Source organism: Halictus rubicundus, unplaced genomic scaffold (assembly GCF_050948215.1).
Source record: "Halictus rubicundus isolate RS-2024b unplaced genomic scaffold, iyHalRubi1_principal scaffold0467, whole genome shotgun sequence".
Taxonomy (NCBI): Eukaryota; Metazoa; Arthropoda; class Insecta; order Hymenoptera; family Halictidae; genus Halictus; species Halictus rubicundus.
The window spans coordinates 37,399-109,487 of NW_027489008.1; the positions used below are offsets into that span (position 1 = coordinate 37,399).

The 72,089-nt window shown below is 40.2% G+C and overlaps 3 protein-coding genes and 2 non-coding genes across 5 annotated transcripts; 2 read left to right on the forward strand and 3 right to left on the reverse strand.

Annotated features, from left to right (window-relative positions):
• The first annotated feature begins 18,941 nt into the window (after nucleotides 1–18,941).
• LOC143364347 (U6 spliceosomal RNA) lies at nucleotides 18,942–19,044 on the forward strand. Its single transcript, XR_013084084.1, has one exon. It is a non-coding gene; the product is annotated as a U6 spliceosomal RNA (small nuclear RNA).
• Nucleotides 19,045–25,279: 6,235 nt separating this feature from the next.
• LOC143364344 (uncharacterized) lies at nucleotides 25,280–32,254 on the reverse strand. The gene is made up of 5 exons (XM_076804741.1): nucleotides 32,067–32,254; nucleotides 31,585–31,710; nucleotides 30,982–31,105; nucleotides 27,690–27,803; nucleotides 25,280–25,319 (listed from the first exon to the last, which is right to left on the reverse strand). The coding sequence occupies exons 2-5, from the start codon at nucleotides 31,673–31,675 to the stop codon at nucleotides 25,280–25,282; spliced, it is 369 nt and encodes a 122-aa protein (XP_076660856.1). The 5' UTR covers nucleotides 31,676–31,710; nucleotides 32,067–32,254.
• Nucleotides 32,255–40,120: 7,866 nt separating this feature from the next.
• LOC143364343 (uncharacterized) lies at nucleotides 40,121–41,218 on the reverse strand. The gene is made up of 2 exons (XM_076804740.1): nucleotides 40,715–41,218; nucleotides 40,121–40,558 (listed from the first exon to the last, which is right to left on the reverse strand). The coding sequence occupies exons 1-2, from the start codon at nucleotides 40,747–40,749 to the stop codon at nucleotides 40,276–40,278; spliced, it is 318 nt and encodes a 105-aa protein (XP_076660855.1). The 5' UTR covers nucleotides 40,750–41,218; the 3' UTR covers nucleotides 40,121–40,275.
• Nucleotides 41,219–49,645: 8,427 nt separating this feature from the next.
• LOC143364346 (uncharacterized) lies at nucleotides 49,646–56,620 on the forward strand. The gene is made up of 5 exons (XM_076804742.1): nucleotides 49,646–49,833; nucleotides 50,190–50,315; nucleotides 50,795–50,918; nucleotides 54,097–54,210; nucleotides 56,581–56,620. The coding sequence occupies exons 2-5, from the start codon at nucleotides 50,225–50,227 to the stop codon at nucleotides 56,618–56,620; spliced, it is 369 nt and encodes a 122-aa protein (XP_076660857.1). The 5' UTR covers nucleotides 49,646–49,833; nucleotides 50,190–50,224.
• Nucleotides 56,621–62,855: 6,235 nt separating this feature from the next.
• Nucleotides 62,856–62,958, reverse strand: LOC143364348 (U6 spliceosomal RNA). The gene has a single exon (XR_013084085.1). It is a non-coding gene; the product is annotated as a U6 spliceosomal RNA (small nuclear RNA).
• Between the last annotated feature and the right edge of the window lie 9,131 nt (nucleotides 62,959–72,089).

Genomic DNA, 72,089 nt, shown 5'->3' on the forward strand with positions numbered 1-72,089 from the left:
ACATCTTCACGAGATGCGAACTTGTTTTTCCCGCCGCGCCAGCTCGTGCACGTTCGGCCGCGCTCGGCTGGGCATGCGCGTGACCCCAACAGTTATTTCCCAGAAATCATGTTTTTAAAAAAGTAATTGTGACGTCACGCGACGTGTGCGTAGTTTTAAGTCATCATATTGTTTTGTATTATATTGTTCTATACTCACAGCCGCTAAGTACACAACCATTGTAACACAAACACGATAGAACATAAGAACAATCCGATAGTTGAGTTACCAATCCACCTTACCATCACACGCACCTTCCCGCTAAACACCTCACCCTAAACCGCGCGACGACGATCGATAGTACGTCATCGCGTCCAGCGATCCCCACTCCGAGCGTTAATGCCTCCTACTCCACCATTCATTCATGCCCAGACTCACCCCCGCTCCACTGACCCACTCCGAACCGAAGGAGCCGAGTGTGGCCCATAATTAATTGATTAGTTCGTTCTGTCCTGAACTCCACCGCAAGACGACGTCTCTTGAAGCTCTTCCGCCTTCCCATTCCACGTCTTATTTCAAGCTTTGCAATTTCTTTCGCGTACTATAATTAAACCATAAGTGCAAGGTGTATATATACACAGTTTCGTTATATTAAATAATCATTATATTAACCACGTCTCGATTTAATCAAATCCCCACCATACGTCGTATCTGATTTCGCCAATTGTCATTTCCGATATCCGTATTAAATCTGTGTTCTCTTCCGTACGTCTGCAGCCTATCAGTGGCTCGGTACACCCTCCGAGAAAACAGATTGTTTATTGAACTGAATCTGTGTTCTTATCCGTACCCTCGTAGCCCACCAGTGGCCCGGTACGCCTTCGAGAACCAGATTTTTCCATTGATTTCGTAGTTGTTTTAGTTCGCGTACATTGTTCTATTGAGAAATCACATGCCTCGTCGCGCTGGCCGGAAATATCAGCTGCGGAAGCTCGCCCGTGAGTACGGCCTAGCAGCGGCAGGTCAGGACCAGTTCGTGCGGTTGCTGGGCGCGGAAGGGGCCCTGACGATCGCCCGCGTAACTAATTTTTCCGGGAAAGTGCGCGTCGTGACCGGTCAACGAGAGCAGATCCCCTGGAGGCCGCCCGCCCGGATCACGCTGGCTCCTGTCGACCGTAGCCGAGAGAGGGCCCAGTCTCAGCCCGCCGAGCACCCAGAGGAGCCTCTTCCACGGGACGACCAGCGTCCGCAACACCGAGCTTGAGCAACACGACCAGCGAGCATCGTCCGAAGGAGACTAGCCCGGTGAGAGTCAGCCGAAGGGGTTTGGTCCGCCGAGTGTCGGCCAAATATTACGCGGGTCCGAAAGTCTCGTGTCCCGAGGCAGACACGGTTATACTCGCCGTGTGGACTCAAAAGCTGAACTATTATTATTGGCGTCCTGTCCGCGACCTCGTGATTCGCGCGATCGACCGCGGGACGTAAAAATGTTTAATTTTAATTTTAATTTTAATGTCTACTTTGAATGTTATAATAAATATTAACAATAACAATAAAATATTGCTTTATTCATTAAAATTTATTTTATTTTAATTAACATTTATGAACATCTCTAAGACGTCTAAAAGATGTCTAAAAGACGTCTTACAGTCGTACAGTTTTGTAACAAAGACGTTCTAGAGACGTTCTAGAGACGTTCGGGAGACGTTCGTAGGACTTTCAAGACGTCTTTAAGACGTCTGTGTGCTATCTGGGTGGTGAGACAACAATGCGATGGAAAGAATACTTAATTAACGCGCTCGATATTGACGTTCGTTTTAGCAACATCTTTTAATCTGTTACAATTTGTTAAACGGAAGACGTCTTCTTACGAAATGTGAGAAACATACGGTTACAGAAGCGTGAAGAATTTCTCTCTGAATAGTACGATGCATTATAATATCGAATGACTAGGTGTGCAAAATTAATTTGATTTTTCTTTTTGCACAAATGAAATCCTGATTGCCTCACACGCGCGACAATTTCAGCGAACGTCTCTGTGAATTCATTGACGGAAAATCAAATAAAACAAATGGATAGCAAATAAAGCAATATTATTTTCAACATTCGTAACACGATCGTTATTACACAGTTTAAATAAAATAGTATTTTGAAAGAGAAGTGAAGGTTCAATGAGTGAATTGCTTTATTGTTCAAATCAAATGCTCTGAGCTTTCGCGAACGTGGATTTATCGAAATAATAAAAAATGCTTTATTCTCGAAGTATGCAAACGATTTGAAATAAAATGAATCGTTTATTGCAATAATATTTTGATCTGGCTTTAGAGCAGAGCTGCCTAGACGCACCTGTTGCTGTTCCTCAATAATCGACGCAGAAAAGACGCAGAGTGTGAGTGGGGGACAAAGGGCGAACGGTACAAGTTCTGCCACAACTTGATTTATCAACGAGTCGGGCTCGAGGAATGCTTAGAGGTGCATTATGAAATAGAAGAGTCCTTAAACAATTACCCTGAACAACTGAAAATATTTTTAGAATAGTATATTTTGTACACTATATGGAAAACGGTAAAAATATCACGAGAAGTACTGGCTTGAGTGCAAAAAGGTGCTTCTAGGAAGATTTTAGTTAAAAGAACACCTCCACGTCAATATATTCAATTTCTTCGTTTTGTGTATCCTTTAGGTCAGATTTTTCCTGCAAAGAATGTGGCCACGGTCGACACATACCTAAGGCTCCCTCGTAACAAACTGTGCATACTGCGTTTTTTCAGCCACATTCTCGAGCGGTATCGTTTTCCATTCAGCCGGGATGCAAACGATTCGATCGGAGGAGTTCGAGAACTTAATGAAATCTGTTGGGGCGAAAGATGCATACGTGCGTTGCACTGCTACCTGGTGATTCCGTTTCCACTCCCTATTCGATGATAGTGTTGTACCAGTATTACAGCGTCGTGTAATGTATAAAACTGTAACGACCAAAGACATACAATCTGTCACCGTAATATTCGGACACTGCTAAAAAGACTACTTTTTAAAAATTGGATTAAACGACCTTAATGTTTTTAAGATATCAGAAGAATTAATGTCCTGAAGTAACACAAATTTTTTTAAAAAATTGCAATTATTTTTTTTTTATTTTTTTTTCGTAGAGAAAAATCTCAGTGTTACTTTTTATTATTTTTCTTTACTCGGGCCTGTCTTGAATATTTAACAACTGCATTTGGTAAATATTTGTCATGAACACGAAATTTTCATTTCTCATTGGAAAATTTCTAGACAGAGAAAATCTGGGTCGTATTTCTTCTTACTTGATCGTTCCGAGGTACTTCCTCGGATAAATAAATTCCTTGTTTTCCCAGCACGTTCTTGTGCAACTCAAGTGTTTTATTTTGCATCATTATTCTAGTACCATTATTCCGTGAATGCGTTTGCACAGTCTCGTCAGCGATCGTAGATTAAAAATCATTTAATCCGTCGTTTTTACACGGCATCTAGTTTTAGTATTAATGCACGAACTATTTAAACAAATCGATATTTGAGAACACTCAAAGGGTTAAATTGAACATTGAACAATATTTATCTGTACAATTTTCGTGTAGAATGAATTGTTTCCACTATTTACTTCGAGTAATGTCCTCCGTTCGACCACAGATCACAATTTCAGAAGTTTAAGAAAGAGTGGTCGGTTTATTTTGAAAAACTTTGTTGAGTAGCTAAATTGTTCACTGAAAAAACAGAACGTCTTGACAATTTTTCTGTGGTACGAACAGTTTCCTTGAAATGGAGTCGTACACATTAGCACAGATTCCAATTTCAGGAATGCAAAAATATTAGCAGGGGATTGAAATTGCGTGTCGATCCGTCTCGATCACGATTTCTGAGTCATATGCGACGCATTACGAATTTCGCATTTACCGTGACGTGGTTCCCGCAGGTTGATTGAAATTATTCGGCGTGTCTTTCCCCGTTGCTTCGCAATTGTCAGGATTCTTTATGCGAACGCACTATTTCTTGACGCCCTATCAGTGGCCCATTCAGTCTAAGGGCATTTTTTACCATCTTATCCGGCTATACGCTTTGAATAGTTATGGACCCGACTTCATTGTTACAATGCAGATTATTATCTCCATAACTGTCGCAAAGATCAGTACCATGACTGTCAACATTTTCGTCCCCACTACTGGGGAATCCCCCTTGATATCAGTCAAGCGGTATCCATGTTAAAGGATTGGTTTGAATAGAAAGAGACGCGTGGAGATGTGTAACAGAAAAAGATTGAATGGATATATTTAGAAAAAGAATTACAGTATTCGGTCTGCTTAAACCATGTCCGCACGGTTCAGTTCCTTTGCTGAGACTGACTGCCTTGGTGTCCTAGCGTTTTGACCAGTCTAGGCTTTTTACCTGCTTGTCATAAAAACCTTGTCCTTGGGTATTTCCCAAGTCCTGCCATCCTGACCATTTGGACATAGCAAAACTTTCCTTTTTGCCAGATGGCGAGTTTTCTTAAAAAGTAAGAATTACTTTAACACCCTCCTTAAAACTCGACATCTTTACAATCAATGTTTTTCAATGTCTTGCTTATTTCTAAGACCTAGTCTATGTCGTAAATACTCAAATCTCGGTTTTGGTAGTGCCTTTGTAAAAAGGTCTGCAAGTTGTTCTTTCGTACTTACATACATTACATCAATTTCACCTGTATCATACAAGTCTCGTATAAAATGGTATTTAACATCGATGTGTTTACTTCGCTGATGAAATATTGGATTTTTGATAAGTTTCAATGCGCTCGTATTGTCTATTTTTAAAACATAGTTTGCGTTTTCTATTTTACAATCGTTCAGTAATTTTTTAAGCCAGATTATTTCTTTCGCACCCAAGGCTGCACTGATATACTCAGCTTCTGTAGTTGATTGAGCTACACACTGTTGACGCTTGGTTTGCCATGTAATGGCCGCATCCGCATACTTGCATACTATACCTGACGTCGATTTTCGAGTATCTCTATCGCCCGCATAATCAGCATCACTAAATGCTTCGAGATTACCTTCTCTAGTGTACAATAAGCCCATTTTTATGGTGCCTTTAAGGTAACGCAAAATTCTTTTGACTAATTGCCAATGATGTTCGCTCGGTTTTTCTAGATTTCTCGCTGCTATATTTATGGCAAAACTAATATCGGGTCTACTAGTGGTTTGCAAAAACATCAAACTACCTACTGCTTCTCTGTAAGGAGCTTTACAACAATTATTGTTTATGATTTCGTTCCAGTTTGTCTCTATAGGTGTAGACACAGGATTTGCCTCGGTCAAATTAAATTTTTCTAATATACTTTCGATATATTTGCTCTGATGAATAAATATCTCTCCACTATTTAGTCTGTAAATTTCGATTCCAAGGAAATGTTTCACTTCTTTTGTACTTGTAATTTTGAATTCATTATGTAAATCACTGAATAATTTGTCAATTAGAGATTCTTCCGTAGCTGCTACAAGACCATCATCTACATATACAGTTAAAAACATTAGTTTGTCGTTTTCTGTATAAATGTAGAAACACGGATCTGCTTTACTCTGTTTAAAATCTAACTCTGTAATATATTTTGTAAAACGTTCTGTCCAACATCTGGGAGATTGTTTAAGACCATATAAACTTTTTATTAATTTACATACCCGATTAGTACCGTCAGTAAAGCCTTCAGGTTGTTTCATGTAGATACTCTCTTTTAGTTTACCGTACAAAAATGCAGTTTTTATGTCGAACTGCCCAAGATACATATTATTTCGCGCAGCAGTGCTCAGCATTAATCGAATTGTATCAAAGCGTGTAACAGGACTAAAAGTTTCTGTATAATCTATACCCTCCTTCTGTGAATATCCTTTTACAACAAGACGCGCTTTGTAACGTTCCGAATTATCCGAGTTAATCTTTTTAGTAAAAACCCATCTACTGTTTATAACCCTTTGCTTTTCTGGTTTCTCTACTAGTTCCCATGTTCTATTTTCTTGTAATGAATTCATTTCGTCTATCATAGCTTCTTTCCAGAAATTTTTCTTTTGAGAGTTTATGGCTTCTTTAAAATCAGTTGGTATTTTATCTGCTAAATATGTGAGTGGACACCCATAATAATCAGGTCGTCTAATTGTTCGTCTATTACGCAATTGTCTTTCATCCTCATTAATTACAGTTGGCTGTTGTACCAACTCATCTTCGCTCTCTACATCCATAAATTCATCATCATCACTCTGTTCGCTAACACTCGCTTCCCTTTCAGTAACATTTATCGGCACATTCGTAACTTCTGGTGTTACTTGTTCGGGTTTAAATTTTACATCGCGACTTAAAATTACATCTCTCGCTTTTGGTACATAAACACGGTATCCTTTGCCTTCTTCTAGATATCCTACCAAATATCCCTTTTTCCCTTTCGGATCTAGCTTTCTTCTCTTCTCTTTAGGTATATGAACAAAGCACTCGGTACCAAAAATTTTAAGGTTCTTTATATCTGGCGATTTTTCGTACCATAATTCATACGGTGTTTTATGGCTTACTTTCGTCGGACCCGTCTTATTAATAACGTATACTGCGGTATTCATGGCTTCGGCCCATAAAAACAAGGGTAAATTAGTTTTTGAATATAGCATCGAACGACCGGCCTCTACTATGGTTCTATTTTCCCTTTCAGCGACACCGTTCTGTTCAGGAGTGTATGGAACATTTATTGTATTTTTAATTCCTTTATTACTCAAAAATTTCTCTATTTCTTTATTTTTAAATTCTCTACCTCCGTCGTTATGAAGTTCTTTAATGTTGCTACCAAATTGATTTTCAATTTCTGAACAAAAGGCTTTTAATTTATCGATTACTTCTGACTTGTGCCGTAAGAAGTAGATTTTCGTAAATTTTGAAAAATCATCCTTAAAAATAAGAAAATACTGTTTTTTCCCTAATGACTCTACCTCCATAGGTCCACATACATCCGCATAAACGATTTCGCGTGGTTTAGTCGCGCGCTCAAGTTTATTGTGGAAACTCGACCGATGCTGTTTCCCGTACGCACAGCCTTCGCAGAAAAAAATCGTTGTATGCAACATTTAAATTTAAATTCTTTAGGAATTCTCTTACGTGTCTAACGTTTTGATGACAAAGCCTCTCATGCCATACTTGCAGCGTGTCCGATTTTGACTCTATTTTGTTTCCTAAATTACAAACTAGCGGTACTACAATGCGCATATCTAGTTTATACAGATTTCCCATATCTGACCCTTTCGCGATTATTTCCCCATTTTTTACAAACATGCATTCTTTTCCTAGTTTCGAAATACTAAAATCTATTCCCTTTTTTGCAACAAATTTAACCGAGAATAAGTTTCTTCTCATTTCCGGTACGTACAAAACACCGTGCATTGTTGCTGGTAGCCATTTGCCGTTAACAAAAGTCTCTATTTCTACCTTTCCTCTTCCGCACGCATACATAAATTTTCCGTTGCCAATTTCGATCTTTACCTTTTCGTCGTATTTCTCGAGGACACTGAACCATTCTTGTCGACCTGTCATGTGCTCTGATGCTCCTGAGTCGATGATCCATATATCGTCGTTCTCCGCTGACGTTGTACTACTTCCTAGTAGGCCTAGTTTGTGTGTTGTCTCGTTATCTCCATGTAGATCTTGATTTTTAGATTTCCAATTCCCTTTGTTATTGTCCTTCCGATTATTTTGGAAACAATTTTTGCTCGTGTGGCCTTTCCTTTTACATATGAAACATCTAAAGCAATCTTTCTTTAAATGTCCGGGTTTTCCACAGTTAAAACAGCTTGTCGATTTCTTTGGATCTCCTTTGTAGTTATTACCCCTTGTTACCAGTGCTACTGACGTATCTTGATGCTCTTCGTATTCATCCCATCTAGACTCTTCCGTTATTAGTCTAGTAGTAAGGCTGTCCAAAGTTTTCTTTTTCTCGTCCACAGAATCCCACGCACTATGGAAATGATTGAATTTTCTTGGTAGTGTCGTTAAGATTCGAGTGATTAGCATTTTTTCTCCAACGTCACCTCCAAGGGCTTTCATTTTCGCTGCTAACTGCTCCAATTTTGATAAGTTCTGAGCTACACTTTCAGATTCTTCCCACTTAAAGTTAAAGAACTGCTTCTGAACCATGCCTAAATTTTCGTCTGACTTCATGTCGTATACTGCATTCAATTTCTTCCACATTTCATACGCTGTTGTGCAACTTAGAAGTAAATCTAGTGGCTTCTTTTCTACTGCTGTGACAATCAATCTTCTTGCAGTTTTATCTGCCTTCTGGAATCGTTTGTTGTCAGCATCTGAATTTGCTGCTAGATGAATCAACGTACCGTCACACACGGCGATTACGTCGTCATCTTCCTCCAAAAGTGTACGCATAACAAAACGCCACTGGAGCCAGTTGTCTTTACCACGCAACTTCTCGATTTTCACACTTTTTGATTCCATATTTTCTATATTGTTCGTCACACTACTTTTTATTTACTTTACGTTGCACTATATCACTTATTTCACGTTTCTATCAGACACTTCGCGGATCTGGGCCCATAACCTGTTAAAGGATTGGTTTGAATAGAAAGAGACGCGTGGAGATGTGTAACAGAAAAAGATTGAATGGATATATTTAGAAAAAGAATTACAGTATTCGGTCTGCTTAAACCATGTCCGCACGGTTCAGTTCCTTTGCTGAGACTGACTGCCTTGGTGTCCTAGCGTTTTCACCAGTCTAGGCTTTTTACCTGCTTGTCATAAAAACCTTGTCCTTGGGTATTTCCCAAGTCCTGCCATCCTGACCATTTGGACATAGCAAAACTTTCCTTTTTGCCAGATGGCGAGTTTTCTTAAAAAGTAAGAATTACTTTAACAATCCACGCTCGGCGACCGAACCAGCGAAATGACACCAAACGCGATATAATTACGATTACAATTACTCGTGTAATAAACGATTCAAGTCTCAGGCGTGAAAAGGTCGACGAATGTAAACAAAGGAGAAGCAAAGTGTCGAAGCGTCGAACATCAGTCCCTTTTTGTCTTTAAATCGCTATCCCTCTCTACGTTCGGGACATTACATAGAATGTAGCACTTCTACTAGAACTGTCGCTCGGCAGACCCGACAATATGTCTGTTATGGAGATACCCCTGTAGTTTACAAAGACTGAAGTGGTTTCGGTAACGATCTCCGCTAACGTTCAGCCCGTGATTCCACCCAGAGTACCCCAACAAGCTCCGGTACCGTCGAGGGAAAGTCGACACGACGCGACACGACGCCTCACGTTACAATTCGTTCAACTTTTCCTCGTTCTACTGACAAAACAAAAGGCACTCATTCGATTTCAGCCAACCATTCGTCTTTCTTCTTGTTTCATGCTCGAACCGGGAGCCCCATTGAACAACCTGTTGGCCCACGGAATCTCGCTTCAAGCATGATCCGAATAGCCTCGAGATCCAGTTTGATTGATATTGATCCTCCCGTATCACTGTTTTACTCTATATTTGTTCAAGATCGATTTCATTAGATCAGTTTCTTATTAGTTCATGGTATGTCAATATGTTCCATGGAGCAACAGTGCTTTATGTAAGGTAATTAACAAGAGAACCGTTCTAGATTGTAGATGTATAAATAGTAGACGGTGGGCTTTATAAATTTATGATAAACATGAAGAGGTGAAGTTGAAAACAAGATTATAATTTCAATAATTGTAGGATTAAGAATAAAAAGTGACTGATGTGTGTTGCCTTATAAAAATTACAAGAGTGAATTTATTTAGGCGTTGGATAACTTGAAGTATACGCTTCGTTTCTGTGGCTACAGTAGCAGAACGATTCGTATTCCTTTATTTTTATTTTTAAACGTGGTGGCAACCACCCCTGAGATAGGACAGTACATTGCACCCCCCGGTCCCAATGGCGGTGGTGGGGTTTATAACTTCGCCCACCCTGCAGTGGGGACCGACCAGCACTGTTGTGACGTTCCACAGCGCAGCAGCTTGCCATCTCGTTCAGAGGGAGTCCCGCTCTCTCTCCCTCTACGACGCCTTCTTCTGCGACATTACTGTGTCGCACGAGGAGAACGCTTGCTACGGGGAAAACGTACTGTAATGAAGTGGGTGCGCCTCACGATCGCGTTCCGTAGATACTCGGTCGGATAGGCGTTAGAATTAAACAAAGCGTTTAGTTTCTTCGACTAACACAAGAACTCTGACACTTTATTGTAGTTTTACAGGCTTAAATACTATTTCCTATCGGTACGAATGCGTTGGATTTTGGGGGTGGGTGGATACAGTTATCAGATATTATCTACTAAGGGGCGATCGGTGGCTGCTTGTTCGGTACATAAAGTCTCATCGGTTCAAAGGTGTGCTAATTGTAAGTCATTCTAGACGTTACACGTTTCGTATTCCTGAGCCTACGCCAAGTCAACGGAAACATAATGAATTACTTTAAAATAATTAATAATCAATTTCTAAATAGTAAACTTCGCGCGATGTGAAGGTCAACCCGGTTTCTTTGTCGCTGATATTTAGGGGTGTCTGTCGAAAATTCTCTTTCGCGTGGCTATGTCCTTCATACTTTACTGTCAAGGTTTGAGACGGTTGAATGTCATTATATGTTCCTGCAGTGTTCTTGTTTCTTTTCGTGCTGGATTCATTCAACTGAAAAATTGACTGGACTAACCACAAAAACATAAAAAGCTTCGCTGATAAAGTCTTCAATAGTATAAGATTTATTTTATCCGCAACATTATCAATTTACTAATATAACATATAAATAAAAATGTACTTTATGTCTATTCTCTGTCTATGTCTTCTGCATAATTAGTATTCACCGGTTAAACTACCTCGTAACGTAACATTTAACACAGTACAACGATTTCCAAACTGTTCCTAACATATACTCTGAATTTCTGGCACGTTCAATGTTTGTTACGTTGTTTCGTAGAACAATAGCTTGAAATCGCTACAGTGGCGCGAAAACGATGGTTAATTTCTCGCTAGTACATGTGCGGAAATTCGGATATGCTCAAAGACAATTTTAACAAAATTTAACATTTAGCATCCTGTTGCTCTGAAATAACGATTAACTCCACTAAAATCAGTACTCGACATGCTACAAAACTATTTACATGAAACTCTATATCACTTAATGCAGAATAAATATTTGCTAGGGTAGACGACATGTTCGATTATGCTTGACGCACTAAATTTAATGTTTTCAGATAGAAACAAATTATGAAAATTTATTCCTTTTATCCGTTAACTGGAAACGAATCGAAGGTTCGAAGTTTCGAAGTGTCGAACCTTCGATTTTCATCACCTTCGAAGGTCCCTTCGCTCCTTCGAATCCTTCGAAGCTTCGAAGTGTCGAAGCTTCGGGAAAGTAACAGCCCTATTCGATGCGAGGAATAGTAAATAATTCATAATTGACATCGATCGAGTATTCGTTTACTTTTTCTGTAAAAATCAACTGACTTTAAGGAAATTGATTTTGAAAGTGCCCGAATATGACTGTAAGTCGTTGTAGTTATTTAAAATCGGAAAAATTGTATATTTTTCGGTTCAGTTGTAGTTAATCAATCAACGAAAAATAAGCAGAAATGGATGATAAAACTGGATACAGTGCGTTCGGAAACGTTGCAGCTTCATGTAATAACCCCTGCAACGTTCGTTTCACAGAGAGATCTGTTAGCCCAGGCAATATTATCCGACCGTAAACATCCAAATATAAATACCAGCTTTGCATGTTCGTGGTTTTGCTAACCATCAAAGGGCTTTTGCACCGTTATCCGGACAATGAAATTTCTCTCTGGGTACGTAGAACTGTAACCACGGTCATTGCTTTTATGCTTCCCCGGTTGATGCATTGTTCGCAAACTATTCCATCAATCCTCAACTCGATGGATATTATTGCAGAAGTGCGGTAAGATTGCAGTAGAACCTTTGCCTTTCAAAGGCACAGAAACAATGTTATCAGTTGTTATTTCAAACAAAACGCATTTCAGCCTGTAATGAAAATGTAAAAAAACAATAGAATGGAAGAATAAACTTCGTTTCGGAGGAAGGGTGCACGTGTCTGTCCCGCATCAGCGAGCACATTATTATCACGTTTGTCAATACTGCGGAAGGGAAGCGCCGCGGCCGGATTACGAGCACTTTGCGTACACCGTGCACACGAGTAATTTTATGGAAATCTCATTGTTTCATTTGTTTCGTACCGGGGACATTTGCAAAGAGAACAAAACCGCGCGCACAGCTGCGAGCACGTATATTTTAATTCTTGAAGTGATAACGGTCGGTTAATTAAAAACCTGGCACGCATCGGGCTCCGCTTAATTGATCATTTGCCGTATGATTCCCCTTCCGCAAACAATCGAGAAATCGATTCGACTATTCATCGAAGCGGTGGAACGGGACGATGTGCGTCATCCGATCTAGGAGCTAAGGGTAGTCTCGTGACTTTTGCGGAGTCAGAAAACTCGGAGCCAGGAAAAACGATTTTTCGCCTATTCTTGTCGGTAACGTGGTCGCTCTATCTTATCGCGAATCTACGGAGTCTTAACCTCGGATCCACCTCCATAATCCGCAAATTGTCCTAAGAAGTGCACCGTTTTGCTAGCTTTTGCTACGGTCAACTAATCCTTTTCGGAGAAAGGAAGATTTTCATTCTATTCACTTTAACCCTTTGCGGACGGGGGCGCTCGACGGGCGAGCGTCGCTGTGGACGATAGGTATTGGAGCGCGCAGTAAATAAAGTGTTCAGGTCGCACGTTTGTGTTATAAAATCTAAAGCTTTATTCAAATAGCATTTTTATAAAATCACAAAGAAACAAATTTAGTCGTCTTTACATAGGCGATGTTTTATATTCGTGCTTTGTGTGATATAGTTCGAAACAATCACCTATGTGCAAGGCCGGCTTAGCCGAACAAGTAGCACAATAGTACCTCGACTCTCTCCTTCCGTGTTTTATTTTTCGATTAGAGCAGACGACGCAATCGTTACTTCTTCCTGTCTCATCTCGCCTAATAATATGTAGAAGGCCGTTGAGCCTTTCTGCTGTTCCAGAAGTCGCAGGAGCCTTGGGATTAGCGTCTCAAAAATCGCCAATCAATTGACCTACCAAGTGACGTACAAATTGTAAATGGGATAACTTTTTTTATGTTGTATGTCTTGTGATGTTCTTCATGTAATAGATAGGAATTTATCACTGAAACTTCCAATCCCCAAAAAAATAATTTTCGCCACCATTTTTGAGACTTTCTCATGAAACAGTACGTGCCTGTGTACTGATCTGCTTTATCTACCCCACCCATATATTTATTATAATTTATAACCACGTCTGGCTTCAGATGTTATAAGATGTAAAATATGTGAAAAAATATGTGAAAATGTATAAAATGTATGAAAACTTTGCTGGTTTCTCTGGTAGTGACACTGAAAGACTGACGCGGCAGACTGAATTCGTTCTGAACCTACCATGGTCTCGCATCGTAAGTTTACACTATACGGAAGATAAGATCTTATCAATACAAAGACTATATAGTAAAAAAAAAAATATGGTGGTGTGGTGGTTAAAAATATGTGGTGCTATTTGAAAATCATCGATGACCTTCAAAAGACCTTGAAAACGACTACAATAGGAACATTTTTTTATATCACCATATTTGCCCCCTTTAACAGTACAACTTTTCTCTCTAACATTTTCTTCTATCTCTAATCCTAACGGAGCTATTTAGGTGGCCTGTTTGTCGTGAACCACCCGGTATGCCGACACTCGTCCGCAACGGTAAAAAGACTTGGGCGGCTATTTGCCGACACTCGTTCGCAAAGGGTTAATCTTCGACCGTGGCAAGGTCTGCCTGTCGGGGGAACGTAATCCCGGTGAACACATTAAATACAACGAAGAGTTTAATTCATACGACCGTGAGCCAGGTGCGGCAGAAAATCCGGCTAACATTTTTTGCTGGCAGAACTGCAATATTTGTAAGAGCAAGAGTGCTGCTCTTCGTTTGTTCAGTGGTGCTGTTCAGTTCACTTGAATCTCAAATTATTAATTCGAGCAGAACAAATTTTAAAACAGACGCTAAGAGCGCACAAGGTCTCACACTGACATGGAATATTTTTCACCAATGGACGCCATGATAACCAGTTGCGTAGCAATGTACACACAGTTCGAACGTGAATATCGTAAAAATAAACACTGGAGAAGAGCCAGGTACCTTTTAACCCTTTGCATACGAAGCCATTTTAACTGCAAAACGAAAAATTTCTTCTAGAATATTTCCCTTCTATATATATTTTTTCATGCTATACATACGAAAATGGTAGAATTTACTGGTGCAATACTGAAATGTTTAGTAAGGCTATAGCCGGTTTTGGGGGTCAAATGTGCCCTGGAAGGGATTTTATTCCAATTTGCGCCATTCGATAGCCTACCAAAAAAGATACCTTTCAGCCAAGTTTTAGTCCTATAGCACATCTGTAAAGGTAGTTATAGAGGAAAAACGAAAATCCAGTTTTTGGCCCATTTTCCCCATTTAAAATTCTGAAAAAAATCTGACACGTTTCGGACACCAAACCACATACTTCGAGTCGTTTTCAGATTTTTCGGTTGCAAACTCTGGCTGTAAAAATCGAAAAAATGCAGATTTCATATGGAAATCGAAGAGACACTAGAACAGAATTAATTTAACAATGAGATATTGCCCTAAGCATTATGCTCAATTTTTTTCAAATTCCTGCGATTGGTGCGTCATAGTAGGAAAAAATAAAAACCACTTTTTTCGGCGTTTTTTCCGTTAAAAACTAAGTTATGATTATCGTAAAAATATATTATGTAATATTAAACATCTCTAAGTTCAGGGAAACATCGTCCAGACTTTAAAAATTGCGTAATACAAAAAACAACAATTATACTACGCAGGATATATCCCAATATTTCGAAGGTATTTTCAACGGCTCCGGTTGGTGCAGTAGCTGTGGACCAGGTTCGGATCTCGCCCGGGTCCAATTTTTTTTTTCTTTAATTAGATGTTTTTTCGATTTCTAACCGTATGATTGTTGTTACGCTGTTGTAAAAACATTTTTTAACTATGTTTAAACTATTTTTTAATAATTTTCCGGAAAAATATTTTTGGAGTACTTTCGGCCTTTAGTCATCTACGGGCTGTATTACTTATCTCCTTAACATTTTTTTTACATGGATTAAGTGCATCGACTTGTCTATTAAATCTTTTATCTTTAGTCGGCACATTACTTATTGTTAATAATAAATCTAGTGTTATATTGGGGTCGGGAGGTATTGTTGTATATGTTTCTGTCAAGTAAAAATATTAGGGATATTATGAAAACGAGGTTTATGCTTCAAAATTTGCCCACGTCCCCCCCTTTTTTTCCGTAGGGAAAATGACGTTACGCATACCCCGACCCCCTGGGGGGAGTCGGGGTTATGTGGGACTACCCCTTGGGGAAAGATCCCCAACGGGCTACCCACTACAGAACCCACGCCCACCTAAGCTAAATGGAAGGTGCCTGGATCACGCGTGTACTCAACAGGACACCTCCCAGCTATCATCATACCCCGGGGGAGGTTTTAACCTCCCCCACTGCCTACGCTATAAGACCCCGGGCGGAGGGGCCCACCCGGTGTTCCCATCCCTGGAGCCTTCGGATTGAGCTTCCCGAGGCGGCTGCCGTCCTCTCCAGTCGGGGGGCGAGGAGCCCGAAGTGTCCTTCGAATCGCCAGCGGCCGTCTATGACCAGGACCAGGTACCTCATCCTGGGCCCGATCTCGACGGAGGTTTTAGCGACGCGAATCCGGAGGTCTTGACCACGGGGTAGCCGCCACGGCCGAGGCGATCCATACCACCAGATCGCCTCGGTCTTTGCGGCGGCCACGGTCAGCCCCATCCTCCGAATTCGCCCGACCATGCAGTCCAGGACGGCCTCACCGTGGTGCCTGGTCCTCCTCCAGTCCTCCCCCACGGCATAAATCAGGGTGTCATCTGCATAGCAGATTTCGGGCATTCGGCATCATGCGACCGAATAATGCAAAATGTTGCTCGACAACGCAAAAGTAGGACCTGCCTGGTGGCAAACGCTCTAGATTTATCCTTCATCTACCGCTTTTGACCACTGACATGCCCCATCTTTACATTATCGAGCCATAAATTGACGCCTCCCGAACCCTTGCAATCTTGTACGATCTAGCGTTGTGTGCGGCACACCATGGCACACGCACACGGCACGCACACTGTGGCGGATCAAGGCCACCTGGGAAAGCTGGACCTTAACGGTTGCCTACAATAAGTAACAGTTTGCGGCGTATGATAACGATTTGAGGGCAGCTGCCGAATACACCTGCGAGACGCTGTGTTTCGGGTACGATAAGCGCGAGCGACCGTCCATCCGTCGTGTATTTTGTACAATCGTGCGGGCTTCTCGGACCACCGCTGCCGGGTTTTGCCGGCAGCTTTTTGTAACACCCGAACGACAATAAATGTAAAGTAGAAGCCCACTTTCGTGTGTCGTAATTCTGAGCAACTTTCCCGCCGCGGGGAATGCCCCGTCCTTCTTTCCCGTAGAACCCTGACACGTGTAGGGGCTTTCCAGGATATCGCGCGGTGCTCGTCGAATCGAGATCGCGGCGGCCGATTCGCGTCTTAGCGTAATTTTTCGTGTGGCACCGTCCTCGTGTCTGGCGCCCGTTCTGAGTACCGAACTTGAGAGAACCGTCGCGAAAATCGAGTCGACGAGACGCCGCACAGTGGTGCCAAATGGCCAAAAAGCGGCAAAAAATCTATAAAAACGAAACTATCCAACGAATTTGTTTGAAAATTTGTCGAGAGATTGCCACAGGTAGAACGCTTATTAGGCAAAAAAAATTTGTGTAAAATGTTATTAACATTAAGTAGTATGGGCTAATCGAAAATCTCCGTTTTCTGCCCATTTTTTATTTATGGAAGCATACAACAAATACTTTAATAGATTTTGGTCTGGAACTAATCGTTTTGGCAAGGTGTAATATTGATCTAACTTTGTGCAAAAAATCATGAGACCCTTTCGTCACAATTTAAGTTTAAATATCAACTTTCAGAATTTCCAAGAGTGAATTTTCCGGACGTTACGATTATTTGATGTTCCAGGTGAAATTTTTTAGGAATATTTCTAAATAATAAAGAAAAATGAGAAGTGCATACGATTTATTAATTTTTTATGTATAAGAAAATATTTAATAACAATTTTTTTTATCTGACATAAATTATTTTTACAGCGTTCATTGGAGCACTACCACAAAATACCTGTTGCATTTTTGCGACAGTAGTCCAGTGAACGAAAACTTCGTTTATTTAACATAAAAAATTGTTATTAAATATCTTTTTATATGTATGAATGTCACTTTTTTTTTCTTATCCGATATGTAACCCTTAAAAATTTCACCTGAAACATCAAATAATCATGACTTCCGTGCGATTCATTCTTGGAAATTCCGAAAGTTGATATTTGAACTTAAATTGCCGCGAAAGCATCTCGAAGTATCTCGTGATTTTTTGCACAAAGCTAGATCAATATTATAACTTGCCAAAACGATTAGTTCCAGATCGAAGCTTTTCAAAGGATTTTTTGTATTCCGCCATAAATAAAAAATGAGCGTAACGCAAAGGGGCTTCAGGTTAGTCCATATTACTTAATGTTAAACAACTTTTTTTGGAAAACTTTTTTTTCCAGTCAATAGTTAAAACCATTTGCAATGACCCATATGATTTGTAGACCCCTTAGTATTCAATTATAGGCGGAGTAATTACATAACTTTCGCACTGAAAACTGATGGATTCCCAGGAGCGAGGAAATGGTTATTTACCATGCGTATATCTCCGTAAAAAATTTTTTTTCAAAAATCTGACTTTGGCACATCATGCACGCACTATTAGGCTATACAGAAATAATTTTTTTTTATAAAAATCGAAAATTTATAAAATGGACTTTTTGCCGCCTTGGCACCACTGTGCGCCGTTTGTCCCGGGTGGACCACGTTTCGCGCGGCCGAACGTGGCCCGGCTTCACGGTCTGTAAAAACCCGCCGTTGCCCGGGTTTTTCTCCCGTCGGACGGGCCGAAAATCAGGGCAACGTGACACCGTACAAATTCGTTATTTAATACTAAGATAAAGCTACGAATGGCGTGTTTCAGCAAGAGACTCGAAGATGGACGCTTCTTTTGTTGACGTGCCCATCCTGCTGTGCTCCCTCCTGGGTCTGCTCGTAAATGGGTTCAACCTGCTCGTGATCCTGTGCATACACAAAGAGGTAAATATTTAAAAAATAGAAAACTCCATACAAATACTATATAACTATTACTATAAGGACTGCCTATTACAGTGAAATCTCGTTGTTTGTCAGTCCGCCGTTTTTACTGACAAGATACGAAATCGGAGGTTCTCGCCGAGCGTCCCATTTGAACTACACAGGGAACGCTGGAAACCGTCGTACCCTCTTCAAGTCATAAGAAACCTATAACTTGAAAACGCTACTGACGTGAAAACGGCGAAAACAGCAAAGGTCAAGAGCCGTCGTCGCCGAGAAGTGTGGCACACATTGTCGGCTATATCGGTGTGAGACCAGAAGACTAATCGAATCCAGTTACAAAACTTCTTTATTTGTCATTATTTTTTTTTATGAAACTTTTACCAACATATTTACCAACATGTTTCTGATTAAAACTAAACCAAATATGATTTAATTCCGATGATATATACTTGTGTAATGGACGATGAAATATGTAGGACGATTGTGTTGTGTCTTGACATGTTCTATGCCTTTAGTATAATTTCGTGGTTAGATCGTGCATAACTCACAGACGATAATCGTCCGTTCGCTGCACCAGATATCCGGTGGGACATATCAAACGCCCTGGTTGGAAATTATGGAGGTTGTGTCTGACATGTAATTGCTTCGACAGCACATATACTAAATTTGGAACGATACAGAGAAGATTAGCATGGTCCCTGCGCAAGGATAACACGCAAAATCGTGAAGCGTTCTGTGCTGTTGAGTACTCGCGTGATCCAGGCACACACCCTTTAGAGAAAAAGTGGAAAAATTGCCATTTTTCACGATTTTCGGCTTAAAATCGCAATTTTTAATCGTTTATAACTCGTAAACGAATAAGTCAATACCGGTGAAATTTTCAGCATGGACATAATTTATTCGAACGAATCAAATACATTCTTTAAATTTTCAATACAGGCTCAGATAAAAGAGCCTGAAAAAATCAACTTTTACTATTTCTTTTGCGATTCCGACCAATTCAAATTTTTTTCAAAAATTTTTTACACCTCGTCTAATAAACTAATCCTTCTAACTTCTCAATAAAATTCAAGTCATTTGATCTAATTTTTAGAAAGTTATGTTGCTTGAAATAGTGTAGACTCAGTTTTGCTCGTTACTGTAAGTAAGAAGTGGCCGCACAATGCACAGATAGATGGATAGATAGATTATAATAGATAGTTACGTTATAATAGATAGATAGATTATTACTGTTTTTTTTTTCCCCGCGGGGAACAGAATTGCAGTCAATCACAGTCCCAGCAGACAGAGGCAGTGAACGTCCGGTGGTTCGACCGCCAACGAATAAACCCTCAGATGAAGAATTATTATGAATTATTATGGACATCCGATTATGTCGCACGAGGAGAAGTAAAAATAGGATTAAGATATATGTTAAAAATTCTACGCAGTAAGGTAGCACGAGAAACGACTCCAACTTTTCTTCCTGCAAGACACGCAGATGAAGTTCTCAGTTTACACGCTGAGAACAAACAGGAAAGGTGTCCAAATATGCCAAATTATAAGAAAAGACGCCGACTTCATGGTAAAAAGATCCTGTCGGCGTACAGCTGACTAGTCAGGAGACATCAAGAAGATAAAAAGATGCAAGGTAGTGTAAGAGATGGACTCTGGTCAGGAATGTACGAACATACGTAGGTTAGAAAATGGTAACTGTATTTCCTGAGAAGTAACAACGGATACATAAAGGTGCGTTCTCGAGCGCAGAGATGTTGCCTCGAGGTAAGGCTGCAGCGGACTGACTCTTCAGCCGCTCCCACTCCCGCATGTGCTCGACCGCAGCGCACGCAGTCGTCTCGGCGCGTGAGGCAACTATCTAGCTGTTCTACATTCGGCCATATCTGACTATCTGACGCCCTCGGCAGAATACATTTGGTCTTAAAATTTTTATACAGCAGAATCGTAACTTACTCATTCATACAAATACAACAACATTACTTTCGTCCATCTTTTTTCATCTCATACTTGGCGCCATGGTCTAATATTTGCCGCTTGCCAGACACCACTGTAAGGTCGTTGCGTGTTTTGGAAGCCGTCCACATCGGTAATCGCATATCGGTCGTTATCGAGTTTCCTAGTAACCTTGTACGGTCCTTTGAACACAGGTATGAGCTTCTGTGCCGCTCCGGCCGTACTGTCAAAGTTCTTAATGGAAACTAAATCACCTACGGAATACTCATGTGCTTCTTTACGCTTTTTATCTGCGTATTCTTTATTATACGCTTGCGATCGTAAAATCCTATCGGATGCGCGTTCGCGCGTCTCTTCTAAATCTAATCGTTTTGGCTCGTTCTCGTCTTCCAAATATTCGCGTAATTTATCTGCGGACTTTTCACGCTGTCGCACGCCGAACAACAACCGGCTCGGTGTCTCGCCCGTGGCTCTACTCACCGAATTGTTCAATGCGTACTCAACATCGGCAATAACCTTATACCAATATTTCCCCGCTGAATCGTCCGACAGTTTGGCTAACATTGGGGTCAAAGTTCGATTGACCCGTTCCACCTGGCCATTAGCCTGAGGTGAGCCTGTAGCAATCTTAATGTGGTGAATTCCATTGCTACTCATGAAATTTTCGAACTCCATGCTAGTGAAACAACTACCTCTATCCGTGATTATCGCCTTCGGACGCGAATAATGATCAAAATATTGTTGTAGGCTGCTGATTGCCTCCTTACTAGAAGTCGTCTTCGTCGCGTAGAGTTTCACGAATTTCGTAAAGGAATCTATTACGACTAATAGATGCTGCTTCACTAATCGTTTCTTATCGATCGGACCTAGATGATCGACGTGAATAGTACCAAAAGGGACATTGCCCTTTAGAATCGAATGAAGCAAACCCTCGACTTTCCCACTGACTGGCGTAAACGTAATACATTTGAGACAATTTTTAATGTGACAGTTTACCCTTTCGCGGAGCTTCGGAAACCAATAGTTTTCGAGAATTGCTTGAGCTGTCTTCTCGGTTCCTAAATGACCTAACTCATCGTGATACCGATACAAGACGTTTCTCTCCATCTGTTCCGGCACGTAAAACAATAATTTGTCACCGTACTTACGATACACAAGTCCGTTCCTCATCTCATAAAACTTGTCTTCGGATTGTTCTAATTGAGCCCGAATCTTGACAATTTTAGGATCTTGTCCTTGACATATCGTGACGTTCCATTCAAAGGGATTTTCTTCTATTACACCGACGGTTCGGCTAAGTGCATCCACATGACGCATGCGCGTACCGGGTCGGTATTTTAATTCGTAATCATAATTGAGCAACGCAATCGCCCATCTTTCGATTCTGCGATTGACGTCCTTTTTCTTAAGTGTCATCGCGACCGCGCTACAGTCGGTCATGATTTTAAATTTTAGTCCCTGTAAATAAATCCGAAAACGTTCTAAAGCATAAATTATCGCGAGCGTCTCGAGCTCAAAACTGTGCAATTTTGATTCGCTTTCTGTCGTTCGTCTTGAGTAATAAAATACGGGATGCATCTTACCATCTGATTTCTTTTGCATAAGAGCCGCCCCGTAACCTGCAGAACTCGCGTCGCAATGTAGTTCCGTTTGGTCGTTTGGGTTATAAATCGCTAAAATCGGAGCTTCCGTAAGCTTCGCTTTAAGTGTCTTAAATGCTTGGTATTCCGCTTCTCCGAAATGAAACGTTGTGTTTGCTTTTGTCACATCATAAAGGGGTTTGGCCATAGACGCGAAGTGTTCAATAAATTTCCTAAAATATGAACAAAGTCCGAGGAAGCTACGCACGTCGCGTGTGCTTCTGGGAATCGGAAAATTGTCAACTGCTTCGATACCACTTCTTGTCGGTTTTATACCCTGTTCGGAAACCATATACCCAAGATATTCCACTTCCGTCTGAAGGAAATAACACTTTTCGATTCGCAACTCCAATAGATTTTCTGCAAGTGTCTTAAATACGCGTTCAAGTATTTCTAAATGATGGTCTATTGTCTGAGTAGCTATCAATATATCATCCATGTAAATCGCCATATCACCGGCTCTCGTAAATTCGGTTAAAATAGTATTTATATACCGTTGAAATGTCGCTGGCGCTGTACGCAGCCCGAAAGGCATTCTTAACCACTCGTACTGACCTAATGGGGTTACGAATGAAGTGTATTTCACCGATTCTTTCGCGACTTGAACATGGTGAAATCCGTCTTTTAAATCTAATAGTGTGTAATATTTTTTGTTCCCCACAATTGCTAGCTGATCCTCGATCAGAGGCATAGGATAGTTATCTCTTGCCGTTGCTTTGTTAAGAACACGAAAGTCCACACACATCCGTAATTTCCCGTTTTTCTTTTTCGCTAAGACTATGGGTGAAGCGAATTCGGAGTTGCTATTCTGAATGTACCCTTTCTCTAATAATTCGTCCAAAATCACCCGAAGCTTTTCTTTCTCATCATAAGCGAGTTTACGCGGGGTACAGTAAAATGGTTGCGGGTTTTCTAATCTCAAATTCAATTCGGCCCTCGTTTTTGGCTCCCGCGGTCTCGGATAATTTACGTAATTTTCTTGAAAGGTTTGTTTCAGCTCGGATTTCGCTTCGTAAGGTATCGCTGAGTTTATTTGCAGATCGTCTACTAAAGAATTTCCGTTTTCGATTATGTCGATATTCAACATTTCCCTCCAAGTACAATCGTCCTTCGGTAGCGTCAAACGAATACCGAATTTTCGCAATATATCGCGACCTAAGAGAGCTGGCGTCACCGACGTGTCTTCAGGTACTACATAAATCCTAAGATGCTCTCTCGTAATATCGTCAATGGAGACCGTCGCGTAAACTTTTCCCACGAAATCTAATTGTACCTTCTTACACCCGCAATAATCTCGATCCGACGAATCTAACGGTAGAAGCCCGTTCTTCTCAATAAACCGATCTTTGACAAAACTAATCGGACTACCGGTATCGAGAAGTGTGTCCAAACATAACACTCGCCGTAGGCTAGAGTTTTCTATTTCATACGTAACTGTCTTCCGGTGTTCAACACTGTCTTCTTCTGCCGGATCCTCATATACATTGGACACTTGGGACTTCTCCCGCGTTTCCTTTGGCTCTCTAGTTGGACAATTCTTCACAGCGTGTCCCATCTCTCCACAGCTGTAGCACGATCCACGTTCTCGTTGAGGTTTCGAGCAGTCTCTCGAAATGTGTCCCGCTTTGTTACAATTGTAACACTTGATCGGTTTTCCGCCGGTCTCTTCCTTCACCGAAGTCTTCAGCCCTTTCACCTCCGGTTTCAACTTGTTCGTTGTTTTGTCGGCTGTCGGTATCTCACCTTGCGGTGCATCCTTCTTACCGCGATTTGTAAGGGAGATCTTTCGGAATCCATTGAGCAAATCTTTCACGTTAGCGAAATTTTGCATCCTTGCCTGATTCCGTAATATTTGATCGGGTATCCCATCCACCAAATAATCTAACAGATCGACTTCGTCGATCGGCACTAAATTGCTCAGAATAAGTTTCTCGTGATAATAATTGTTAAACGACTCGGTCGTCTGCCACGTCCTTGCTTCGAACTTCTTAAGTCGGTCCACTTTGCTCGGTCGTTGATCGAAACTGTCTTTCATTGTTGTGAGCAATTCGTCTAAAGGCATTTCGGTATATTCTGACTTCGAGCGAAACCAGCTCTCCGCTTTGCCCTTCAGTTTGGAGCTGATAATTATCTTCATGATAGCATCGTCCACCGTGAAGAGTCTTTTGACCTGACGAACTTGCTTCTCCCAGTCCTCATAATAGCGGTTCGATCCGTCAAACTCACCTAATAATTCTCCGATGCCTTTAACGTCAGCACGTAGTTGTTGTGACGTATTCCCCCGTAGTGCATTCGCTGAATTCTCTGCGGTTGCCAGCATCAGTTCCCGTCGAGCAACTTCTGCTTCTCGTTGCGCGACATCTCGTTCTCTTTGCATAAGCTCGAGTTCGCGGCGTAAACGCTCGTTTTCGTCTCGTTCCCGTCGACGCTGATTCTCGTTGGTGTCGTCCTCTTCGTCAGAATCGTCCACCGTCTTCCACCCTTCCTCCGGATCTGCTTCCGTTAATCGAGCTATTAATTCCGACTTCAATCCTGTCTGTGGTAGATTTCGACGTCTTAATTTTCTTTTAAGTTGTGCTACTGTAAACCGATTCTCCACTTCCGCCATTTCTTTTCCCTCTTTTTTTTTTTTTTTTGGCGACGATCGTTCAACAATTAACAAATTACTTCGAAAGTTCGATTACACGTAATTGCACTGTGCAAGATCCGTTCAACCAGTCTCTTACACCGTTAGCACCAAATAACACGCGCACTCAGTGATCATAAGAGCCGAAAGTTGGTCGCAATAATATTCGCAAATATCGTACAGCGCGGCACAGCCTCAACCGTCCCAAACACTCGCGGACGTTTGCTACGCCGTCAAGGTTACTCTGCGCGCACACACAACACAACGGACACCGAACGTTCTCGACCTTCGACGCCCAAACAACGAACGGTCGTTGCGTTTTCCCACGTTATAAATGTTCTTCGCCTACAGGATGGATAAATCCTGATTACTCTTAGCTCGTGTATTTGTCTACTTATGTAAATCCAATGCTACACATAATGCATAAGGTGCACACCGGTAAAACGTAACTTCAACACGCGCTGCCGAAATTCCCGTAAAACGTAAATTGTTCTTCCCACGTAAAATTTTCTTCCACGTTCTTTCGCGTATCCCACTTCTGAAGTTGTAGGAGATGGACTCTGGTCAGGAATGTACGAACATACGTAGGTTAGAAAATGGTAACTGTATTTCCTGAGAAGTAACAACGGATACATAAAGGTGCGTTCTCGAGCGCAGAGATGTTGCCTCGAGGTAAGGCTGCAGCGGACTGACTCTTCAGCCGCTCCCACTCCCGCATGTGCTCGACCGCAGCGCACGCAGTCGTCTCGGCGCGTGAGGCAACTATCTAGCTGTTCTACAGTAGAGACTCCTGTGCCAGCATCTTTGAAAAACAAAGGATTGTGCATCTTATAAAAAGGGGGACCAACTCCTAAAATTCAGTTATAAATAGTCAGTCAGTCAGTCAGACAATCGTGAACAATCAGTTATTCAGTCATAGTCAATAGTCCAGTAGTCTCTTTTGAAGTTAAAATAGTTCGTTCAGTTGTTTCGCGACAAACCGTTTCAAAGACCAGTGTCAGCAGTCGGAGTATATTGTAACCGAATTCGAACCCGTGATCACGGTAATATTAATATTATTATTATTATTATCAAACTATTTATAAGCACTCCAGTATATGCGCTATATAAACCATATTTGTAAAATCAAATTTGTAATCTCTGATTCAGAACCACACTTTGAATAAATCAATAATATTGTTGTTTTCAAAATAAGGGTACAAAGTTATTTAAACGATCCTCAATTTCCCGAACCATAGCCGGTGTATGCAGGTAGGTTTGAAACTGCGTCCTATCCTCTTAAAATCGTAATTCATCCCACTCGGGACGTAACACTATCAAAGCTTGCAAAGGAGTATCTTTGTGTTATGGCAACATCTGTTCCTTCCGAAAGAGTATTCTCAAAGACTGGCGAAATAATTAGTAAAAAAAAGAAATAGATTAAAAGACAATATAGTGAATAAAATATTGCTTCTTACTATGTACAAAATAAATCCTTTATTATGTCTATTTCGTACATATTCGCTTTATCTACGTTTTTTTCTTGCCGAAATGTTCCAGTATTTCCACTCGCGGCATTTCTATACTCATGTCAGGTCCGAAATCACAGTCAAATTTAAAGCATCGAGATATTTGAAGGAATCATTTGGCAATCGATACATATAGTATAGAAACAGCTTATAGTGATCAGGAATAAATAACTTCTGTGAATTTGATTGCAAAGTGGAAGAACATTGACCCCTTCGACTCGATACTTTCACAGGGTGTATTAAAGAAAGTTTGTTGTGCATTGTAGGTATTAACGAAAGAACCCTCCCCCGCCCTAAAGAACAAAGTCGGTCATTCAAAATAGGCAGAATTTTTCATCAAAATAGGCAGTTTTTTGCAAATATCTCGGAAAATCAAGATACCGCAGTACTGTGCGGACTAATGGCCTGTTTTTGGGCACTTCTCGTAATTTGGTTATTAATGTGTATATATATATATATAAGGCGCTAAAACTCAAGGAACGTAAAGAATATATTTCGCAGAAGTTATAAGGGAATAGCAATCCCTAAGACCCGTATCCTATAAATTCCAAATTCAAGAAAACAAAATCTATTCAAATTAAAACATTGATAAAGAAATAATGAGGAAATACCTGCAAAATTACTTCTTAACCGTTGAAAACGAAACATGAGGCCCTGGGGTGACCGAGGAACCAGTGCGTGAGGTAAAGAGCGAACCAGCACTGCATCCGTTGGCGAACCTCACCCATTTGAAAACACTGGAAATAAATAATAACATGTATCACTCAATGAATACATATATAGAAACAACTTATAGTGATCATGAATAAATAACTTCTGTGAATTTGATTGCAAAGTGAAAAAACATTGACCACTTCGACTCAATAATTTCATACCTCCATCATATATTAATGTATATATATATAAGGCGCTAAAACTCATGGAACGTAAAGAATATATTTCGCAGAAGTTATAAGGGAATAGCAATCCCTAAGACCCGTATCCTATAAATTCCAAATTCAAGAAAACAAAATCTATTCAAATTAAAACATTGATAAAGAAATAATGAGGAAATACCTGCAAAATTACTTCTTAACCGTTGAAAACGAAACATGAGGCCCTGGGGTGACCGAGGAACCAGTGCGTGAGGTAAAGAGCGAACCAGCATTGCATCCGTTGGCCAACCTCACCCATTTGAAAACACTGGAAATAAATAATAACATGTATCCAACGGCAGAAGGTGAAGTTTCCAAGCTACTACACGCGGTAAGGAAAATAAATGGTAGGGACAACTTGAGAATAAATGAAGGGATCGTTTGCGGTGCAATTAGAAATTGTCTCTACCTGAAATACTTGCACTTGTGAAGACTTCATTCAACGTTGATGAACTCAATGGATACATATACAATAGTATATCATGAATAAATTTCTTCTGTGAATTTGATTGCAAAGTGAAAAAACATTGACCACTTCGACTCAATAATTTCATACCTCCCTTCATATATTAATGTATATATATATAAGGCGCTAAAACTCATGGAACGTAAAGAATATATTTCGCAGAAGTTATAAGGGAATAGCAATCCCTAAGACCCGTATCCTATAAATTCCAAATTCAAGAAAACAAAATCTATTCAAATTAAAACATTGATAAAGAAATAATGAGGAAATACCTGCAAAATTACTTCTTAACCGTTGAAAACGAAACATGAGGCCCTGGGGTGACCGAGGAACCAGTGCGTGAGGTAAAGAGCGAACCAGCATTGCATCCGTTGGCCAACCTCACCCATTTGAAAACACTGGAAATAAATAATAACATGTATCCAACGGCAGAAGGTGAAGTTTCCAAGCTACTACACGCGGTAAGGAAAATAAATTGTAGGGACAACTTGAGAATAAATGAAGGGATCGTTTGCGGTGCAATTAGAAATTGTCTCTACCTGAAATACTTGCACTTGTGAAGACTTCATTCAACGTTGATGAACTCAATGGATACATATACAATAGTATATCATGAATAAATTTCTTCTGTGAATTTGATTGCAAAGTTCAAGAACATTGACCCCATCGACTCAATAATTTCATAGGGTGGATAATAAAAATTCCCTTGTAGATTGTTATGACACACAGCCATTTCCGAGGAAAGACCATTAGACCTCGGGATACTTTTACAAGGGTCTCGAGAAGGCCTAAGCATTTTTTATATACACGTTACCAGTTAAGGCCTAATCGTCACGGGTTAGGCATCCGCGTAGTGCGTGAGGGTTAGAGACCCTAAGGCAGACCCCTTGGGCCATCAGTTTGGGGACCCCTAATAAACATAGTTGCCAGATGACTGGAACAAAGTGACTCTTCTGCCAAGTCCTTGGAAAATCTAGCTTTTCCAAGGAAGCATTGTTCCCAAACTCGATGGTCCTCGCCCTCATGGGACAAGGGGGTAATAAACCATAGGCACGTGCTGGCCACTTGGGCCCTTTTTTTCGTCACGCTGCTCTGTGGTCTGGCAATCGTCACGTGCTGGTCTAGGCACTTTCTCTACGCGTTTGACTTGGGGTGGGGACTTCCTCCACCACCAACAGGGGTTGCATACAAATGACTCCTCCCTCAAGTCAATCAGCAAGTGAGATTTCTTTCCCCCAAAAATGGGACCATCTCCCACTCTTCTCCAAAGTCACCACCGAGGTGAAGAGCGAGCTGACCCCAGAGCAGAAATTAGATACAAACTTGTTCTCAAAGGAAACCGAATAATCACCAGTCCGAATGTAAACTGTATATAGTCATTGTTCTAATAAACCAAAGTTGTTATTGCAAAGGAAGGTGTCGGGTCATTAATTCGACAAAATAACACGCAGAACCTCTCCTACAATTGCGAGAAACTGCACGACATAACATAGATTTTAATGAAAGAACTCTCCTCCATCCTAAAGAACAAATTCGGTCATTGAAAATAGGCAGAATTCGCAATGGAGACTCTGACAGTTTTTTGCAAATATCTCAGAAAATAAAGAGACCTCCGTACAGTGCGGACAAATGGTCTGTCTTCGGGCACTTCTCGTAATTTGGTTATTAATGTATATATTAATGTACAATAACCAGCAAAACTGAGTCTACACTATTTGAAGCAACATAACTTTTTAAAAATTAGATCAAATGACTTGAATTTTATTGAGAAGTTAGAAGGATTAGTTTATTAGACGAGGTGTAGGAAGGAATGGGAAGAGGTGGAAAGGTTGCAGGAGAGGTTTCTGAGGTGGGTCCTAGGAGTAGAGAGGTACGCACCGCGGTATATGGTGCGGTAACAGCTGCAGAGGGAGTTGTTGAGAGGGAGGGCGGGGTTGAGGGCATGGGGGTACCAGAAGAAGTTGAGGGTGGAAAAAGGGGGGGAGCTAGCTAGGTTGTGCTGGGAGCAGGGAAGAGGAAGGGGCAGAAGGGGAGGGGAGGTAGTAGGGTGGGTGAAGGAGTGACGGCGTTTTTGGGAAGAGAGGGGCTGGACAGCGGAGGAGGCGGAGGAGATGATGGAGGAGAGGATAGAGGCAGTGAGTGAGGAGATAGTGAAAGGGGAAAAGAAGAAGCAACAGGGGAGAGATGGGAAAAGATAGGAAGCGCAAGGTACAACATGTGGTACGGGAGGGTGAAGGGAGAGCGGATACCGGGGTATCTGAAGAAAGGCTGGGGAGAGAGCAGGTGGCAAAGGGTGGCCAGGTACAGGTTGGGAAACGAGATGAGAGGTGGAAAGTATTGGTTGGAGGAGGAGAAGAAAGTATGTAAGGTCTGTGGGTGAGAGGAGGAAACGTGGGAACATGTGTGGGAAATGTGTAAGGGAGGGTTGAGGGGAGTGGTTGGCAGGGGATGGTGGGGAAGTATTAGGGGATGAAGGAGGAGAGGAATGGATGAGGAAGGTGGATGAATGGAGGAAGAGCAGGAATGGAGAGATATGGGAGATGAAGTAAATGGAGAGAATGCATAGGAATGGAGTGAAAGAGAGAGCAGCCGAAAGAGGAGGTCCAGGAGGCATGGGAAGGATGGGTGAGGTGCAGGGAGGGGAGAGAGCAGAGAAGCATGTATGTGTGGGACAGGGAAAAATAATAACGCGGCGGATATTAGTGAAAGATCGTTCTCTCTCTCTATGGCGTGTTTTTAGGACACGTTTAATTAAGTTAGGGTAAGTTAGGATAAGTTTAAGGTTAAGATTGGGGTAAGAGGGAGATGTAATTAAAATTGTAACCCCGAGGGGAATCAATAATTGATATATATATTAGACGAGGTGTACAAAATTTTTGAAAAAAATTTTAATTGGTCGGAATCGCAAAAGAAATAGTAAAAGTTGGTTTTTTCAGCTTTTTTATCAGAGCCTGTATTGAAAATTTAAGGAATGTATTTGATTTGCTCGAATAAATTATATCTACGCTTAAAATTTCACAGATATTGGTTAATTCGATTACGAGTTATAAACGATTAAAAGTGTGGTTTTAAGTCGAAAATCATGAAAAACGGCAATTTTTCCACTTTTAAGCGTTTATAACTCGTAAACGAATTAACCAATATCGGTGAAATTTTCAGCATGGATGTAATTTACTCAAGCGAATCAAACACATTTTTTAAATTTTCAATACAGGCTCAGATAAAAAAGCTAAAAAAACCAACTGTTACTATTTCTTTTGCGATTCCGACCAATTCAAACTTTTTTCAAAAATTTTTTACACCTCGTCTAACAAACTAAACCTTCCAACTTCTCAATAAAATTCAAGTCATTTGATCAGATTTTTAAAAAGTTATGTTGGCTCAAATAGTGTAGACTCAGTTTTGCTGGTTAGTGTATGTATATAAAGCGAGAAAACTCAAGGAACGTAAAGAATATATTTCGCAGAAGTTACAAGGGAATAGCAATCCCTAAGACCCATATCCTATAAATTCCAAATTCAAGGTAACAAGATCTATTCAAATTAAAACATTAATAAAGAAATAATGAGAAAATACCTGTGAAATTTCTTCTTAACTGTTGAAAACAAAACACGAGGCCCTGGGGTGACCGAGGAACCAGTCAGTGAGGTGAACAGCGAACCCACATTGCATCCAATGGCCGGCCTCACACTTGAAAACACTGAAAATAAATAATAACATGTATTCAACGGCAGAAGGTAAAGTTTTTAAGCTACTACACGCGGTAAGGAAAATAAATTATAGGGACAACCTGAGAATAAATGAAGGGATCGTTTGCGGTGCGATTAGAAATTGTCTCTACCTGAAATACATCCACTTGTGCACTTCATTCAACGTTTATAAACTCAATGAATAGATATATAGAAACAACTTATAGTGATCATGTATAAATAACTTCTGTGAATATGATTGCAAAGTGAAAAAACATTGACCACTTCGACTCGATAATTTCATACCTCCCTTCATATATTAATGTATATATATATATAAGGCGCTAAAACTCATGGAACCTAAAGAATATATTTCGCAGAAGTTATAAGGGAATAGCAATCCCTAAGACCCGTATCCTATAAATTCCAAATTCAAGAAAACAAAATCTATTCAAATTAAAACATTGATAAAGAAATAATGAGGAAATACCTGCAAAATTACTTCTTAACCGTTGAAAAGGAAACATGAGACCCTGGGGTGACCGAGGAACCAGTGCGTGAGGTAAAGACCGAACCAGCATTGCATCCGTTGGCCAACCTCACCCATTTGAAAACACTGGAAATAAATAATAACATGTATCACTCAATGAATACATATATAGAAACAACTTATAGTGATCATGAATAAATAACTTCTGTGAATTTGATTGCAAAATGGGAGAACATCGACTCGATAATTTCATAGGGTGGATAATAAAAATCTCCTTGTACATTTTAACCAAAGAACCCTCCCGCGCCCTAAAGAACAAATTCGGTCATTCAAAATAGGCAGAAGTTTACATCAAAATAGACAGTTTTTGCAAATATCTCGGAAAATAAAGAGACCGCCGTACTGTGCGGACAAATGGCCTGTTTTCGGGAAAACTTATCAAAATGTATACTCCAAACCTAATCGCCATAATACGTACTTACAACACACGGCACTGACACGAATGGCTGCTCTGAAGTGAATACTGGCCGACGCTTGCGAGCGAATGTTCGATGGCATTCCTTCGACCGCCTTCGGAACCGATCTTCGCTTCTTTCTCTGCAGCTTCCCGTGGACCGTCGCCGCGCCGCCGCGTATACAATGTATGTTGGCGGTTCGTCGGCGTGCTTGCCGCTGCGCGATGCCCAGGCTGCCACATGTCCATTTTCATCTGTCTTTTTCGGCGGTTTATTTGACTTCGAATAATTTCCGGAGGCGCGTTCGAATGCTGTAACGAGGACAGAGCAGTCAAAGACTGGCGCGCGCGTTGCAATGTATGTGGTTGTATCGCCCAATGACAAAGCAAGGATCAAATAAAACTCTAGTCTATATATAGACACTTATGAATCGTAGTTCTTTTTAGACCTTTGAAATTTTGAATCATTTCATTTTTGGTTTAATTTAGCTTCACACATGAATTTATTGACTCTGTTGTAAACATTTATTTCATAATAAAAAAAGAGAGACCGAGGTGTGTGCATGAATAATAGTGGTAAAGTATTTTTAAGTTATAACATTCGCAAAACATCGTATCCGGACCTAATCTAATCATACATTATCATTATTAGGATCATACTCTTATGCAAATGCACGTAGACTTTTTGACAGTGATACTGAAATAAATGTAATGTAACAATTACAATTTTTATTCTGTTATAACGTCTGACACCTGATCGTTCCATACTCCGGGTAAAAAAAAACATGTCCACTTAGGACCCTCCTCCCTATAAATATCCAACATTTAATAAAATTGAAAGATTCCCTTTTCAGTTCCTTTCTTATTCGTTATCCAACACGCCGGTGTTTCCATCTCGTATTCATCAGTCAGCTACACATCTGTAGGTAATACCATACCACAGACGAGGTATAGGAGTAGACCAATCACCCAATGTATTATTCTGTCTCACGCTCGGGGGGCTCTAGAGCCCCCGTACTATTCCGTGTCACATCCTACCGTATCATCCAGAACTAATATTGTGGAACCGATATTCTACAATGGCGCTGTTGCTGATATAATTTTAAATCTCATGTCGAGGATTCATATGATGAATGAAACAAAAGAATGTTGTTTCCTCTTAATTCCATTACGGCTGACACGCGAGTGCATCGAAGGAGACGTAATGTAATAATAATAATAACGTAACGTCTCCGGCTGAGAATATTTTGGTCCCGGATCGAATCCCGCATGGAACGATTTTTTTTTCGTTAAACACTTTTTTCTTGTTCTTTCTACTACATCAGTCGTCTTCCCTGTGCAATTACAACTACAACAGTGTAATAACATAATTATAAAAAATTAAATTAGTTCAATATTAGCCAAAAGTAAGAATGTAGTTTAAATTTAATTAAATAAAATACGACGTTGATATCATTAATTTCATTTGACTATTTAATAGCTACTTATTCAATGTACTTCTGATATTGCTTTTCATTCGCAGCATATATATTCTAATAAATTTAATTATTTGGGATTGATAAAAGATTGAACAACAATATTTATAATAACTAGTTTTGAACATTTTTTAAGGGTAATTAAATTTAAAAAACAAAAAGAATGATTTAAAAATACAAAATATATTTCAGTATATACCATTAAACCCGATTCTTTTTAATTTTTTCAGTTTAAATTTTACTTTGGTATTGTTCCGTCACAAGACAAAACAAATATTTCAATATAACCAAACATCTGGGTGGCAGACTTCGGCCTACCTCCAGTTTATCATGTTTGTAATGCACTAGCATTTATGGTAGCGGCCCGGGACAAAATTTACAACACTTTACCGGGCGCAGGTTTATAACGCCTTTCCGGACCCATCGAGTGAGGGTACCGCGCGTCCACCTCGGCACAAGGTTACCCTCCCTTTGGCAATGGTAGGCGCCAACGAAGATCAATGACAATGATTGACCAATCACGAACAAATTAGAAGACAGAGATTCTTAGACCCCACCCACACCGAGATTAGCTGCAAGGAGTGAAGAGACGACAAGACCAGTCAACCAACTAGCCTCAAATAAACAAGTATTCCTCCGAGCAACCGTAGAGTCGTAGTCCACCAGAGCAGCAGCGGTCGTAGTATCCGCGTATTTCTTTTTATTTCTTCGGTTCTGTTAACGTCAGAGTCGATAGTGCAAACCGACACGGACAAGAGTGTCCCTTGCACTGCATTCCAGACAGAGTTGGGCACTATTTAGATAACAAATTATTTAAATAAGGATTCGAATCAAAGATATTTTATCTTTATTCGTTATTCGAAAGTTCGAATAAAAAAAGTATCTCTGTCGAATAAATAATTTTATTAGACGAGAATTTATCGGACGAATAGAGAGAATTTTTTTTATTCGAAGCGGATTTATTCGAACTTGGAATAAATTTTCATCTTTTATCTGTATCTTTTATTCAAAGGCTTCGGATAAATCTTCGAATAACTTTTGCCAGCTCGAATAAGCGGCGACGAGGTCCGACGAACGCCGATCTTCAAAGACCCAGCGACTGACAAACGGTATACAATGTAAGCAGATGGAGAATCGCGCACGAATGAAAGTTCAAACTTTTAGATTTTTCAATATACCTCCATAAAATTGCGGCGAGTGAATTGAGGGGCTTTTCCTGATGAAAATGAGTCCAAACTCGAGTGTAATCGAACAATTTTATTGATACGTAATGTTACGATAAAAATTAAAATCTTGTTGAAGATAATCCAAATGATGTCGTGTTTGGACTCATTTTCATCTGGATAAGCTCTACAACTTATTCGTATTAAAAATACTATTCGCATTAACACTATTCCTACCGAAACTTCGCGTATACCTATTTCTACCGCGACCGGTCAAATGACCGGTCTGTAGCACAACTTATATTTTTTAATATAGAATGAAGATAATAGCCAATTTGACAGTATAAAAATATAGTTTCTTTTATTTAGGAGTATATAATGTATATTTTATTCGTTTTCACCGCATAATATTTCGTTTACTATACCCTGTTGGGCCTGATGTTCCCCTAAACATATTATGAATAGGTGCTCTTCCAGGATTAGACCCTTCTTTTACTTCTTGCCAAACAGTTCCGTCTATAGCAGTTTCGATTACCTCTTCCTCATTCTCGCTATCGGAAGTAACTAAAAATCTCCTTCTCTTTCGTCCTCTACGTACGTTCGAAACATTCCCTTCGTCCTCATCGGTGTTCGAGTCGTTCTCAAATAGATCATAATTTTCCGTATTGTCATTTGCAATATCAAAAATTTCGAACGTCTTTACATTTTGGGAATGAATATTCAAGGGATAAAATAAAAACTAAAATATAAAAATGTAAATCAAGATGGATAAAAAAATGAACAAAAGATAAAATGTGAAACTTGCTACGAAGTATTGTTGGTTTGTTCACTTTTTTGAAAGTGACACTTATAACGCGTAATACAATAGAAAATAAAAGTAGAATAATAATAGAATAAAAATACAAAATAGTAAAAGACTGCCGAATATGCTCCTTGTAACTTTCACGTTTTGATGCTCTCTGTCCAGCTCACGAGACTTTACTGATTTGAATTCGTGAGAAGACGTCTAGGCATCTCCTTCGGCTATGATTTTATTTATTTTACAGTCATAGTAGATAAGACGGTGTAAGAAAATCCGAGGTTCTGGACCGCTTCGGATACCAATCAAGCAAATAAAGACCGCGAGGCCGATAGGCGAGCGAGGACTGTAAGCACTTTTCGGCTAAAATCATGCCACAACTGCATTACCTTCCGTTTGTAACGACTTTATAGTTTCGGAATTGAGTCTTTGAAAGAATACTATTACAAAAAGATATAAATCGATCTACCGGTCAAATGACCGGTCGTGGTAGGTAAGACAGACTACAAATTTTTCTCAGAAAATAAACAATAAAAAAAGAAGTAAATATTGAAAAATGTATTATACGCATATTGTAGGAAAAGTCGTGAAGTTTAAAGGCGATTCAACTACGTTGTATATAGGAAATTCTAATCGAAATTTTAAAAACGGTCATTTGACCGGTCGCGGTAGGAGTTTGGACTCATTTTCTTCAGGAAAAGCCCCTAACAATTCACTCGTCACAATTTTATGAAGGTATATTGAAAAATCTAAAATTTGAACTTTCATTCGATGCGGGTTTCGATGGCGGACGAAAAGATTCTCAGCCGGAGACGTTTTACGGCCTTTTTTTTTTTTTTTTATCGTGAGGAAATGTTTTATACATACCCCGACTCCCTGGGGGAAGCCGGGGTTATGTGGGATTCTCTCCGGGGGGCGAAGCCCCCGGAGACTACCCACTAAAACCTCACGCCCACCTAAGCTACACGGGAGGTGCCTGGATCACGCGAGTACTCAACAGGACACCTCCCAGCTATCATCATACCCCGGGGGAGGGGTTAACCTCCCCCACTGCCTACGCTATAAGACCCCGGGCGGAGGGACCCGCCCGGTGTCCCCATCCCTGGAGCCTTCGGATTGGGCTTCCCGAGCCCCAGCTCGGTCCACCCACAGCTCCCGGAGTCTTCGTGCCCCGCTCGGGGCCGGTATCCCGAAGGAACCAGCCCCGGCCGAGGCAAGAAGACGCCGCCACCGGAAGGAAGGGCCGTCGGAGGCGTGATCCGGCACGCCCCGACCCTTCCTCACCCAATACCCCCCACGGATCCCCCTCCCCAATCGGGGAGGGACGGACCGACACCCCCCTACACCGGGGAACTAACCCGGGGGGACGTTTTACGGCCTGCACCAACCGAAACTGTTGAGAGTCAGAGTTATATATTGAAATGTAACGCAAATAAAATATTTTATACTGCAGTTTTAAGTTTCTACACTGTTTTCCTCAATATAAAAATGTTCAATATTACATAATACACCTACAAAACGATCAGGAGGCATCGAAACAATTGATTTTTTTTTTAACGACGATGCAATTTATAAAAAAATAAGAAAAATTGTTGCAGTATTATCTAACTACTGAATTTTTATAAAACTGGTATCTCGGAAACTTCAATTCGAAATGTGCACTTTCTTCAAATGATTGGACAATTCAATTATCCAATTTTCTTAAACATGTTTGTATAATCTGGAAAATCTTTAAAAATTACACATTAATAATCACGATGAGACACAAATAACATAATAACATAAACGTGGTCAACTGAAAACTTCGATATAAAATCGGCAATTTTATGCTTTCGGATTTATTTAAAAATCTATTTTGCAGCCAAAAATTCTGAAAAAGTCTCAGTCGTGTATGATATTAGGTAGAATATTCAAGAATTCTTTCGTAATTTTTTGTTGAGAATGGTACGACTAAAAATTAATTTGGTTTGGAGACACTTTTGACCATCTTATCTGTCTTTGTCTTAAAAATCAACAAAAAAAATTATTTAAAAAATATATAACATATTTCAGTATACGCCATTAAACCCGATCTTTAAAAAAGATTTCTAGTCCAAATTTCGCATTGATATCTTTTTTAGTTTAAATGTTGTAGCAAAATGTGCGCCTCGCCGAACCACGAATCGATTGTGCTAATCGATTGCGGCTCAGGCGCTCGAAACTTTGGTAACGTGAATTCGGTGGAACGCGTCGAACAGTCGAGCAGGCAGCTCACACGGACAGAATAGAGATACGCTTGTCTGTAGCGCGTGCATAGTAGAAGCAACGTAAAGGCTCGTACAGACCTGAAGATTTCGACGAACATTGCGCCGAACGGCGCGCCGAACAGCGAACGAAACGCAAAATCGACATTCATTTCGGCGAACCGAACGGCGCGATCTTGCGTTTCGTTCGCTGTTCGGCGCAATGTTCGTCGAAATGTTCAGGTCTGTACGAGCCTTAAGGAGACGACGGTACGAGAGCCAACCCTTCACGTGGGACGGCGAACAGTGGTGCCAAGGCGGCAAAAAATCCTTTTTATAAATTTTCGATTTTTATAAAAAAAAATTATTTTTGTATAGCCTAATAGTACGTGCATGATGTGCCAGTCAGATTTTTGAAAAAATTTTTTTTACGGAGATATACGCATGGTAAATAACCATTTCCTCGCTCCTGAGAATTCATCAGTTTTCAGTGCGATAGTTATGTAATTACTCCGCCTATAATTGAATACTTAGGGGTCTACAAATCATATGGGTTATTGCAAATGGCTTCAACTATTAACTGGTAAAAAAAATTTTCCAAAAAACGTTGTTTAACACTAAGTAATATGGACTAACCTGAATTCCCTTTGCGTTACGCTCATTTTTTATTTATGGAGGAATACAAAAAATCCTTTGAATAGCTTCGATTTGGAACTAATCGTTTTGGCAAGTTATAATATTGATCTAGCTTTGTGCAAAAAATCATGAGATACTTCGAGATGCTTTCGTCGCAATTTAAGTTCAAATATCAACTTTCGGAATTTCCAAGAATGAATCGCGTGTATGTCACGATTATTTGATGTTTCAGGTGGAATTTTTAAGGGATACATATCAGATAATAAAAAAAAAATGACATTCATACATATAAAAAAATATTTAATAACAATTTTTTATGTTAAATAAACAAAGTTTTCGTTCACTGGACCACTGTCGCAAAAATGCAACAGGTATTTTTTGGTAGTGCTCCAATGAACGCTATAAAAATAATTTATGTAAGATAAAAAAAATTGTTATTAAATATTTTTGTATACATGAAAAATTAATAAATCATATGCACTTCACATTTTTCTTTATTAATTAGAAATATTCCTAAAAAATTTCACCTGGAAAATCAAATAATCGTAGCTTCCGCACGATTCACTCTTGGAAATTCTGAAAGTTGATATTTAAACTTAAATTGTGACGAAAGGGTCTCATGAATTTTTGCACAAAGTTAGATCAATATTACACCTTGCCAAAACGATTAGTTCCAGACCAAAATCTATTAAAGGATTTGTTTTATGCTTCCATAAATAAAAAATGGGCAGAAAACAGAGATTTTCGATTAGCCCATATTACTTAATATTAACAACTTTGTGCAAAAAGTTTTTGCCAAATAAGCGTTGTAACTGTGGTAATCTTTCCACAGATTTTCAAACAAATTCGTTGGATAGTTTCATTTTACAGATTTTTTGCCGCTTTTTGGCCATTTGGCACCACTGTGCGGCGTCACGCTGTTATGCCGCAGGAAGGGGTAGATGAAGAGTATCCTCGAATAAACTCCAAACTCTTCTAGCACAACTTAGGTTTATTTGGGAATAGGTCGCCAAGCAAGAATACAAAGCGATTTTGTACACGACGAATAACTTTGTAACAAACGAGTCGACTGACGGGTTACGTGTAACTTCTTCTCTGTGTGTGTGTCTGTCCGCGCCCTTTCGCAGGGCCTTATATAAGGGTACAACTATGGAAGTTTGGTGGGGATGGATGACACTAGCACTTAGAGATAGGGAATGACGTGGAGGTCGGAATTTTCGCAGGGTTGGACTTTAATCTGAAATCTCAGTACCAGTGAGTAATTTGCCTTAGTCTAGTAGATGAGAAAGCCCGTGAGTTCTGACTCATCTATTTGTCTGACTTATCTATAGAGAATAGATAAGTCTGGTAGTCTCGCATAACAACGCGATTCTGGCATCACGACTGAACAAGTGTGATCGAGCTCGATGAATGCGGTAGTGTTTGTACGTGTCGTACTGTTATGCCGCAGGAAGGGGTAGATGAAGAGTATCCTCGAATAAACTCCAAACTCTTCCAGCACAACTTAGGTTTATTTGGGAATAGGTCGCCAAGCAAGAATACAAGCGATTTTGTACACGACGAATAACTTTGTAACAAACGAGTCGACTGACGGGCTACTTGTAACTTCTTCTCTGTCTGTCTCTCTCTCTCTCTCTCTCTCCGCGCCCTTTCGCAGGGCCTTATATAAGAGTACAACTATGGAAGTTTGGTGGGGATGGATGACACTAGCCCTTAGAGATAGGGAATGACGTGGAGGTCGGAGTTTTCGCAGGGTTGGACTTTAACATGAAATCTCTGTACCGGTGAGTAATTTTGCCTTAGTCTAGTAGATGAGAAAGCCCGTGAGTTCTGACTCATCTATTTGTCTGACTTATCTATAGAGAATAGATAAGTCCGGTAGTCTCGCATAACATCCCCTTCCTTATTTTAAAAGAATATACCTTGGTAAGGTATGTTCTTTTTACAAGATTGGTTTGAGTACGGTTTTACGCTTTGACGGTTTTACATAAATTGGTACGGGTTCGTCGCTAACTTCCTCGACAGTGAATGCTTGGTCATTTTGAGGTTTTGATGTGAACCTGACAGAATACTGAGGTGACGGTGTCGTTACATTTTCGTTATAAACGTGGGTACCTCCTGTATTGAAACAGTTTACATACTGATTGCAAGGTTTGAAGCATAAACTTATGAGTTTCCAGACTTTTAATTTGCATAATACATATAATAGAGCTAGTAGGATTAAACTAACGGTGATAATTTTAAGTGTGGTCCAGATGGTTTCGGTTATACCTAAAGATATGTGATGAATTAAAATATCTTCTTCTTCTTTACACGTTTAGAGTAAAGTTGTATCCAGATGGGATTTAGAATTTTGATGATGGATATTTGATATTTCCTACTTTCTGGGAATATATGAATTGCTTGCGCTATACATTGGTCTTGAAATGATGAAGTGAGAACTGGAGTCGTTCTTTCACAAATTCGGATTTTCTCGAAGATTTTACATTTGTGAATATCCATAGACTCGACAGGGCTGTAGTATTTAGTTGTGCTGTCTAGTAGTATATATCGAACAGTTATGCTAACTACATACATTAGTTTGTCCCGAATAAGGGGGATTGGTACTAGTTGATAAAGGTTATATTGTTCTGGTTCAAGAATTGGAATTTTCATTTCAAAGCAAAGTTGTGTATCATGTAAGACAAAAGTATTAACTTCGATGACTCGTTGATATAGGAAGGCTGATTCTTTCGTGGCAGGAAATAGCATCCTTTCAGCTCCAAATTTGGATTCAATGCTTTTTAGAATTGTTACTAAGTCTACTGAATTTAGCAATGTGGGGTCCAATTTTCCTTGGATTCCATTGTTGATTAAACTTCTGAGTTTGTGTGTTAATTCCCCGTATTCAGTTACAAGTTCAGATAATAAAGTTGCTGTACTGAGTTGAATTTGTCGCTGTTCTATCTTAACTGTAACCTGATAGATTGCTTCAGTGGTTACATTTATGAATGATTGAATTCTATCACGATAATTGGAAAAGTCTTTAACAATGCCTTTTACAATGGTTGTTTCTTTATCTAGGTGTACGGCTAAACTTTTACTATCTGTATAAAGTTTATCAAGTTCCGAATCGTAATATTCGGCGTCCTTTTGACTAAGGGTTCCGAATAATACATTGGCTAAATCTCCAATGGGATTCAACCAACCACGTTTTACATGTTTACTTCTATTAGGTAAAGTTATGCCTATACTGTATAACATACGCCATTTTTCGTTAATATCGCGGTTAAAACGTTCGTGTAGGAGACGATAAGTTTGATTAATTACCGGATTTCTACTAAGTGCATCAGCGTTAGAATTCAAACATCCCTTTTTGTATTGAATCTCGTAATCATACTCTTCTAAAATGATCCTCCATCGCGTCTGCATGGCAGTTGGGTTTTTCATGTTATTTAGCCATTTCAGTGGCTGATGATCAGTAATTATAACGAACTTTCGACCATATGAGTAGGGGCGGAAGTGCTTTACACTCCAAACCATGGCAAGCATTTCGCGATCCGTGGTTGAATATTTTTGCTCAGCTTCGTTTAGGGTCCGACTTGCAAAGCTGATTGGTTTTTCTTTTCCGCTCTCATCTTTTTGTGCCAGTACCGCTCCTAAAGCTTCACCGGATGCATCAGTAGATAAAATGAATTGTCTTTTAAAATCTGGGTACATGAGTACACGATCTCCGCAAAGTTCTGTCTTCAGATGTTGAAAAGATTCCTCTTGTTGTTGCTTCCACTCGAAGTTCCTGTCCTTTCTCAGAAGCGTATTCATTGGTTTAGCTAACTGCGAGAAATTTGGGATAAATCTCCGGTAATATCCTGCCAATCCTTGGAACTGCTTGACATATATAGGGGCTTCATCTGTGACAGGTATGCTATGCTCGGTCAGTTTTGTCATAGGCAGTGCGTCGCCTGGCAAAGCAAGGATGTCCTCAAACTCTCGCGATACCTTCCTGACTAATTCAATAGCTTTCGGATCTGTCAAATGGGCTACCCGTGTATTTTCGTCTAATAATTTTAAACGTTTTTCTCGACCCTCAATCGAGTCCTTACTAAAATGTAGGATCCTATGCAAAGTACCTGTTAGTTCTATCGTCCTATGCTTGGTATCTATCTTGGCTTCCTCCCCCTCAAGGAACGGCATGCCGAGTAACCCGTCTTCTTCTATAGGAAAACTATCTGCTACTATTGCTAAAATATGTTCACGATTTCCTACTGTAAGTTTAGCTTCTCTGGTTGAGACGACTTCTCTATCATCAATTCCATAAAAACGATTGATTCGCGCTCGTGTAGGTAAAACAACTGCTGCTGCTGCTTTTATTAAATTTATTCTCGCTCCTGTGTCTAGGAGGAATACTCGACTTGACCTGCTTTGTCCCATTCGGAGAGCAATTGTAATGTTTCCTCGATTTGTAATTCCTCGGTCAGATCCCGTGGGTTTGTTGACTGTATAAACCTGTCTTGATTCTTTCGTTCTCCTGAGCAAAACGCGTTGTTCGTCCGTTGACCGAAAGGAGCTGTCACTTTCATCATCTCTGATTCTAACGTTTACAGGTTCTAGTGGTACTGAAGTTTCCCCATGTCGTAGTTCGTCGATTTCTTTCCGTTGCTCTTCGCAGAGAGTCATTAATTTAAGACATTTTCTCAGTAGTTCAGCCATTTGTTGTTCAAGGCTGCTTCTAACAGGGCTCGCGGGTCGACTCATTTTCTCGAGAGTTTTATGAATAAAACTATGTAACGACTCGCTGCTATCACTTTCGGTGTGAATTTCTGATTTCGGGTTCCAATATGTGTGAAAAGGCATTCACTTACCCGAATAGAATTTTCATAATCGTCTTATATCCTTCCAGATTTCGTCTTGTCGCCTTGTTGACCTCGGTCTTCTTGCTGAATTGCGGCCTATCCCACCGCTGCCACCAAAAATTAGTCCTCTGTTATGCCGCAGGAAGGGGTAGATGAAGAGTGTTCGAAATCACTGCAGGCGTTACCGAGAATCTCGGTAACGCAAACATCATTTCTTGTGCCATAGTTTTTGCGACCTAATCCGCAGGCGAGCGGCCTCGGTGCGACCGTGTCTCGGCGTTGACAATAGCCAGCTGATCGAGCACGGCGCCGAGACCGGGTGAACGCACTCAGACGTAAACTTTGTGTTTACTTCTAAACGTTTACTTGTCGCGTGAGCCACCGTTCCCATAATCCAAAATATCAAATCCGTCACCCACCGTCCTTGTTTCCTGTGCAGTAGCGGCCGTTAGGGCATTGCCCTCGTGCGCTAGCTAACGTTCGACACTGCCAAATCCTTTGTCATTTTCAAAAACCCCACTCCTTATTCCTTCCGACGCCGGTGGCCACGCATAGTATAAATAACCCGCGATAACCGCGAAACGAGGTCTTTAGACACGCTCGATCGCTCGATCACAGTCTCGCTTTACTTTCGTTTATTCGTGCGCTCCACGACACTTCACTCTCCCAAATCGTGCGCTTCACGATTTGCGCGTTACATCTCCGACTACTATCTATTCTCCGCTTTCGTGTACCTCTGCACTTCACCGCTATCTTGTATTCTTTCCGCTTTATTCTTAATACATTATTTATTATTTCATACAGTCCACTATTATTCTCTACCTGTCTCTATCGCAACCTATACCTCTTTCCTTTCGCTATAGTTCCAAACAAAGAGTATCCTCGAATAAACTCCAAACTCTTCCAGCACAACTTAGGTTTATTTGGGAATAGGTCGCCAAGCAAGAATACAAGCGATTTTGTACACGACGAATAACTTTGTAACAAACGAGTCGACTGACGGGCTACTTGTAACTTCTTCTCTGTCTGTCTCTCTCTCTCTCTCTCTCCGCGCCCTTTCGCAGGGCCTTATATAAGAGTACAACTATGGAAGTTTGGTGGGGATGGATGACACTAGCCCTTAGAGATAGGGAATGACGTGGAGGTCGGAGTTTTCGCAGGGTTGGACTTCAACATGAAATCTCTGTACCGGTGAGTAATTTTGCCTTAGTCTAGTAGATGAGAAAGCCCGTGAGTTCTGACTCATCTATTTGTCTGACTTATCTATAGAGAATAGATAAGTCCGGTAGTCTCGCATAACAGTACGTTGCGTTCGTCGTTTATTTTCTCATTAGAAACGTGCAAAAAAATAATACAACTACGTTCTGAGTGAATAGTGAAATAGATTGACATCTCGCAAAAAACGATCAACTACATAATTATTGATTAATTAATTCTTAACTCTTTCGAATTTCACAATTAATATTAATTGATATTTTACATGATTCTTTAAAGCTAAAATTTATGTTGTTTAAATGAAATATACATGGAAATATATAGTAAATTTCAATTTAATTTCTTTTTCAAGTTCAGTTACAAAAGATATTCAAAATGAATGCGTATTAATAGTGTTAAAAAATTGTAGAAATGCGAATAATTATACGTATGGAGAAATGTTATTTACGTTCAAGATTTATGAAAATTGTATTTCTATAATTTGGAAACATGGTATCTATATTTATTAATATTGTATTGATAAAGATAATTGTAGATATATAACATAATGACATCAAATTAAAAAATATAATTTGAACATATAGTCATAACTCTGATCATAACATCAGATATGTACATAACTCGTCAATCATTTGTATTTGACCACATTTGATAATTTTTTATGATCTAGTTCCAACATTTATCGTTCGTCAGCGTAGAGGGCGTAAGAAAACCAGTTGTTTACATGTGAGACACGAAACCGCATATGGTGATTGGTCTACTCTTATACCATAAAATTGCCGATTTTATATCGAAGTTTTCAGTTGACCACGTTTATGTTATTATGTTATTTGTGTCTCATCGTGATTATTAATGTGTAATTTTTAAAGATTTTCCAGATTATACAAACATGTTTAAGAAAATTGGATAATTGAATTGTCCAATCATTTGAAGAAAGTGCACATTTCGAATTGAAGTTTCCGAGATACCAGTTTTATAAAAATTCAGTAGTTAGATAATACTGAAACAATTTTTCTTATTTTTTTATAAATTGCATCGTCGTTAAAAAAAAAATCAATTGTTTCGATGCCTCCTGATCGTTTTGTAGGTGTATTATGTAATATTGAACATTTTTATATTGAGGAAAACAGTGTAGAAACTTAAAACTGCAGTATAAAATATTTTATTTGCGTTACATTTCAATATATAACTCTGACTCTCAACAGTTTCGGTTGGTGCAGGCCGTAAAACGTCTCCGGCTGAGAATCTTTCCGTCCGCCATCGAAACCCGCATCGAATGAAAGTTCAAATTTTAGATTTTTCAATATACCTTCATAAAATTGTGACGAGTGAATTGTTAGGGGCTTTTCCTGAAGAAAATGAGTCCAAACTCCTACCGCGACCGGTCAAATGACCGTTTTTAAAATTTCGATTAGAATTTCCTATATACAACGTAGTTGAATCGCCTTTAAACTTCACGACTTTTCCTACAATATGCGTATAATACATTTTTCAATATTTACTTCTTTTTTTATTGTTTATTTTCTGAGAAAAATTTGTAGTCTGTCTTACCTACCACGACCGGTCATTTGACCGGTAGATCGATTTATATCTTTTTGTAATAGTATTCTTTCAAAGACTCAATTCCGAAACTATAAAGTCGTTACAAACGGAAGGTAATGCAGTTGTGGCATGATTTTAGCCGAAAAGTGCTTACAGTCCTCGCTCGCCTATCGGCCTCGCGGTCTTTATTTGCTTGATTGGTATCCGAAGCGGTCCAGAACCTCGGATTTTCTTACACCGTCTTATCTACTATGACTGTAAAATAAATAAAATCATAGCCGAAGGAGATGCCTAGACGTCTTCTCACGAATTCAAATCAGTAAAGTCTCGTGAGCTGGACAGAGAGCATCAAAACGTGAAAGTTACAAGGAGCATATTCGGCAGTCTTTTACTATTTTGTATTTTTATTCTATTATTATTCTACTTTTATTTTCTATTGTATTACGCGTTATAAGTGTCACTTTCAAAAAAGTGAACAAACCAACAATACTTCGTAGCAAGTTTCACATTTTATCTTTTGTTCATTTTTTTATCCATCTTGATTTACATTTTTATATTTTAGTTTTTATTTTATCCCTTGAATATTCATTCCCAAAATGTAAAGACGTTCGAAATTTTTGATATTGCAAATGACAATACGGAAAATTATGATCTATTTGAGAACGACTCGAACACCGATGAGGACGAAGGGAATGTTTCGAACGTACGTAGAGGACGAAAGAGAAGGAGATTTTTAGTTACTTCCGATAGCGAGAATGAGGAAGAGGTAATCGAAACTGCTATAGACGGAACTGTTTGGCAAGAAGTAAAAGAAGGGTCTAATCCTGGAAGAGCACCTATTCATAATATGTTTAGGGGAACATCAGGCCCAACAGGGTATAGTAAACGAAATATTATGCGGTGAAAACGAATAAAATATACATTATATACTCCTAAATAAAAGAAACTATATTTTTATACTGTCAAATTGGCTATTATCTTCATTCTATATTAAAAAATATAAGTTGTGCTACAGACCGGTCATTTGACCGGTCGCGGTAGAAATAGGTATACGCGAAGTTTCGGTAGGAATAGTGTTAATGCGAATAGTATTTTTAATACGAATAAGTTGTAGAGCTTATCCAGATGAAAATGAGTCCAAACACGACATCATTTGGATTATCTTCAACAAGATTTTAATTTTTATCGTAACATTACGTATCAATAAAATTGTTCGATTACACTCGAGTTTGGACTCATTTTCATCAGGAAAAGCCCCTCAATTCACTCGCCGCAATTTTATGGAGGTATATTGAAAAATCTAAAAGTTTGAACTTTCATTCGTGCGCGATTCTCCATCTGCTTACATTGTATACCGTTTGTCAGTCGCTGGGTCTTTGAAGATCGGCGTTCGTCGGACCTCGTCGCCGCTTATTCGAGCTGGCAAAAGTTATTCGAAGATTTATCCGAAGCCTTTGAATAAAAGATACAGATAAAAGATGAAAATTTATTCCAAGTTCGAATAAATCCGCTTCGAATAAAAAAAATTCTCTCTATTCGTCCGATAAATTCTCGTCTAATAAAATTATTTATTCGACAGAGATACTTTTTTTATTCGAACTTTCGAATAACGAATAAAGATAAAATATCTTTGATTCGAATCCTTATTTAAATAATTTGTTATCTAAATAGTGCCCAACTCTGTCTGGAATGCAGTGCAAGGGACACTCTTGTCCGTGTCGGTTTGCACTATCGACTCTGACGTTAACAGAACCGAAGAAATAAAAAGAAATACGCGGATACTACGACCGCTGCTGCTCTGGTGGACTACGACTCTACGGTTGCTCGGAGGAATACTTGTTTATTTGAGGCTAGTTGGTTGACTGGTCTTGTCGTCTCTTCACTCCTTGCAGCTAATCTCGGTGTGGGTGGGGTCTAAGAATCTCTGTCTTCTAATTTGTTCGTGATTGGTCAATCATTGTCATTGATCTTCGTTGGCGCCTACCATTGCCAAAGGGAGGGTAACCTTGTGCCGAGGTGGACGCGCGGTACCCTCACTCGATGGGTCCGGAAAGGCGTTATAAACCTGCGCCCGGTAAAGTGTTGTAAATTTTGTCCCGGGCCGCTACCATAAATGCTAGTGCATTACAAACATGATAAACTGGAGGTAGGCCGAAGTCTGCCACCCAGATGTTTGGTTATATTGAAATATTTGTTTTGTCTTGTGACGGAACAATACCAAAGTAAAATTTAAACTGAAAAAATTAAAAAGAATCGGGTTTAATGGTATATACTGAAATATATTTTGTATTTTTAAATCATTCTTTTTGTTTTTTAAATTTAATTACCCTTAAAAAATGTTCAAAACTAGTTATTATAAATATTGTTGTTCAATCTTTTATCAATCCCAAATAATTAAATTTATTAGAATATATATGCTGCGAATGAAAAGCAATATCAGAAGTACATTGAATAAGTAGCTATTAAATAGTCAAATGAAATTAATGATATCAACGTCGTATTTTATTTAATTAAATTTAAACTACATTCTTACTTTTGGCTAATATTGAACTAATTTAATTTTTTATAATTATGTTATTACACTGTTGTAGTTGTAATTGCACAGGGAAGACGACTGATGTAGTAGAAAGAACAAGAAAAAAGTGTTTAACGAAAAAAAAATCGTTCCATGCGGGATTCGATCCGGGACCAAAATATTCTCAGCCGGAGACGTTACGTTATTATTATTATTACATTACGTCTCCTTCGATGCACTCGCGTGTCAGCCGTAATGGAATTAAGAGGAAACAACATTCTTTTGTTTCATTCATCATATGAATCCTCGACATGAGATTTAAAATTATATCAGCAACAGCGCCATTGTAGAATATCGGTTCCACAATATTAGTTCTGGATGATACGGTAGGATGTGACACGGAATAGTACGGGGGCTCTAGAGCCCCCCGAGCGTGAGACAGAATAATACATTGGGTGATTGGTCTACTCCTATACCTCGTCTGTGGTATGGTATTACCTACAGATGTGTAGCTGACTGATGAATACGAGATGGAAACACCGGCGTGTTGGATAACGAATAAGAAAGGAACTGAAAAGGGAATCTTTCAATTTTATTAAATGTTGGATATTTATAGGGAGGAGGGTCCTAAGTGGACATGTTTTTTTTTACCCGGAGTATGGAACGATCAGGTGTCAGACGTTATAACAGAATAAAAATTGTAATTGTTACATTACATTTATTTCAGTATCACTGTCAAAAAGTCTACGTGCATTTGCATAAGAGTATGATCCTAATAATGATAATGTATGATTAGATTAGGTCCGGATACGATGTTTTGCGAATGTTATAACTTAAAAATACTTTACCACTATTATTCATGCACACACCTCGGTCTCTCTTTTTTTATTATGAAATAAATGTTTACAACAGAGTCAATAAATTCATGTGTGAAGCTAAATTAAACCAAAAATGAAATGATTCAAAATTTCAAAGGTCTAAAAAGAACTACGATTCATAAGTGTCTATATATAGACTAGAGTTTTATTTGATCCTTGCTTTGTCATTGGGCGATACAACCACATACATTGCAACGCGCGCGCCAGTCTTTGACTGCTCTGTCCTCGTTACAGCATTCGAACGCGCCTCCGGAAATTATTCGAAGTCAAATAAACCGCCGAAAAAGACAGATGAAAATGGACATGTGGCAGCCTGGGCATCGCGCAGCGGCAAGCACGCCGACGAACCGCCAACATACATTGTATACGCGGCGGCGCGGCGACGGTCCACGGGAAGCTGCAGAGAAAGAAGCGAAGATCGGTTCCGAAGGCGGTCGAAGGAATGCCATCGAACATTCGCTCGCAAGCGTCGGCCAGTATTCACTTCAGAGCAGCCATTCGTGTCAGTGCCGTGTGTTGTAAGTACGTATTATGGCGATTAGGTTTGGAGTATACATTTTGATAAGTTTTCCCGAAAACAGGCCATTTGTCCGCACAGTACGGCGGTCTCTTTATTTTCCGAGATATTTGCAAAAACTGTCTATTTTGATGTAAACTTCTGCCTATTTTGAATGACCGAATTTGTTCTTTAGGGCGCGGGAGGGTTCTTTGGTTAAAATGTACAAGGAGATTTTTATTATCCACCCTATGAAATTATCGAGTCGATGTTCTCCCATTTTGCAATCAAATTCACAGAAGTTATTTATTCATGATCACTATAAGTTGTTTCTATATATGTATTCATTGAGTGATACATGTTATTATTTATTTCCAGTGTTTTCAAATGGGTGAGGTTGGCCAACGGATGCAATGCTGGTTCGGTCTTTACCTCACGCACTGGTTCCTCGGTCACCCCAGGGTCTCATGTTTCCTTTTCAACGGTTAAGAAGTAATTTTGCAGGTATTTCCTCATTATTTCTTTATCAATGTTTTAATTTGAATAGATTTTGTTTTCTTGAATTTGGAATTTATAGGATACGGGTCTTAGGGATTGCTATTCCCTTATAACTTCTGCGAAATATATTCTTTAGGTTCCATGAGTTTTAGCGCCTTATATATATATATACATTAATATATGAAGGGAGGTATGAAATTATCGAGTCGAAGTGGTCAATGTTTTTTCACTTTGCAATCATATTCACAGAAGTTATTTATACATGATCACTATAAGTTGTTTCTATATATCTATTCATTGAGTTTATAAACGTTGAATGAAGTGCACAAGTGGATGTATTTCAGGTAGAGACAATTTCTAATCGCACCGCAAACGATCCCTTCATTTATTCTCAGGTTGTCCCTATAATTTATTTTCCTTACCGCGTGTAGTAGCTTAAAAACTTTACCTTCTGCCGTTGAATACATGTTATTATTTATTTTCAGTGTTTTCAAGTGTGAGGCCGGCCATTGGATGCAATGTGGGTTCGCTGTTCACCTCACTGACTGGTTCCTCGGTCACCCCAGGGCCTCGTGTTTTGTTTTCAACAGTTAAGAAGAAATTTCACAGGTATTTTCTCATTATTTCTTTATTAATGTTTTAATTTGAATAGATCTTGTTACCTTGAATTTGGAATTTATAGGATATGGGTCTTAGGGATTGCTATTCCCTTGTAACTTCTGCGAAATATATTCTTTACGTTCCTTGAGTTTTCTCGCTTTATATACATACACTAACCAGCAAAACTGAGTCTACACTATTTGAGCCAACATAACTTTTTAAAAATCTGATCAAATGACTTGAATTTTATTGAGAAGTTGGAAGGTTTAGTTTGTTAGACGAGGTGTAAAAAATTTTTGAAAAAAGTTTGAATTGGTCGGAATCGCAAAAGAAATAGTAACAGTTGGTTTTTTTAGCTTTTTTATCTGAGCCTGTATTGAAAATTTAAAAAATGTGTTTGATTCGCTTGAGTAAATTACATCCATGCTGAAAATTTCACCGATATTGGTTAATTCGTTTACGAGTTATAAACGCTTAAAAGTGGAAAAATTGCCGTTTTTCATGATTTTCGACTTAAAACCACACTTTTAATCGTTTATAACTCGTAATCGAATTAACCAATATCTGTGAAATTTTAAGCGTAGATATAATTTATTCGAGCAAATCAAATACATTCCTTAAATTTTCAATACAGGCTCTGATAAAAAAGCTGAAAAAACCAACTTTTACTATTTCTTTTGCGATTCCGACCAATTAAAATTTTTTTCAAAAATTTTGTACACCTCGTCTAATATATATATCAATTATTGATTCCCCTCGGGGTTACAATTTTAATTACATCTCCCTCTTACCCCAATCTTAACCTTAAACTTATCCTAACTTACCCTAACTTAATTAAACGTGTCCTAAAAACACGCCATAGAGAGAGAGAACGATCTTTCACTAATATCCGCCGCGTTATTATTTTTCCCTGTCCCACACATACATGCTTCTCTGCTCTCTCCCCTCCCTGCACCTCACCCATCCTTCCCATGCCTCCTGGACCTCCTCTTTCGGCTGCTCTCTCTTTCACTCCATTCCTATGCATTCTCTCCATTTACTTCATCTCCCATATCTCTCCATTCCTGCTCTTCCTCCATTCATCCACCTTCCTCATCCATTCCTCTCCTCCTTCATCCCCTAATACTTCCCCACCATCCCCTGCCAACCACTCCCCTCAACCCTCCCTTACACATTTCCCACACATGTTCCCACGTTTCCTCCTCTCACCCACAGACCTTACATACTTTCTTCTCCTCCTCCAACCAATACTTTCCACCTCTCATCTCGTTTCCCAACCTGTACCTGGCCACCCTTTGCCACCTGCTCTCTCCCCAGCCTTTCTTCAGATACCCCGGTATCCGCTCTCCCTTCACCCTCCCGTACCACATGTTGTACCTTGCGCTTCCTATCTTTTCCCATCTCTCCCCTGTTGCTTCTTCTTTTCCCCTTTCACTATCTCCTCACTCACTGCCTCTATCCTCTCCTCCATCATCTCCTCCGCCTCCTCCGCTGTCCAGCCCCTCTCTTCCCAAAAACGCCGTCACTCCTTCACCCACCCTACTACCTCCCCTCCCCTTCTGCCCCTTCCTCTTCCCTGCTCCCAGCACAACCTAGCTAGCTCCCCCCCTTTTTCCACCCTCAACTTCTTCTGGTACCCCCATGCCCTCAACCCCGCCCTCCCTCTCAACAACTCCCTCTGCAGCTGTTACCGCACCATATACCGCGGTGCGTACCTCTCTACTCCTAGGACCCACCTCAGAAACCTCTCCTGCAACCTTTCCACCTCTTCCCATTCCTTCCTACACCTCGTCTAATAAACTAATCCTTCTAACTTCTCAATAAAATTCAAGTCATTTGATCTAATTTTTAAAAAGTTATGTTGCTTCAAATAGTGTAGACTCAGTTTTGCTGGTTATTGTACATTAATATATACATTAATAACCAAATTACGAGAAGTGCCCGAAGACAGACCATTTGTCCGCACTGTACGGAGGTCTCTTTATTTTCTGAGATATTTGCAAAAAACTGTCAGAGTCTCCATTGCGAATTCTGCCTATTTTCAATGACCGAATTTGTTCTTTAGGATGGAGGAGAGTTCTTTCATTAAAATCTATGTTATGTCGTGCAGTTTCTCGCAATTGTAGGAGAGGTTCTGCGTGTTATTTTGTCGAATTAATGACCCGACACCTTCCTTTGCAATAACAACTTTGGTTTATTAGAACAATGACTATATACAGTTTACATTCGGACTGGTGATTATTCGGTTTCCTTTGAGAACAAGTTTGTATCTAATTTCTGCTCTGGGGTCAGCTCGCTCTTCACCTCGGTGGTGACTTTGGAGAAGAGTGGGAGATGGTCCCATTTTTGGGGGAAAGAAATCTCACTTGCTGATTGACTTGAGGGAGGAGTCATTTGTATGCAACCCCTGTTGGTGGTGGAGGAAGTCCCCACCCCAAGTCAAACGCGTAGAGAAAGTGCCTAGACCAGCACGTGACGATTGCCAGACCACAGAGCAGCGTGACGAAAAAAAGGGCCCAAGTGGCCAGCACGTGCCTATGGTTTATTACCCCCTTGTCCCATGAGGGCGAGGACCATCGAGTTTGGGAACAATGCTTCCTTGGAAAAGCTAGATTTTCCAAGGACTTGGCAGAAGAGTCACTTTGTTCCAGTCATCTGGCAACTATGTTTATTAGGGGTCCCCAAACTGATGGCCCAAGGGGTCTGCCTTAGGGTCTCTAACCCTCACGCACTACGCGGATGCCTAACCCGTGACGATTAGGCCTTAACTGGTAACGTGTATATAAAAAATGCTTAGGCCTTCTCGAGACCCTTGTAAAAGTATCCCGAGGTCTAATGGTCTTTCCTCGGAAATGGCTGTGTGTCATAACAATCTACAAGGGAATTTTTATTATCCACCCTATGAAATTATTGAGTCGATGGGGTCAATGTTCTTGAACTTTGCAATCAAATTCACAGAAGAAATTTATTCATGATATACTATTGTATATGTATCCATTGAGTTCATCAACGTTGAATGAAGTCTTCACAAGTGCAAGTATTTCAGGTAGAGACAATTTCTAATTGCACCGCAAACGATCCCTTCATTTATTCTCAAGTTGTCCCTACAATTTATTTTCCTTACCGCGTGTAGTAGCTTGGAAACTTCACCTTCTGCCGTTGGATACATGTTATTATTTATTTCCAGTGTTTTCAAATGGGTGAGGTTGGCCAACGGATGCAATGCTGGTTCGCTCTTTACCTCACGCACTGGTTCCTCGGTCACCCCAGGGCCTCATGTTTCGTTTTCAACGGTTAAGAAGTAATTTTGCAGGTATTTCCTCATTATTTCTTTATCAATGTTTTAATTTGAATAGATTTTGTTTTCTTGAATTTGGAATTTATAGGATACGGGTCTTAGGGATTGCTATTCCCTTATAACTTCTGCGAAATATATTCTTTACGTTCCATGAGTTTTAGCGCCTTATATATATATACATTAATATATGAAGGGAGGTATGAAATTATTGAGTCGAAGTGGTCAATGTTTTTTCACTTTGCAATCAAATTCACAGAAGAAATTTATTCATGATATACTATTGTATATGTATCCATTGAGTTCATCAACGTTGAATGAAGTCTTCACAAGTGCAAGTATTTCAGGTAGAGACAATTTCTAATTGCACCGCAAACGATCCCTTCATTTATTCTCAAGTTGTCCCTACCATTTATTTTCCTTACCGCGTGTAGTAGCTTGGAAACTTCACCTTCTGCCGTTGGATACATGTTATTATTTATTTCCAGTGTTTTCAAATGGGTGAGGTTGGCCAACGGATGCAATGCTGGTTCGCTCTTTACCTCACGCACTGGTTCCTCGGTCACCCCAGGGCCTCATGTTTCGTTTTCAACGGTTAAGAAGTAATTTTGCAGGTATTTCCTCATTATTTCTTTATCAATGTTTTAATTTGAATAGATTTTGTTTTCTTGAATTTGGAATTTATAGGATACGGGTCTTAGGGATTGCTATTCCCTTATAACTTCTGCGAAATATATTCTTTACGTTCCATGAGTTTTAGCGCCTTATATATATATACATTAATATATGATGGAGGTATGAAATTATTGAGTCGAAGTGGTCAATGTTTTTTCACTTTGCAATCAAATTCACAGAAGTTATTTATTCATGATCACTATAAGTTGTTTCTATATATGTATTCATTGAGTGATACATGTTATTATTTATTTCCAGTGTTTTCAAATGGGTGAGGTTCGCCAACGGATGCAGTGCTGGTTCGCTCTTTACCTCACGCACTGGTTCCTCGGTCACCCCAGGGCCTCATGTTTCGTTTTCAACGGTTAAGAAGTAATTTTGCAGGTATTTCCTCATTATTTCTTTATCAATGTTTTAATTTGAATAGATTTTGTTTTCTTGAATTTGGAATTTATAGGATACGGGTCTTAGGGATTGCTATTCCCTTATAACTTCTGCGAAATATATTCTTTACGTTCCTTGAGTTTTAGCGCCTTATATATATATATATACACATTAATAACCAAATTACGAGAAGTGCCCAAAAACAGGCCATTAGTCCGCACAGTACTGCGGTATCTTGATTTTCCGAGATATTTGCAAAAAACTGCCTATTTTGATGAAAAATTCTGCCTATTTTGAATGACCGACTTTGTTCTTTAGGGCGGGGGAGGGTTCTTTCGTTAATACCTACAATGCACAACAAACTTTCTTTAATACACCCTGTGAAAGTATCGAGTCGAAGGGGTCAATGTTCTTCCACTTTGCAATCAAATTCACAGAAGTTATTTATTCCTGATCACTATAAGCTGTTTCTATACTATATGTATCGATTGCCAAATGATTCCTTCAAATATCTCGATGCTTTAAATTTGACTGTGATTTCGGACCTGACATGAGTATAGAAATGCCGCGAGTGGAAATACTGGAACATTTCGGCAAGAAAAAAACGTAGATAAAGCGAATATGTACGAAATAGACATAATAAAGGATTTATTTTGTACATAGTAAGAAGCAATATTTTATTCACTATATTGTCTTTTAATCTATTTCTTTTTTTTACTAATTATTTCGCCAGTCTTTGAGAATACTCTTTCGGAAGGAACAGATGTTGCCATAACACAAAGATACTCCTTTGCAAGCTTTGATAGTGTTACGTCCCGAGTGGGATGAATTACGATTTTAAGAGGATAGGACGCAGTTTCAAACCTACCTGCATACACCGGCTATGGTTCGGGAAATTGAGGATCGTTTAAATAACTTTGTACCCTTATTTTGAAAACAACAATATTATTGATTTATTCAAAGTGTGGTTCTGAATCAGAGATTACAAATTTGATTTTACAAATATGGTTTATATAGCGCATATACTGGAGTGCTTATAAATAGTTTGATAATAATAATAATAATATTAATATTACCGTGATCACGGGTTCGAATTCGGTTACAATATACTCCGACTGCTGACACTGGTCTTTGAAACGGTTTGTCGCGAAACAACTGAACGAACTATTTTAACTTCAAAAGAGACTACTGGACTATTGACTATGACTGAATAACTGATTGTTCACGATTGTCTGACTGACTGACTGACTATTTATAACTGAATTTTAGGAGTTGGTCCCCCTTTTTATAAGATGCACAATCCTTTGTTTTTCAAAGATGCTGGCACAGGAGTCTCTACTGTAGAACAGCTAGATAGTTGCCTCACGCGCCGAGACGACTGCGTGCGCTGCGGTCGAGCACATGCGGGAGTGGGAGCGGCTGAAGAGTCAGTCCGCTGCAGCCTTACCTCGAGGCAACATCTCTGCGCTCGAGAACGCACCTTTATGTATCCGTTGTTACTTCTCAGGAAATACAGTTACCATTTTCTAACCTACGTATGTTCGTACATTCCTGACCAGAGTCCATCTCCTACAACTTCAGAAGTGGGATACGCGAAAGAACGTGGAAGAAAATTTTACGTGGGAAGAACAATTTACGTTTTACGGGAATTTCGGCAGCGCGTGTTGAAGTTACGTTTTACCGGTGTGCACCTTATGCATTATGTGTAGCATTGGATTTACATAAGTAGACAAATACACGAGCTAAGAGTAATCAGGATTTATCCATCCTGTAGGCGAAGAACATTTATAACGTGGGAAAACGCAACGACCGTTCGTTGTTTGGGCGTCGAAGGTCGAGAACGTTCGGTGTCCGTTGTGTTGTGTGTGCGCGCAGAGTAACCTTGACGGCGTAGCAAACGTCCGCGAGTGTTTGGGACGGTTGAGGCTGTGCCGCGCTGTACGATATTTGCGAATATTATTGCGACCAACTTTCGGCTCTTATGATCACTGAGTGCGCGTGTTATTTGGTGCTAACGGTGTAAGAGACTGGTTGAACGGATCTTGCACAGTGCAATTACGTGTAATCGAACTTTCGAAGTAATTTGTTAATTGTTGAACGATCGTCGCCAAAAAAAAAAAAAAAAGAGGGAAAAGAAATGGCGGAAGTGGAGAATCGGTTTACAGTAGCACAACTTAAAAGAAAATTAAGACGTCGAAATCTACCACAGACAGGATTGAAGTCGGAATTAATAGCTCGATTAACGGAAGCAGATCCGGAGGAAGGGTGGAAGACGGTGGACGATTCTGACGAAGAGGACGACACCAACGAGAATCAGCGTCGACGGGAACGAGACGAAAACGAGCGTTTACGCCGCGAACTCGAGCTTATGCAAAGAGAACGAGATGTCGCGCAACGAGAAGCAGAAGTTGCTCGACGGGAACTGATGCTGGCAACCGCAGAGAATTCAGCGAATGCACTACGGGGGAATACGTCACAACAATTACGTGCTGACGTTAAAGGCATCGGAGAATTATTAGGTGAGTTTGACGGATCGAACCGCTATTATGAGGACTGGGAGAAGCAAGTTCGTCAGGTCAAAAGACTCTTCACGGTGGACGATGCTATCATGAAGATAATTATCAGCTCCAAACTGAAGGGCAAAGCGGAGAGCTGGTTTCGCTCGAAGTCAGAATATACCGAAATGCCTTTAGACGAATTGCTCACAACAATGAAAGACAGTTTCGATCAACGACCGAGCAAAGTGGACCGACTTAAGAAGTTCGAAGCAAGGACGTGGCAGACGACCGAGTCGTTTAACAATTATTATCACGAGAAACTTATTCTGAGCAATTTAGTGCCGATCGACGAAGTCGATCTGTTAGATTATTTGGTGGATGGGATACCCGATCAAATATTACGGAATCAGGCAAGGATGCAAAATTTCGCTAACGTGAAAGATTTGCTCAATGGATTCCGAAAGATCTCCCTTACAAATCGCGGTAAGAAGGATGCACCGCAAGGTGAGATACCGACAGCCGACAAAACAACGAACAAGTTGAAACCGGAGGTGAAAGGGCTGAAGACTTCGGTGAAGGAAGAGACCGGCGGAAAACCGATCAAGTGTTACAATTGTAACAAAGCGGGACACATTTCGAGAGACTGCTCGAAACCTCAACGAGAACGTGGATCGTGCTACAGCTGTGGAGAGATGGGACACGCTGTGAAGAATTGTCCAACTAGAGAGCCAAAGGAAACGCGGGAGAAGTCCCAAGTGTCCAATGTATATGAGGATCCGGCAGAAGAAGACAGTGTTGAACACCGGAAGACAGTTACGTATGAAATAGAAAACTCTAGCCTACGGCGAGTGTTATGTTTGGACACACTTCTCGATACCGGTAGTCCGATTAGTTTTGTCAAAGATCGGTTTATTGAGAAGAACGGGCTTCTACCGTTAGATTCGTCGGATCGAGATTATTGCGGGTGTAAGAAGGTACAATTAGATTTCGTGGGAAAAGTTTACGCGACGGTCTCCATTGACGATATTACGAGAGAGCATCTTAGGATTTATGTAGTACCTGAAGACACGTCGGTGACGCCAGCTCTCTTAGGTCGCGATATATTGCGAAAATTCGGTATTCGTTTGACGCTACCGAAGGACGATTGTACTTGGAGGGAAATGTTGAATATCGACATAATCGAAAACGGAAATTCTTTAGTAGACGATCTGCAAATAAACTCAGCGATACCTTACGAAGCGAAATCCGAGCTGAAACAAACCTTTCAAGAAAATTACGTAAATTATCCGAGACCGCGGGAGCCAAAAACGAGGGCCGAATTGAATTTGAGATTAGAAAACCCGCAACCATTTTACTGTACCCCGCGTAAACTCGCTTATGATGAGAAAGAAAAGCTTCGGGTGATTTTGGACGAATTATTAGAGAAAGGGTACATTCAGAATAGCAACTCCGAATTCGCTTCACCCATAGTCTTAGCGAAAAAGAAAAACGGGAAATTACGGATGTGTGTGGACTTTCGTGTTCTTAACAAAGCAACGGCAAGAGATAACTATCCTATGCCTCTGATCGAGGATCAGCTAGCAATTGTGGGGAACAAAAAATATTACACACTATTAGATTTAAAAGACGGATTTCACCATGTTCAAGTCGCGAAAGAATCGGTGAAATACACTTCATTCGTAACCCCATTAGGTCAGTACGAGTGGTTAAGAATGCCTTTCGGGCTGCGTACAGCGCCAGCGACATTTCAACGGTATATAAATACTATTTTAACCGAATTTACGAGAGCCGGTGATATGGCGATTTACATGGATGATATATTGATAGCTACTCAGACAATAGACCATCATTTAGAAATACTTGAACGCGTATTTAAGACACTTGCAGAAAATCTATTGGAGTTGCGAATCGAAAAGTGTTATTTCCTTCAGACGGAAGTGGAATATCTTGGGTATATGGTTTCCGAACAGGGTATAAAACCGACAAGAAGTGGTATCGAAGCAGTTGACAATTTTCCGATTCCCAGAAGCACACGCGACGTGCGTAGCTTCCTCGGACTTTGTTCATATTTTAGGAAATTTATTGAACACTTCGCGTCTATGGCCAAACCCCTTTATGATGTGACAAAAGCAAACACAACGTTTCATTTCGGAGAAGCGGAATACCAAGCATTTAAGACACTTAAAGCGAAGCTTACGGAAGCTCCGATTTTAGCGATTTATAACCCAAACGACCAAACGGAACTACATTGCGACGCGAGTTCTGCAGGTTACGGGGCGGCTCTTATGCAAAAGAAATCAGATGGTAAGATGCATCCCGTATTTTATTACTCAAGACGAACGACAGAAAGCGAATCAAAATTGCACAGTTTTGAGCTCGAGACGCTCGCGATAATTTATGCTTTAGAACGTTTTCGGATTTATTTACAGGGACTAAAATTTAAAATCATGACCGACTGTAGCGCGGTCGCGATGACACTTAAGAAAAAGGACGTCAATCGCAGAATCGAAAGATGGGCGATTGCGTTGCTCAATTATGATTACGAATTAAAATACCGACCCGGTACGCGCATGCGTCATGTGGATGCACTTAGCCGAACCGTCGGTGTAATAGAAGAAAATCCCTTTGAATGGAACGTCACGATATGTCAAGGACAAGATCCTAAAATTGTCAAGATTCGGGCTCAATTAGAACAATCCGAAGACAAGTTTTATGAGATGAGGAACGGACTTGTGTATCGTAAGTACGGTGACAAATTATTGTTTTACGTGCCGGAACAGATGGAGAGAAACGTCTTGTATCGGTATCACGATGAGTTAGGTCATTTAGGAACCGAGAAGACAGCTCAAGCAATTCTCGAAAACTATTGGTTTCCGAAGCTCCGCGAAAGGGTAAACTGTCACATTAAAAATTGTCTCAAATGTATTACGTTTACGCCAGTCAGTGGGAAAGTCGAGGGTTTGCTTCATTCGATTCTAAAGGGCAATGTCCCTTTTGGTACTATTCACGTCGATCATCTAGGTCCGATCGATAAGAAACGATTAGTGAAGCAGCATCTATTAGTCGTAATAGATTCCTTTACGAAATTCGTGAAACTCTACGCGACGAAGACGACTTCTAGTAAGGAGGCAATCAGCAGCCTACAACAATATTTTGATCATTATTCGCGTCCGAAGGCGATAATCACGGATAGAGGTAGTTGTTTCACTAGCATGGAGTTCGAAAATTTCATGAGTAGCAATGGAATTCACCACATTAAGATTGCTACAGGCTCACCTCAGGCTAATGGCCAGGTGGAACGGGTCAATCGAACTTTGACCCCAATGTTAGCCAAACTGTCGGACGATTCAGCGGGGAAATATTGGTATAAGGTTATTGCCGATGTTGAGTACGCATTGAACAATTCGGTGAGTAGAGCCACGGGCGAGACACCGAGCCGGTTGTTGTTCGGCGTGCGACAGCGTGAAAAGTCCGCAGATAAATTACGCGAATATTTGGAAGACGAGAACGAGCCAAAACGATTAGATTTAGAAGAGACGCGCGAACGCGCATCCGATAGGATTTTACGATCGCAAGCGTATAATAAAGAATACGCAGATAAAAAGCGTAAAGAAGCACATGAGTATTCCGTAGGTGATTTAGTTTCCATTAAGAACTTTGACAGTACGGCCGGAGCGGCACAGAAGCTCATACCTGTGTTCAAAGGACCGTACAAGGTTACTAGGAAACTCGATAACGACCGATATGCGATTACCGATGTGGACGGCTTCCAAAACACGCAACGACCTTACAGTGGTGTCTGGCAAGCGGCAAATATTAGACCATGGCGCCAAGTATGAGATGAAAAAAGATGGACGAAAGTAATGTTGTTGTATTTGTATGAATGAGTAAGTTACGATTCTGCTGTATAAAAATTTTAAGACCAAATGTATTCTGCCGAGGGCGTCAGATAGTCAGATATGGCCGAATGTAGAACAGCTAGATAGTTGCCTCACGCGCCGAGACGACTGCGTGCGCTGCGGTCGAGCACATGCGGGAGTGGGAGCGGCTGAAGAGTCAGTCCGCTGCAGCCTTACCTCGAGGCAACATCTCTGCGCTCGAGAACGCACCTTTATGTATCCGTTGTTACTTCTCAGGAAATACAGTTACCATTTTCTAACCTACGTATGTTCGTACATTCCTGACCAGAGTCCATCTCTTACACTACCTTGCATCTTTTTATCTTCTTGATGTCTCCTGACTAGTCAGCTGTACGCCGACAGGATCTTTTTACCATGAAGTCGGCGTCTTTTCTTATAATTTGGCATATTTGGACACCTTTCCTGTTTGTTCTCAGCGTGTAAACTGAGAACTTCATCTGCGTGTCTTGCAGGAAGAAAAGTTGGAGTCGTTTCTCGTGCTACCTTACTGCGTAGAATTTTTAACATATATCTTAATCCTATTTTTACTTCTCCTCGTGCGACATAATCGGATGTCCATAATAATTCATAATAATTCTTCATCTGAGGGTTTATTCGTTGGCGGTCGAACCACCGGACGTTCACTGCCTCTGTCTGCTGGGACTGTGATTGACTGCAATTCTGTTCCCCGCGGGGAAAAAAAAAACAGTAATAATCTATCTATCTATTATAACGTAACTATCTATTATAATCTATCTATCCATCTATCTGTGCATTGTGCGGCCACTTCTTACTTACAGTAACGAGCAAAACTGAGTCTACACTATTTCAAGCAACATAACTTTCTAAAAATTAGATCAAATGACTTGAATTTTATTGAGAAGTTAGAAGGATTAGTTTATTAGACGAGGTGTAAAAAATTTTTGAAAAAAATTTGAATTGGTCGGAATCGCAAAAGAAATAGTAAAAGTTGATTTTTTCAGGCTCTTTTATCTGAGCCTGTATTGAAAATTTAAAGAATGTATTTGATTCGTTCGAATAAATTATGTCCATGCTGAAAATTTCACCGGTATTGACTTATTCGTTTACGAGTTATAAACGATTAAAAATTGCGATTTTAAGCCGAAAATCGTGAAAAATGGCAATTTTTCCACTTTTTCTCTAAAGGGTGTGTGCCTGGATCACGCGAGTACTCAACAGCACAGAACGCTTCACGATTTTGCGTGTTATCCTTGCGCAGGGACCATGCTAATCTTCTCTGTATCGTTCCAAATTTAGTATATGTGCTGTCGAAGCAATTACATGTCAGACACAACCTCCATAATTTCCAACCAGGGCGTTTGATATGTCCCACCGGATATCTGGTGCAGCGAACGGACGATTATCGTCTGTGAGTTATGCACGATCTAACCACGAAATTATACTAAAGGCATAGAACATGTCAAGACACAACACAATCGTCCTACATATTTCATCGTCCATTACACAAGTATATATCATCGGAATTAAATCATATTTGGTTTAGTTTTAATCAGAAACATGTTGGTAAATATGTTGGTAAAAGTTTCATAAAAAAAAATAATGACAAATAAAGAAGTTTTGTAACTGGATTCGATTAGTCTTCTGGTCTCACACCGATATAGCCGACAATGTGTGCCACACTTCTCGGCGACGACGGCTCTTGACCTTTGCTGTTTTCGCCGTTTTCACGTCAGTAGCGTTTTCAAGTTATAGGTTTCTTATGACTTGAAGAGGGTACGACGGTTTCCAGCGTTCCCTGTGTAGTTCAAATGGGACGCTCGGCGAGAACCTCCGATTTCGTATCTTGTCAGTAAAAACGGCGGACTGACAAACAACGAGATTTCACTGTAATAGGCAGTCCTTATAGTAATAGTTATATAGTATTTGTATGGAGTTTTCTATTTTTTAAATATTTACCTCTTTGTGTATGCACAGGATCACGAGCAGGTTGAACCCATTTACGAGCAGACCCAGGAGGGAGCACAGCAGGATGGGCACGTCAACAAAAGAAGCGTCCATCTTCGAGTCTCTTGCTGAAACACGCCATTCGTAGCTTTATCTTAGTATTAAATAACGAATTTGTACGGTGTCACGTTGCCCTGATTTTCGGCCCGTCCGACGGGAGAAAAACCCGGGCAACGGCGGGTTTTTACAGACCGTGAAGCCGGGCCACGTTCGGCCGCGCGAAACGTGGTCCACCCGGGACAAACGGCGCACAGTGGTGCCAAGGCGGCAAAAAGTCCATTTTATAAATTTTCGATTTTTATAAAAAAAAATTATTTCTGTATAGCCTAATAGTGCGTGCATGATGTGCCAAAGTCAGATTTTTGAAAAAAAATTTTTTACGGAGATATACGCATGGTAAATAACCATTTCCTCGCTCCTGGGAATCCATCAGTTTTCAGTGCGAAAGTTATGTAATTACTCCGCCTATAATTGAATACTAAGGGGTCTACAAATCATATGGGTCATTGCAAATGGTTTTAACTATTGACTGGAAAAAAAAGTTTTCCAAAAAAAGTTGTTTAACATTAAGTAATATGGACTAACCTGAAGCCCCTTTGCGTTACGCTCATTTTTTATTTATGGCGGAATACAAAAAATCCTTTGAAAAGCTTCGATCTGGAACTAATCGTTTTGGCAAGTTATAATATTGATCTAGCTTTGTGCAAAAAATCACGAGATACTTCGAGATGCTTTCGCGGCAATTTAAGTTCAAATATCAACTTTCGGAATTTCCAAGAATGAATCGCACGGAAGTCATGATTATTTGATGTTTCAGGTGAAATTTTTAAGGGTTACATATCGGATAAGAAAAAAAAAGTGACATTCATACATATAAAAAGATATTTAATAACAATTTTTTATGTTAAATAAACGAAGTTTTCGTTCACTGGACTACTGTCGCAAAAATGCAACAGGTATTTTGTGGTAGTGCTCCAATGAACGCTGTAAAAATAATTTATGTCAGATAAAAAAAATTGTTATTAAATATTTTCTTATACATAAAAAATTAATAAATCGTATGCACTTCTCATTTTTCTTTATTATTTAGAAATATTCCTAAAAAATTTCACCTGGAACATCAAATAATCGTAACGTCCGGAAAATTCACTCTTGGAAATTCTGAAAGTTGATATTTAAACTTAAATTGTGACGAAAGGGTCTCATGATTTTTTGCACAAAGTTAGATCAATATTACACCTTGCCAAAACGATTAGTTCCAGACCAAAATCTATTAAAGTATTTGTTGTATGCTTCCATAAATAAAAAATGGGCAGAAAACGGAGATTTTCGATTAGCCCATACTACTTAATGTTAATAACATTTTACACAAATTTTTTTTGCCTAATAAGCGTTCTACCTGTGGCAATCTCTCGACAAATTTTCAAACAAATTCGTTGGATAGTTTCGTTTTTATAGATTTTTTGCCGCTTTTTGGCCATTTGGCACCACTGTGCGGCGTCTCGTCGACTCGATTTTCGCGACGGTTCTCTCAAGTTCGGTACTCAGAACGGGCGCCAGACACGAGGACGGTGCCACACGAAAAATTACGCTAAGACGCGAATCGGCCGCCGCGATCTCGATTCGACGAGCACCGCGCGATATCCTGGAAAGCCCCTACACGTGTCAGGGTTCTACGGGAAAGAAGGACGGGGCATTCCCCGCGGCGGGAAAGTTGCTCAGAATTACGACACACGAAAGTGGGCTTCTACTTTACATTTATTGTCGTTCGGGTGTTACAAAAAGCTGCCGGCAAAACCCGGCAGCGGTGGTCCGAGAAGCCCGCACGATTGTACAAAATACACGACGGATGGACGGTCGCTCGCGCTTATCGTACCCGAAACACAGCGTCTCGCAGGTGTATTCGGCAGCTGCCCTCAAATCGTTATCATACGCCGCAAACTGTTACTTATTGTAGGCAACCGTTAAGGTCCAGCTTTCCCAGGTGGCCTTGATCCGCCACAGTGTGCGTGCCGTGTGCGTGTGCCATGGTGTGCCGCACACAACGCTAGATCGTACAAGATTGCAAGGGTTCGGGAGGCGTCAATTTATGGCTCGATAATGTAAAGATGGGGCATGTCAGTGGTCAAAAGCGGTAGATGAAGGATAAATCTAGAGCGTTTGCCACCAGGCAGGTCCTACTTTTGCGTTGTCGAGCAACATTTTGCATTATTCGGTCGCATGATGCCGAATGCCCGAAATCTGCTATGCAGATGACACCCTGATTTATGCCGTGGGGGAGGACTGGAGGAGGACCAGGCACCACGGTGAGGCCGTCCTGGACTGCATGGTCGGGCGAATTCGGAGGATGGGGCTGACCGTGGCCGCCGCAAAGACCGAGGCGATCTGGTGGTATGGATCGCCTCGGCCGTGGCGGCTACCCCGTGGTCAAGACCTCCGGATTCGCGTCGCTAAAACCTCCGTCGAGATCGGGCCCAGGATGAGGTACCTGGTCCTGGTCATAGACGGCCGCTGGCGATTCGAAGGACACTTCGGGCTCCTCGCCCCCCGACTGGAGAGGACGGCAGCCGCCTCGGGAAGCTCAATCCGAAGGCTCCAGGGATGGGAACACCGGGTGGGCCCCTCCGCCCGGGGTCTTATAGCGTAGGCAGTGGGGGAGGTTAAAACCTCCCCCGGGGTATGATGATAGCTGGGAGGTGTCCTGTTGAGTACACGCGTGATCCAGGCACCTTCCATTTAGCTTAGGTGGGCGTGGGTTCTGTAGTGGGTAGCCCCTTGGGGATCTTTCCCCAAGGGGTAGTCCCACATAACCCCGACTCCCCCCAGGGGGTCGGGGTATGCGTAACGTCATTTTCCCTACGGAAAAAAAGGGGGGGACGTGGGCAAATTTTGAAGCATAAACCTCGTTTTCATAATATCCCTAATATTTTTACTTGACAGAAACATATACAACAATACCTCCCGACCCCAATATAACACTAGATTTATTATTAACAATAAGTAATGTGCCGACTAAAGATAAAAGATTTAATAGACAAGTCGATGCACTTAATCCATGTAAAAAAAATGTTAAGGAGATAAGTAATACAGCCCGTAGATGACTAAAGGCCGAAAGTACTCCAAAAATATTTTTCCGGAAAATTATTAAAAAATAGTTTAAACATAGTTAAAAAATGTTTTTACAACAGCGTAACAACAATCATACGGTTAGAAATCGAAAAAACATCTAATTAAAGAAAAAAAAAATTGGACCCGGGCGAGATCCGAACCTGGTCCACAGCTACTGCACCAACCGGCGCCGTTGAAAATACCTTCGAAATATTGGGATATATCCTGCGTAGTATAATTGTTGTTTTTTGTATTACGCAATTTTTAAAGTCTGGACGATGTTTCCCTGAACTTAGAGATGTTTAATATTACATAATATATTTTTACGATAATCATAACTTAGTTTTTAACGGAAAAAACGCCGAAAAAAGTGGTTTTTATTTTTTCCTACTATGACGCACCAATCGCAGGAATTTGAAAAAAATTGAGCATAATGCTTAGGGCAATATCTCATTGTTAAATTAATTCTGTTCTAGTGTCTCTTCGATTTCCATATGAAATCTGCATTTTTTCGATTTTTACAGCCAGAGTTTGCAACCGAAAAATCTGAAAACGACTCGAAGTATGTGGTTTGGTGTCCGAAACGTGTCAGATTTTTTTCAGAATTTTAAATGGGGAAAATGGGCCAAAAACTGGATTTTCGTTTTTCCTCTATAACTACCTTTACAGATGTGCTATAGGACTAAAACTTGGCTGAAAGGTATCTTTTTTGGTAGGCTATCGAATGGCGCAAATTGGAATAAAATCCCTTCCAGGGCACATTTGACCCCCAAAACCGGCTATAGCCTTACTAAACATTTCAGTATTGCACCAGTAAATTCTACCATTTTCGTATGTATAGCATGAAAAAATATATATAGAAGGGAAATATTCTAGAAGAAATTTTTCGTTTTGCAGTTAAAATGGCTTCGTATGCAAAGGGTTAAAAGGTACCTGGCTCTTCTCCAGTGTTTATTTTTACGATATTCACGTTCGAACTGTGTGTACATTGCTACGCAACTGGTTATCATGGCGTCCATTGGTGAAAAATATTCCATGTCAGTGTGAGACCTTGTGCGCTCTTAGCGTCTGTTTTAAAATTTGTTCTGCTCGAATTAATAATTTGAGATTCAAGTGAACTGAACAGCACCACTGAACAAACGAAGAGCAGCACTCTTGCTCTTACAAATATTGCAGTTCTGCCAGCAAAAAATGTTAGCCGGATTTTCTGCCGCACCTGGCTCACGGTCGTATGAATTAAACTCTTCGTTGTATTTAATGTGTTCACCGGGATTACGTTCCCCCGACAGGCAGACCTTGCCACGGTCGAAGATTAACCCTTTGCGAACGAGTGTCGGCAAATAGCCGCCCAAGTCTTTTTACCGTTGCGGACGAGTGTCGGCATACCGGGTGGTTCACGACAAACAGGCCACCTAAATAGCTCCGTTAGGATTAGAGATAGAAGAAAATGTTAGAGAGAAAAGTTGTACTGTTAAAGGGGGCAAATATGGTGATATAAAAAAATGTTCCTATTGTAGTCGTTTTCAAGGTCTTTTGAAGGTCATCGATGATTTTCAAATAGCACCACATATTTTTAACCACCACACCACCATATTTTTTTTTTTACTATATAGTCTTTGTATTGATAAGATCTTATCTTCCGTATAGTGTAAACTTACGATGCGAGACCATGGTAGGTTCAGAACGAATTCAGTCTGCCGCGTCAGTCTTTCAGTGTCACTACCAGAGAAACCAGCAAAGTTTTCATACATTTTATACATTTTCACATATTTTTTCACATATTTTACATCTTATAACATCTGAAGCCAGACGTGGTTATAAATTATAATAAATATATGGGTGGGGTAGATAAAGCAGATCAGTACACAGGCACGTACTGTTTCATGAGAAAGTCTCAAAAATGGTGGCGAAAATTATTTTTTTGGGGATTGGAAGTTTCAGTGATAAATTCCTATCTATTACATGAAGAACATCACAAGACATACAACATAAAAAAAGTTATCCCATTTACAATTTGTACGTCACTTGGTAGGTCAATTGATTGGCGATTTTTGAGACGCTAATCCCAAGGCTCCTGCGACTTCTGGAACAGCAGAAAGGCTCAACGGCCTTCTACATATTATTAGGCGAGATGAGACAGGAAGAAGTAACGATTGCGTCGTCTGCTCTAATCGAAAAATAAAACACGGAAGGAGAGAGTCGAGGTACTATTGTGCTACTTGTTCGGCTAAGCCGGCCTTGCACATAGGTGATTGTTTCGAACTATATCACACAAAGCACGAATATAAAACATCGCCTATGTAAAGACGACTAAATTTGTTTCTTTGTGATTTTATAAAAATGCTATTTGAATAAAGCTTTAGATTTTATAACACAAACGTGCGACCTGAACACTTTATTTACTGCGCGCTCCAATACCTATCGTCCACAGCGACGCTCGCCCGTCGAGCGCCCCCGTCCGCAAAGGGTTAAAGTGAATAGAATGAAAATCTTCCTTTCTCCGAAAAGGATTAGTTGACCGTAGCAAAAGCTAGCAAAACGGTGCACTTCTTAGGACAATTTGCGGATTATGGAGGTGGATCCGAGGTTAAGACTCCGTAGATTCGCGATAAGATAGAGCGACCACGTTACCGACAAGAATAGGCGAAAAATCGTTTTTCCTGGCTCCGAGTTTTCTGACTCCGCAAAAGTCACGAGACTACCCTTAGCTCCTAGATCGGATGACGCACATCGTCCCGTTCCACCGCTTCGATGAATAGTCGAATCGATTTCTCGATTGTTTGCGGAAGGGGAATCATACGGCAAATGATCAATTAAGCGGAGCCCGATGCGTGCCAGGTTTTTAATTAACCGACCGTTATCACTTCAAGAATTAAAATATACGTGCTCGCAGCTGTGCGCGCGGTTTTGTTCTCTTTGCAAATGTCCCCGGTACGAAACAAATGAAACAATGAGATTTCCATAAAATTACTCGTGTGCACGGTGTACGCAAAGTGCTCGTAATCCGGCCGCGGCGCTTCCCTTCCGCAGTATTGACAAACGTGATAATAATGTGCTCGCTGATGCGGGACAGACACGTGCACCCTTCCTCCGAAACGAAGTTTATTCTTCCATTCTATTGTTTTTTTACATTTTCATTACAGGCTGAAATGCGTTTTGTTTGAAATAACAACTGATAACATTGTTTCTGTGCCTTTGAAAGGCAAAGGTTCTACTGCAATCTTACCGCACTTCTGCAATAATATCCATCGAGTTGAGGATTGATGGAATAGTTTGCGAACAATGCATCAACCGGGGAAGCATAAAAGCAATGACCGTGGTTACAGTTCTACGTACCCAGAGAGAAATTTCATTGTCCGGATAACGGTGCAAAAGCCCTTTGATGGTTAGCAAAACCACGAACATGCAAAGCTGGTATTTATATTTGGATGTTTACGGTCGGATAATATTGCCTGGGCTAACAGATCTCTCTGTGAAACGAACGTTGCAGGGGTTATTACATGAAGCTGCAACGTTTCCGAACGCACTGTATCCAGTTTTATCATCCATTTCTGCTTATTTTTCGTTGATTGATTAACTACAACTGAACCGAAAAATATACAATTTTTCCGATTTTAAATAACTACAACGACTTACAGTCATATTCGGGCACTTTCAAAATCAATTTCCTTAAAGTCAGTTGATTTTTACAGAAAAAGTAAACGAATACTCGATCGATGTCAATTATGAATTATTTACTATTCCTCGCATCGAATAGGGCTGTTACTTTCCCGAAGCTTCGACACTTCGAAGCTTCGAAGGATTCGAAGGAGCGAAGGGACCTTCGAAGGTGATGAAAATCGAAGGTTCGACACTTCGAAACTTCGAACCTTCGATTCGTTTCCAGTTAACGGATAAAAGGAATAAATTTTCATAATTTGTTTCTATCTGAAAACATTAAATTTAGTGCGTCAAGCATAATCGAACATGTCGTCTACCCTAGCAAATATTTATTCTGCATTAAGTGATATAGAGTTTCATGTAAATAGTTTTGTAGCATGTCGAGTACTGATTTTAGTGGAGTTAATCGTTATTTCAGAGCAACAGGATGCTAAATGTTAAATTTTGTTAAAATTGTCTTTGAGCATATCCGAATTTCCGCACATGTACTAGCGAGAAATTAACCATCGTTTTCGCGCCACTGTAGCGATTTCAAGCTATTGTTCTACGAAACAACGTAACAAACATTGAACGTGCCAGAAATTCAGAGTATATGTTAGGAACAGTTTGGAAATCGTTGTACTGTGTTAAATGTTACGTTACGAGGTAGTTTAACCGGTGAATACTAATTATGCAGAAGACATAGACAGAGAATAGACATAAAGTACATTTTTATTTATATGTTATATTAGTAAATTGATAATGTTGCGGATAAAATAAATCTTATACTATTGAAGACTTTATCAGCGAAGCTTTTTATGTTTTTGTGGTTAGTCCAGTCAATTTTTCAGTTGAATGAATCCAGCACGAAAAGAAACAAGAACACTGCAGGAACATATAATGACATTCAACCGTCTCAAACCTTGACAGTAAAGTATGAAGGACATAGCCACGCGAAAGAGAATTTTCGACAGACACCCCTAAATATCAGCGACAAAGAAACCGGGTTGACCTTCACATCGCGCGAAGTTTACTATTTAGAAATTGATTATTAATTATTTTAAAGTAATTCATTATGTTTCCGTTGACTTGGCGTAGGCTCAGGAATACGAAACGTGTAACGTCTAGAATGACTTACAATTAGCACACCTTTGAACCGATGAGACTTTATGTACCGAACAAGCAGCCACCGATCGCCCCTTAGTAGATAATATCTGATAACTGTATCCACCCACCCCCAAAATCCAACGCATTCGTACCGATAGGAAATAGTATTTAAGCCTGTAAAACTACAATAAAGTGTCAGAGTTCTTGTGTTAGTCGAAGAAACTAAACGCTTTGTTTAATTCTAACGCCTATCCGACCGAGTATCTACGGAACGCGATCGTGAGGCGCACCCACTTCATTACAGTACGTTTTCCCCGTAGCAAGCGTTCTCCTCGTGCGACACAGTAATGTCGCAGAAGAAGGCGTCGTAGAGGGAGAGAGAGCGGGACTCCCTCTGAACGAGATGGCAAGCTGCTGCGCTGTGGAACGTCACAACAGTGCTGGTCGGTCCCCACTGCAGGGTGGGCGAAGTTATAAACCCCACCACCGCCATTGGGACCGGGGGGTGCAATGTACTGTCCTATCTCAGGGGTGGTTGCCACCACGTTTAAAAATAAAAATAAAGGAATACGAATCGTTCTGCTACTGT

Bases quoted from the DNA above. Each gene is read 5' to 3' on its own strand.
- LOC143364344 (XM_076804741.1), bottom strand. From the start codon at position 31,675: ATGCTGGTTCGGTCTTTACCTCACGCACTGGTTCCTCGGTCACCCCAG. The intron at 27,804-30,981 runs GTATTTTCTCAT...ATTTATTTCCAG, and splicing joins GTTAAGAAGAAATTTCACAG to TGTTTTCAAATGGGTGAGGT. The intron at 25,320-27,689 runs GTAATTTTGCAG...TGTTTTTCAAAG, and splicing joins TCGTTTTCAACGGTTAAGAA to ATGCTGGCACAGGAGTCTCT.
- LOC143364343 (XM_076804740.1), bottom strand. From the start codon at position 40,749: ATGTATAGCGCAAGCAATTCATATATTCCCAGAAA. The intron at 40,559-40,714 runs GTAGGAAATATC...TATCACCGTTAG, and splicing joins AATTCATATATTCCCAGAAA to TTTAATCCTACTAGCTCTAT.
- LOC143364346 (XM_076804742.1), top strand. From the start codon at position 50,225: ATGCTGGTTCGGTCTTTACCTCACGCACTGGTTCCTCGGTCACCCCAG. The intron at 50,919-54,096 runs GTATTTTCTCAT...ATTTATTTCCAG, and splicing joins GTTAAGAAGAAATTTCACAG to TGTTTTCAAATGGGTGAGGT. The intron at 54,211-56,580 runs GTAATTTTGCAG...TGTTTTTCAAAG, and splicing joins TCGTTTTCAACGGTTAAGAA to ATGCTGGCACAGGAGTCTCT.